General features: G+C 47.1%; 3 protein-coding genes across 3 annotated transcripts; 2 read left to right on the plus strand and 1 right to left on the minus strand.

Moving 5' to 3' along the window:
- Positions 1 to 14,715: 14,715 nt before the first annotated feature.
- Positions 14,716 to 27,573, minus strand: LOC115647723 (outer dense fiber protein 3-like). The gene is made up of 7 exons (XM_030554467.1): positions 27,484 to 27,573; positions 24,719 to 24,853; positions 24,033 to 24,236; positions 17,667 to 17,768; positions 16,026 to 16,147; positions 15,694 to 15,834; positions 14,716 to 14,796 (listed from the first exon to the last, which is right to left on the minus strand). The coding sequence occupies exons 2-7, from the start codon at positions 24,825 to 24,827 to the stop codon at positions 14,716 to 14,718; spliced, it is 759 nt and encodes a 252-aa protein (XP_030410327.1). The 5' UTR covers positions 24,828 to 24,853; positions 27,484 to 27,573.
- A 24,368-nt stretch (positions 27,574 to 51,941) lies between these two features.
- LOC115635407 (claw keratin-like) lies at positions 51,942 to 52,430 on the plus strand. Its single transcript, XM_030534142.1, has one exon. It carries the CDS (start codon positions 51,954 to 51,956, stop codon positions 52,428 to 52,430), a length of 477 nt encoding a protein of 158 aa, XP_030390002.1. The 5' UTR covers positions 51,942 to 51,953.
- Positions 52,431 to 66,224: 13,794 nt separating this feature from the next.
- Positions 66,225 to 66,845, plus strand: LOC115635369 (claw keratin-like). The gene is made up of 2 exons (XM_030534002.1): positions 66,225 to 66,510; positions 66,583 to 66,845. The coding sequence occupies exons 1-2, from the start codon at positions 66,225 to 66,227 to the stop codon at positions 66,843 to 66,845; spliced, it is 549 nt and encodes a 182-aa protein (XP_030389862.1).
- The last annotated feature ends 4,468 nt before the right edge of the window (positions 66,846 to 71,313 follow it).

Consider the following 71,313-nt stretch of genomic DNA (forward strand, 5'->3'; position numbering starts at 1 on the left):
GATGGTTGCAGAACCAGACTCAAAGAGCTCAGTGCCCTGGTCTTGTTCTTATAGGTCTTTGCCTCAATGTATGTCTATGGAAGTTGCTTCATCATGCTGAATTCGTGAATCTTCCCTGCATTATCTTCAGCCCGTTGATGGTTGTGAGTCTTAGGTTTCAGCTGGTACTAGTTTCTGATCAATTATCTACCTGTCACAAACACTCACTCCCATGCACTCAGCATTCTTACATCCAGATTTAATAGGTATGATTTAATTCTTCTCTCCCTCTTTTTATTGCTAAAAGATTTACAAGGCATAACAGCATTCTTATCAGTTACTTGCATATTCAATCCGTCTACAGGCCTTAGATAATTGGTATTTTGTCCTTGGGCTTCTTACAAAGATTCATTCAACAAATTTCAGCAGAGAACAGAGAGAAATTCAAGTATCTAAGACAGACATTTCTTTTAACAACTATATTCTACTTTTATTCTTTTATATTTTAACTAGATCCAACAAAATTCCATGTTTCCTCCATAAAAAAACAATTCATTGTTCTTCTGCTTTCTTCTAAAGCGGCTGGTGAATGACATTCATTGAGACAGGATATTGCATTAGATGGGCCATTCTTCTCTTCTAGCATGGCAACTGCTACCTTCTTATGCACAGGAGTAATGCTAGGTGCAGATCTTTGTCAATCAGAATGATGCTAGGTGATCTCCTATCCATGAATACAGATCGTTTCTGCCTTTTAAATTACTAACAGAAGCTGCATAACGGAGAAGTTTTTCAACTTTTTCTTTTATTGTGTTTTGCTTTAGTTGAGACTGACCAAAGTGAAATAAGTAATTAAAAATGGTGGCCGAGAGACTTGATTGTCAAACTCTGCAACAGCAATAAAAAAGTAAGAGAACTGTGTGAGAAATACATCAGTTTGGAGCTGGTGATAGCACACGGCCTTTCTTGAAACCATGGAAATCTAGTTTTGCTATTCTGCTTTCTTTCTTTATTCTTTATTTTGACAATTTTTAACTCCCCTTTATTCCAAATTCAAATATATACTACCTCATACTACTGGTCTTCTAATTTAATTGCTCCTCCATTCATTATCTTTTCCTATCACCAAAGGCTTTGACATTGTTTGGCCAAAAATGTCCTCCAGGTTTGGATACCTCCAGTGTTCGCGCACAACTCAGGAAACCTTGTAGCCTGTTATAAATAAATGTCGAGCATGAACTGCTCTGGTTTCCTTCAGTGGGACTTTTGAGTACTCAGCACTTCAGAAAAATGGGCTTTTATATAAAATCAATGGCTCCTTTGGAAAGAGGTTGGCTTAGCTCCATCCAGAAGTGAGATCATTGGACTTTTGTCTTATTTAGCCCAGGTGCAATTCTCTTAGGTCTGAATTCTTGTGTGAAATGCTCTCTCTGGAATTCAAAGGATGAGATTTCCTAGCCATTCCAATTTAAAGAAAAGAAAAGGTGTGTTTGCAACATACTTGTGAAATCAACTTTTGGTCGTGTCATTTGAGCAAAGAGTGGAGGTTGCTGCTAACCAGTTGATGAACACATCAGGGCAAAGAATGAGAGGAAGATTAATTTCATTGAGTTATATTGGTGCAATGAAATCAAAAAAATCTCAATATGAGGCTGATCTATTTCTGCCCCATTGTCCTACAGCTCCACCATTGCAAAGTAAGTTCAAAGCTCATGTCAAGGCCCTCACTCAGTTGAATTTAACCTCCGCCCTCACCCACACACAGTAGATTGCCCTAAAAGACGGCTTTCCAGATGGATGCTACATGCTCCATGTCACTGGACATCAGAGGAGAAGAGAAGAATGTTCTGAAAAAAGAAGAATTATTCAGAGACGGCTGCTGACTCCATAATTACGTTTACGCAGAGTCTCTGTTTGAGAATTTATTATTCAAAATGCTCTCAAATGACATGCCAGAGATACATTGGTTTTTACATTTACCCTTAGTGCCGGGAAGAGCAGTGATGATGGAAATGGGGTTTCGTTTGGTAAGAGGGCTCCTAATAGGGTTGTCAACTGTCCAGTCACACAAACCCGAACACTGTTGCCCTACCCCTGCCCCTTCCCCAATTCCCCATCCCCCACTTCACTCGTTCTCTGAAGCTGTACCCCGCTCACACCATCCTCCCTCCTTCTATGACTTGCTTTCCTTTTCCATCACTCACTTTGATGGGGCTGAGCTTGGGAGTTGGGGTACTGGAGCAGAAGCAGGCTCTGTTGCGGCCGAGGGGATGGGAGCGTGGGAAGGGACTAAACCTGGGGCAGGGGGCTGGGGTGCAGTAGGGATGCGGGGTACAAGCACTGGAAGGGAATTTGTGTGCAGGATGGCGCTCCAGAGTGTGTGTGTGGGGTGTTCCATGCAGGAGGGGGTTCTGGGCTGGAGCAGGGGCGCAGGGGGGATAACGGGTGTGGGCTCCGACTGGCCTTACCTCAGGCAGTTCCCGGTAGGTGGCACAGTGAATCTAGGGCAGGCTCCCTGCCTGCCCTGGCCCTGCAGCACTCCAGGAAGCATCCAGAATATTTCGGCAGCCCTCGGGGAAAGAATAGGGGGCTCTGCACACTCCCCTCACCCTCAGGGCTGACTCTGCTCCTCTCATTGGTGGGGAACTGCTTTAGATCTGAGCTATATATTGGCCTGGCTATGTGGCTGATCTCTTAGGATAAGCAGAACCTTCTATACGGTGAAATTGGTTTTTAATAACCAGTCATCATAAAGTGTTGGGGTGTGAAATAAGGGCTGGAGACTGCATTTTTGAGTTCTTGTTAACCACTGTGATGAGACAGAAATTTACTTTTTTACTAGCTTGGTATCTAATGTCAGAATAACCACCAGCATGGGGTGAGTCTGCCATATCCCTCAGCAGTTTGTCCTGAATCTGATATTCTCAGCTGTGACCCACTGAGGCCAGGTGACACTTACAAAAACCTGGGTCATTGTCCTTCAATGATTCACCCAGATGCTCACCATGAACCATATGGTTAGTCTTCTTGATACCAAAGGAAAAACTTACATTCTTGAAGTGAAAATCAGTCTAGGTATTTCCAGGAAAAGAGTCTGTGCTAATATAGGTAATGCTAGGAGGAACTGCACCCTGATACCCAGGGCCTGCAGAAAGCTATCAGCCACTCCAAAGGCCGGATTCTCCCATCACTCCAGATCTTTGAAAATTGCAACTGGAGAAATGCCCGGTGCTGCCGGTTCCACAGGGAGGAATTTTGCAATTTTTAAGCAAAGAGGGAGGAACAAGGAGAACCAGAAGACGGATATTATGATGCAGCAGAGTTTTTAATGCAAATGAAATCGGCTGTGCACAGTTACAGGAAGAAATATTACAGAGCAGAAAGCATTTATATCAAGTGTTTCAAGGAGATCCGCGACCGATCACAGGTCTCAGTGGGATGTAGTTCAGACCCAATGTTCTCTTTGTGTTGGTGCAGCTGCAGAGGTTGACAAACAAGTCCCTTTTACAACCACTTTAAGGTCCTTGTTTTACCCAAGTTGGTGAGAAATGAGACAAAACAAATAGGAACAGAGAATTATGCAACTTCTCCCTGTATGTCGGCCACAGAGAAGGTCAAAATGAGGTGCTAAATATACGTGGTGATGGAAAGGATAGAACATGTGGGGCCTAATTCTCCTTGACACCAAGGTCTCTTTTTCCTTTCTAAAGGGACTTAAACTAACAATATATGTAAGTGATATCCATCTTAAGACTCCCTTTACACGGTGGGGTTAGTGTAAACAGCCTGCGTGTAATTCAGAATGAGCCCACATGGAAATAAAAGCATCAGCACATGGTTGAGAAAGCCTTGGCAGAAAGAGTCCTAAAGCGTAACATTAGAAATGCAGCATGGCTATCAGCCCAAGGTGCTGAGCACAAACAGCTCCCACCGAGTTCAACTGGAGCCCTGTTTGCCCAGGACTTCTGAAAGCCATGCCCAAAAGATCAGGGGTGAATCTGTATCTGGCAGTTCATTTCCTGGTTCTTCCTTCTTCCACGGATGTTGCTGCTGGGTTTAGCATGGCCCACAGTATCCACCAAGATACCTACAGCCATATCCCCCATATCCCCATAATCCCCCATAACCATAAAGACCTGGGTAACCGCCGTATCCCCCATGGCCCAATAATCCCCCGCAACCGTAATGGCCACTGTAACCATATAAGCTCCCTAAACTCCATAGCCGTATGATCCCCCCGAACCGAATGAGCCTCCAAAACCAGGTGCGACCGCAGGTGCTCCTACAGCTCCCACTCCACTGTGTTGAGGGAAATTGCTGAGAATTGGTCCAGGGAGGGTCACGACAACCGGTGAGGGTCTGATCACCACTTCAGAGTCAGAGCACTGCCTAACGCATGGCTCGTTTCAGGTGCCAGTAACTGGACTGAGTTGGGCCACCCCACATTCTGGATAGCACAGGCTGGAGAAAGTCATCTTTCTGGGATGGAGGTAAACCTCAAACGGACAACAGGGACTAGAGTCAAAAGAAGGTACAAGTGCCGGTCAAAGATTTCAGCTTATGTCTTCAATAGTGAGGAGTAACAGCTGGTTCAGAATAAAGTAGGAGAGCACTGAACTGGCCCTTTCTCTACTAACCTAGGCAAATGTATTCATAATTCAGATAAGTGAAATATGGTTAAGTGACTTTCTCAAGTTACTGAATAGATTGAAATGCCCTAATTCTTTTTCCGGTTAATAGGAAATATGTTTCCCATGAATCCATTAGTGCCTGAAACTAAATACCTACACAAGATAATTATGGAAGACCATCCTGATCCCTCATAAAAATCACATAAGTAAAAGCAAGATTCAGTCTTCAATGAAAATAGCCCCTACTGTCACATCTCTAGAGTTCGAAAGCAATTGAGTGTAATTGGACTTACCGAGTTCACTGAGGAGATGAAGTCTGGAGAAGTGATTAGAAGAGCCCTGAGTCGTGAGCACTTTTCTACAGTCCCTAGGACTGCCTGGAGCATCTGGGATGCTGTTTGTGGTGATGGTCCTAATTAGTTACCAAACAAACTTGATTGTCTTGTTATCTCCTCCTTTGGATGGAGCTGTTTTCCTGAGGGGCTTTGATCATTGGGCCAATCTCAGCCTCAGAGGGTGTGACATGCACATTGCACTCTTCATCTTTCTTTCATCTTAAAATTATATGGGCCAACTGCATTCCTTGTGTCATTTTACTGACTTTTTTGTGGCTGCAGTGAGAATGAATGTGAAGGTGATTTTGAGCGGCATCAACAGCAGAACTGGCTCTGACGGAAGGAATCCAGGTTGGTCCTTTCAATTCATGCTGATCATGGTTAAGGGCTTTGGGTCGTTCATTGTAAACCTGCTAGGAAGGAGGGAGCCATTATTCTGCATTCTCATCTTTCTCCATCTCACTGGGTCAGATCCAATTCCTTTTGAACTCCATCGGAATCATTCCAATTCCTCCAGCATGTTTCCTGTCAGGATCTTACATTGGAAATTCACCTGTTGGCAGAGGTATAGTAAAATGCCCTATCAACAATTTTAGTCCCACTACACTTTCAAACTGGAACTTAGCAGGGACCTAAGCAGAGCATGGGCCTTTGTGATGGTCATCTGCCAGGGGTGAATCTTACTCTACGGTGAGTAAAACTTTACCTAATGTTGGACCTCCACTTGTGTCACTAATGAGGTCACAAAGGGCTGCCTAGAACAGATTTGCTCACGGGTCAAAGTAGGGATGATGGCGAGTGAAAGGATTCAATCCTCTTTTGTAGATAAGGTTTAAGTTGCAGAAAGCATTTCTCTCTGAACCAGAATATTGTTTAGAACGTAAAAGATATCCCCAAGAGAGGCTTCCACAGCCAGGGAAGAGGGCAGAAGGATCCTCCTTTAATTTTAAGGGCTTGAACATCTTTGAAGTTGGAGCAACTCTGCTGATTTACACCAAGAGAGAGCCTGCACTTTCAAATAAAAATGTTTCACAAAATACCACATGCAAAACTACATTTGAATGAAAATTAAATAGCACCAGATTGTGTGGATTTAGATCCAGAATGTTGTTTGGGAGGTGGTCTATGTGCGCTACTTTTTCTTTCCTTGGAAACACGTCTCTCTAATGGGTCACAGGAACGCAATGGTAATGAATTCTTCCAGGTTGACAGTTGAAGGGTAGATGCTGAACCAGCGTAAAGGAGGACAGTTCCATCAATTTGAGATTGAAGGAAGGCACCTTACCCTCCTTGGATTAGAGAAAACCTTTCTGCACCTCCACCTTCAGCTGCTCATATCTAATATACAGTGAAATCAATGAGAACCATCAGCCATTGCATCTCCATGCATGGGCAGCCAAGAGAACTGGGTCTTGTGAGAGACTTCAGCTAATAAAGAAAAGGAATGAGTTAAGGGGAACTTCTTCAATGGTCAGATTGCAGTGGGATTAATTGCAAGTCTGATCAACCTAGGGCATTCTGGAAGTCCCTTCTCCGACAAAGTTTTTCAGCCAGAATTAGAATGATTTCAAAGTGCAAAATTGACCCTCGCCAGGATTTCTTCTAACCTGAACAGCATAAAATGTCTCTCCATAATTGTAGGGCACAGAATATCATTGAAGTGTATGGAACTGGACTGAGGTACATTGGCAACTGCATGGCTTGCGGCTTGAGACAAATAATCTGCTGAGCTGTTTTCAGTTAAGTTTGCAGCTTTGGGGATATAGACCAGACGCTGGATCTGGGTTGCAGCAGGCTAGTGTCTCTGGCTCAACAAGACAGGGCTCTGGAAGTCCCAAGCTGACAGGGAAAATGGGATCAAAGCTAATTTCAGCAAATCAGATGACAATCCCAAGGAGGTCTCTGTGACCAAACCCATCACGGGGTGGTCTCCTGGTCATCTGCCCTGCTTGCATGTGGCTGGGGAACGAGGAGCCCGAGACTCTGCAAGTGATCAGATGGTTCCTGGGGCAGGCTCTTGCTGAAGACCTGAAGGAGGCAGGGACAGAGAAACAGTTTTCTCAGAGCAGCCATCAGCAGACTGATTAAAGAGAGGGAAAAGGAGAAAGGTAAATACAAGTGCAAAGTACTTCACTTAGGAAAAAAATCCAGTGCACATGAGACACTGTCTGGAGAGACTCCTGGTCTTCAGGGTAGACTGTCAAAAACCAGGGCAGAGATCCTAGCTGGTCCTATGTCTATAATTATAAGTATCAAGTGTGAAACTTCCAAAGTACTATAATAGTTTGACAATGGAGTGACAGACAGTCCTCTTACACACTCCAGTCTGTCTTGCCTTGCCGGCAAGCTGGAATGTGTGCTAAATGGTGGTGACTTCCTGCAAAAATCAAGAAAATAGTCACATTGTATATAGTTCCACACTCACCCAGCTCAATTTGCATCCCAGATCTCACATGATAACATTGATAGTCAATTCGACACTAAACTAACTAAAGTTACTAGCTAAGAGAAAGGAATGAGAGTTATTGAGATGTTAAAGCAGATAAAAATATATGTACAGGTTAGTCACAGTCTAGAATTCCGAAAGGCAGCAGAGATTTGGGAAACTGGTAGTTTCCCAAAAGTCTTTTCAGGCTCCTCAGAGTAACTCTTCTTCTCATTCGGTTATTCTGCCTGTGAGAATCCAACCAGTCCAGAGATGAAGAATTTTCCCTTGTGTCCATACTTATAGTTTCTTCTCAGATAAAGAAGCTCATTGAGTCACTATTGATGTGGGCTCCTTCTCTGGCAGAGGGAGAAGGATGCATTTAAGGTCTTTGATCAGCACACACAGTGACCACTTGTCTTCAAATGCACAAGAATTCCCACCTTCCCGTTAAATTTCTTCATTTGCATTACACAAGCCTTCTTTCTCATTGGATGGGTGATTTAGTTACAGGGCTATATACAATGTAAATGTTTGCTATTACCTTCTAACTGGGTACAGGTAAGTGAAAACAATGCATGCACCATCCCATTAGTTGTCAGGATGTTTAAACACCAAATAGATTCTTAGATATTGAACAATCACTTTCATTTATACTTATACACAAGTGAACTGGCCTGGCTTCCAGCTGTGAGTTTCTCAGTTCTCAGCTGACACTTGGTTTACCAGCATCACAGCACAATTACAAAATGGGGAACAACTGGTTAGGTGGTAATATAGCTGAAAAGGATCTTGGGTTCCCTAAAGCTTAGGCTGACTTCTCTGGAGTCTCAGTTAAAGTCTCTGATCACTAAATCTACACAGTCTGCTGAGTCAAAAGCAACATCTTCCTTCCAATTGTTTTCAGGAATCTTCAGCTGGAATCCAGGCAGACTCATTCTCCTCCTCTGCTGAAAACACTGTTAGCCAATCAGATAACTGATTAACCAACCACCCCATTAAGTATATAGATATAAAAAAAAACTCAACTCTGTTACAAGTAAATGCAAAACTGAGAACAGCAAAACATAAATGACTCTTCTCCACGATTACATTTACAGAAAAGTTGGTGACTCACACACGTTGAGACAATTTAATTAAAAGTGTTTGGCTAAAGTGAAAAATTCAAAGTGTATAATTAAAATAAAAGGAATTACTTTTCCCTCCCAGTTTCCCCTGTAATTTACATTCCTCAGGCTTCCCTCTTGGAGGGTTGTAACAAAATCACTGACCTGCTGCAACATGCTTCCGAGTTTCAGCAAACAGCCTGTTTCCTGCTCCTGGGCACAGCTTCTCCCTGCCGCACAGAGCACAGGGCCTGGCGCAAAGCAGCTGCCCTGACTGCTGCCCTCATGGGGTCTGATCCCAGCACCAGGGAACCGATTGGAGCAGCCCCTAAACGACCGCAACCAATTCCAGAAGCTTCTGGCTGGGGAGTGCGAAATCTGCCTAGCAACAACGACCCAGACACAACTCGCTCCTATCCACCCTGCCCACACCAGAGAGCTCTTAAAGAGACAGCTCCCTGTTAGGGACGTGGGTTAATCTGCAGCAAGGGAGGATTAGGTTAGATCAGGGGTCACCAACTGGTCCGTGGTGATGGACTGCTCAATCCTAGAGAATCTCCCAGTCAATTGCGCTCTCTCGTGGCGCAGCAGGGCTGCTGCTAAGTCAGGCTCCCTGCCTACCCTGGCACCACACTGTTCCTATATGTGGCCAGCGAGGCCCCAGAGGTGTGGGGGGCAGGGTGCCTTAGCCTCGCTGTGATGCAAACCGGGAGCCGCCCAAGGTAAGAGCTGCTCGGCTTGAGGCCACATCCCAATGACCAGCGCTGAGACCCTTCCTGGAGCCAGCACCCTGTAAACCATTCTTCATCCCAACCCCCCACCTCAGCCTGGAGACCCTTCCTGCACCCAAACTCCCTCCAAGAGCTTGAGCCCCTCACCCCCTCCTGCACCCCAACCCTCTGCCCGAGGCTCGGCCCACACAGGGAATCCCTCAGGCCCAAACCAGAGCCCGCACCCCTCCCAAACCCCAACCCCCTCCTCAGCCTGGTGAAAGTGAGTGAGGGTGGGGGAGAGTAGGCGACGGAGAGAGGCAGGGATGGAGTGAGCAGGACAGGGCTTTGCAGAAAGAACAGGGCCTCAGGGAAGGGGCAGGGTAGATCTTGCATTGCCCTTTAATTCAAAAAGTGATCTTGGGTATAAAAAGATTGGAGACCACTGGGTTAGCTATCAGGAAAAACCTAACTGTAAGGGTAATTAAGCTCTGGAATAGGCTAACCAGTGGGTAAAGCTCTATTCACTATTTTTAGCCGATTAATTTTTCCCAGACAAATCTTGACAGACTGTGGTGCAAATTCAATGTCTGTAGTCTTCCAAAAGTCACGGGACTGACGTGGAGCAAAGCATAGAAAGGCTGCTCCCTATATCCCAGAACCAAATGGGTTAACGGAAAGATGTCTTGGAACTGTGAGAGCTGTGCTAAGAACGTACGTCACTAGGCATGAGAATGATTGGGACATTTTAATTAATCATTTGCTCAGTGTGGACAGAAGTGTTCCCCGAGAATCTACTGGCTTTCCCCCTTTGATCTCCTATGTGGGAAGCAGGTGAGGGGACCCTTAAGGCTAATTTACACTGGCAAATCTAAAAAAACCACTTCAACGAGGGGCGTAGCCGTGCTCCCAGCTCTGGTGCACTTTTTACACTGGCACTTTAAGCGCTGAAACTTGCTGCGCTCAAGGGGGTGTTTTTTCACACCATTACGTGAGAAAGTTGCAGTGCTGAAAAGTGCCAGTGTCAAGAAGCCCTTAGATTTGACTGGAGGCTCTGGGGAGGGCAGCACTGAGGAAAGAGGACAGCCTGTAGGGGAGAATGTCACTCGTTTTAAGGAGAATTTACAGGTAATGAGGAATTGAGGGAGACAGACTCTTGAAAAACGTCAGGGAACTCAGCACACTTGGTACGATCGGCGAACTGCAGAAAGATCATTTGACACTGCTGAGTTGCTGTTAGTGCTGACCCCAGTGAAGGGAAACAAAAGGCAGGATTATAGGAAGGACATTGGAAGAAGTTTGAAGGGGTGAAGGTCGTCACATCTGATGTAAGGAAGCCCAGCAGCAGAGGAACGGTGCAAACTGTGCATATCAATAGAGTAAAACTTACCCTCCAAGGGAGATGGCAGTAAATTTGATTTGTTGTGTTGATGAAGAAACTGTCCCCATCCCTTTAATGGATTTGGTCAGGGAGAGAAGGGCAGAGAATCCCCTGGAAAGCCCTGAGTTCAGGGCGGGTTTAGATCCATCCCCAAAGCAGGATACGCCGGCCCTTTCCAAGCACCATAAACAGGATTTTCCTCACCAGCTTTAACTGCCAAGATTACAGACTCCAGGCAAACCTCAGGGCCCCGCCCTGCTCCTAGCAGAGCATCCCTGGCTAAAGGGGAAATGCAGCAACAAGTTCTGGAGGAGGTGGAAAGCCTGCGTGGAACGGGGGAATCCCTGAGTCAGAAAGCCCCTGGGCGTCTCCTATTGTAATGGTACCTGAACAGGACAAAGCCATGAGAGTGTGACAGACCCAGGGCACAGTGTAGACTAGTGAGTAGCTGTGTCACCCGGGCTCTAACCTGGGGTGCCCTGCACACTGCTCTGCTTCTGCAGCCTCCAGTCCTGGGCTGCTCCCCAACAGGCTCCAGCACGTCAGCCACTTCCAGCTTGGTGCGTGTGATCTGCAGCCAGGCACAGTTCAGCTCTTACCAGCCTTGTTCATACTGCAGGGTGACGCCAGCACAGACCCAGTCTTCTATTTCTCCCAGAAATGGATGTCCTGACTGCTCAGCCTCTCCCGGACAATACAAGCTTAATTTGCAGCAAGGGAGATTTAGGTGAGATATTGGGAAAAACCTGCTAGCTATAAAGATAGTTGAGTATTGGAATAAGCTTCCAAGGGAGACCCCTCTGCTTTGGTACAGGTGCACAGGGCTGAAGGTCCAACTCCAGGCTGATGCCCTGGAACACAGCGCTGCAGGAATATAATATGGAAATTGTCCGTATTAAAGGCAAAGGAAATGTGGTGGCAGATGCACTGTCTGGGCAAGAGAGTTCCAAGCTGACATATACATTAGCCAGTGGCAGAATCAAGAGTCAGCGTAGGAGGGGAGGTGTGATCCAGGACCCTGAGCAGGCACAGAGTTGCATGGTGTTTAACAGAGATACCTTGGATTGGACATGTACATGTTAAGTTTACCAAAGGGTGGCATGTGGGGGCTCTGCCCAGAGCTGGTCATCATACTCATTGCAAAGCGTATGGACAGATACTGTTTCTGGAATTACGTATCTGTACCAGAAACCATATTCTTAAGGTCTGGGAGTTCAGGCAGGTATTGGGTATTGGGTGTTGCCCGCTTCACAAAGGAGGCCGGTTCACAGACTGTCCACAGACTGAGCCGAATGCTGATCGAGAGTTTGTCAAACCGACAAGAAAGAGACACGCAGGGAAAAAGCCTCCAGCAACCAGCAGGGCAGCACCCTGTCAATGAGTAAAGAGAAGGGAGCACTGGAGCATTCCTGAGGGGCAGAGGTTACCCCTCCCCTCCGGCACCCTTCACCGAGGAGACAAGCTGGTAGTGTGGCTTCCCTCGTGAAAAACAGAGCACAGCACGGCCTGGCTGCAGAACACTGCAAGGTCTTTGGGTGAGCGTTAGTTAAATACATCCAGGTTTCACAATGCGGGTTCTGCTTTTATTTTATATGTAACCATTTGTTTCCAGGATTTCTATTTGCTACCATTTGAATCTCTTTGTTAAATAAACTCGGCTTGTTTTCAGGCTAAACGTTCCCAAGCGCTGCGTGTGAAGCAATGGTGCTGAGATCTCAGGTGGAGCTGGTGAGGTGGGCTGGGCTGTTCTTTCGGGAGCAGTGAATCTTGTGAGTGTCCAGTGGAGCAGGGCGGGATGCTCCAAGAAGCCCCTCGGAGGGCTCAGAGGTTGAGGTGTGCCTGTTGCTAACCAGCAGAGGGACAGCGGAGCCTGCGTAGGCTGAGGGGGGGGATTTGTGTTGCCCACGGCTGAGGAGGCAGGATGCTGACCCATGGCGGATACAGTCATGGCTTCTCCACCTTAGTGCATGTTGTGCTCAGTTCTGTGTTCGCACTTCAGAAAACATGTTGAAAAATTGGAGAAGGTTCAAGAAACAGCCAGGAAAAGGATCTCAGCTCTGGACAATCTGGCTTATAGTGAGAGACTAAGGAAACGTGTCCGCTTTAGTTTATCCAAGGGTAGGTTAAGAGGGGACTTGACCGTGATCTACAATTACCCCGAAGGGGAAGGAGGAACCTGAAGGCAGACAGATTCAGACTAGAAATAAGCAGCCATGTTTTCACAGTGAGGGTAATTAACCATTGGAAAATCTGACCTAGGGACACAGTGAGTCAAACCTGGATGCCTTTCTAAAGGATATGCATCAGCTCAATCAGGAGATCTGAGCGTGAGGCAGAAACAATTGCATGAGGCTGGGTCTCTTCTGGTCTTAATGTTTATGATCTATGGGGCTGGTGAATTGTCTCCCAGGGAAGGAGTGGGAGTCTGCTCTCATGGAATATTTGTAACTTCCCTAGACTGACCACCACTCCAGACCGAGCTGTCTGCTCTCTAGCATCTGGGCCTAGGTAACCCCACTGCTCTGTGAGCTAGAGCAGGTTCTGCCTCTCCAGAACCCTCTAAGGTGGTTTGTGCCTCGCCTGGAGCTCGTTTTTTCATTCAGTTTCCCTGCAGAGATGGGGATGTGGTTATTATAACCACATCTGGGTATAAATATATAGTGTCTGTAATGAACTAACTAGCGTGTGACACAGAGAATGATGGCAAGAGCACTGCCCTCTACTGGACAGAATCAGAATTGCACAATAGTGTGTGGTGAGCCAATTACAGGGACAGCTAAGGGGTGATTCTCCTGTAGCTCATGTGGGTGCAGTCTGTGTTTTTGGAGCAGGAAGATCCAAGTTCTATCCTGAGTGACCTCAGCATGGAGCACAGACCGTGCAGCACATTGCAATGGGATCCATCCCAACACAAGGAAGACAGAAAAGGTTCAGAACATGGAAATCAGAACGGGACAGGGAGTTGCAAACACGGCTCGCAACCTGGGAGACGCTCAGCTCTGGGCCTCTCATCCAAATGCAGGCAGGGGCCCTCTCTGCGTAGCTCCAGGGAGAGCCCAGCTTGTGATCAGCTCCAGGGATCTGAGCGCCAAAAAGATGTGAACACAGTGGCAGGAACTCAGATAAGAGCAGCTACACTGCTGAGGGCCAGGGGCCACTGAGTTGTGGGGTGGGGAAGCTGAAAGCACTAACCCTGCCGAGGCTGGCTAAGGGACAACCAAGGGACAGCAGGAGAATAGGGAGAGGAATCAGCATGATAAAGGGGGAGGGTGATATGGAGGAGTGGGCTCAAACTGCACAAAGGGAAATGTAGGTCGAGGGTCTGGGAAGATGCCCTGGAAGAGAGATGGGTGGGAAGAGGGAACTGGCCAGCCAGGGGATGGGTGGGAAGCTTACTGCTAGGCTAGACAAAGCCCTGGACAATAGCCTGTAGCTGATAGTGGCAGCGGCCTGTGCTCAGAGAGAGACACAATCCCAGGAGCTGACGGGGAAACCTCAGGGCACAGAGCAGTCAAAATGAGACCCTTCCACCTCCTCACTGGCTGGCAGAAAGCGCTGGGCAAGGATCCAGCAGTTGTTCGCCAGCGGCCCAGGAGGGAAGCCAAGGGGAAAGGGCATTGGTGGGCTGGGCTGCATTGCGTGGGAGCCAGTTGCTGCATTAGGTCTCCTAGCCATGCTCCAAGGACTAGCTCCGTCCTCGGCACTGAAGAGGCACACAGAGATGACAGCGTGGGCGCGTTGGCCTCCCCGGTGCCTGCTGCTGTGAACGGATCCCCCTCAGGAGTGAAAGTCAGAATGTGAGGGGGGCCCCGAGCTACTGTGGCTAGTGCAAGAGAGCCTGGTCTGTCTGGTGCACTGCAGCCAGCCTGACCTCGCCTCACCCCCTTTCCACACACCCGCTGGAGCTCACACTCACATGACAGCCTGCTCCGGTTCCACTGTCTGGCTGCTGCCAAATGGCCCAAAGGCGCCAGGCCCAAGCTCCCCGGGTCTCCCAGGGCCTGAGGAGCTGGAGGCTGACTTGCCGAAGGCGACTGGACAGAGTATTAAGTCAGCAAAGATTTTCAAATGCAAAATTCTTGTCCAGTCCGTCCCTCTCTCTAACGCCCGTGACCAGTCGCTCCCTCTGCTTCTCCGAGCGCGTTCACTTAATCCACCACGTCCACGATGAGGGGCGCCAGGTAGTCGGAGTGGCGGATCCCAAAGGTCTGGCCACGCTGCTGGACGTACTGCAGGGAGAGGGAGCAAAACACCGCAGGATCAGTGCATGAGATCTCAGCTCCTCCCTCCAGCACCTGCTGGCACCCTGCGGAGATCCTGGCTTCCACGTTAGAAACACACACACCCCCCGCCCCCCGATCAGAGCTCAATGCTCCTCCAAGACTACAATCCTTCATGAGACCTTAGCTCCCCCACTACGCACATGCGCACACACACACACTGCATCCCCCCTCTCACATACACTACATCCCCCACATACATCCCCCCATGTTATAAACACACACGTGCCCCCCATCAGATCTCAACATCCCCCTGTGACTACAATCCTGTGTGAGACCTTAGCTCTCCCGCTACACACACATGCACTCACACACACTGCATCACTCTCTCACACACACACTGCATCACCCCCCACACACACTGCATCATTCCCACACACACACACTGCATCACCCCCTCACACTCACTGCATCACCCCCCCACACACACTGCATCACCCCCATACACATACACTGCATCACCCCCACACACACACACTGCATCACCCCCTCACACTCACTGCATCACCCCCCCACACACACTGCATCACCCCCATACACATACACTGCATCACTCCCTCACACACACACTGCATCACCCCCCACCACACACACACTGCATCACCCCCACACACACACACTGCATCACCCCCCCCACACACACTGCATCACTCTCCCACACACACTGTATCACCCCCTCACACACATTGCATCACACCCCCTACACACACACACGGGCTGTTCACTGCCAGGGAAATCTCTCCATGAGATCTCCAGTCTCTCCGCCAACCAACACATTCTCAGCACATCCCTGCCACAACAACTCTTGTGAGCCCATGTGTATGTGGGTCCCGGCCCCCACCTCACCTTCTCCGGGCTGTGTGCCCCGGGCCCTGGTTTCTGCGTGTTGTCCCCAGGGAGCATGTTGCGGGCAAGCATGCTGTACTGGGGGGCCCGGGTCTTGTACACGCTGGGTTCCACCACACGGTAGTTACAGGGCCCTGGCGTCTGCACACAAGGAGAGCAGAGCTCAGTCACCAACAGTTCATTCCCAGGGTTGCTCCCCTCAAACAAGCTGAGCCACAACCCAGCTGGCATCCTACACCCCCATTCCCCATCGCCAGTGTGTCCCTCATCCCCCTTCTCTCACCTCCTTCCATCTGAGTACCCCCCTCCCCAGCTCCGCGGCTACCTCTCACCTTGCTCAGGTCCTCATAGAAGCTGCCAACCAAACTGCGTCCCAGGAGGGAATAGTTTGGGGCAGAGCTCTTGCCGACGACCTTGGGCCCAATCATTGGGGGGAGCCCGTAGGCGGCAGGCCCTGGGATGGGGGAAGAGGGGTCAGTGAGGGAAAGAACTGACATTCAACCACCACTTTGGACAAATCAGAAATCTGACAGGGCTGCTCTAGGGAGCGGGGGAGGGCAGGGGAGGGCAGGACAGGAGTGAGGTGAGACTGGGGAGAGGCAGGGTTCACTGGGGGTGAGGACAGAAGGAGAAGGGTGGGATGTGTGGGGAGAGCAGGAGTGAAGTGAGACGGAGAGGGGCAGGGCTCGGGGGGCTGAGGGCAGAAGAGAATGGGGAGGGCTGGGGAGGGCAGGAGTGAGATGAGACAAGGAAGTGTAGCCTATAGGATTAACCTGCTTGGTTGCATATATATATATATATTTTTTTTCTTATAGTTTAAGTGTTTGATGCATTGTAATAGGTTTATAAATTTATATTAAAGTAGGTTTGGCGGTAATGCAAAAAACCTACAGGCCATTTCCTGTATGTTAAGCTAAGACAAAGTGAACATATCGATAATAAAACCTTTTACTCAAAAATTAAAGTGAACCTACAGCTTGTTACCTAAGTAGATAAGTACCCCCGCCAATGTCTGTGACCTTTTATCTAGACCAATAAACAATGAAAAATGGCACGGGGGGGTTCAATGTTGTACCCACAAACTTAACAGATGCACCACAAGGACACTTCTGTGGGTATGTGCATGTCATCAATATGCACAAACATACTAGCCTATGGGGTAAATGCACCCCAACATTTTGTGGGTAAAAAGTAAAATTTTTTCCCCCAGCACGTGTGCCCTGTAGAAAAGGTAACTCACCTCGCTACAGCGCTCTGCTCTGTCATTCTCACTTCCATTCTACTTCTACTTGATCTCTAGCGAGTCTATCTAGCTACAAGAACTACTACTATTAGGAGGCTGCACTTGTTCTTCTGAAACTTTAAGTTTAAAAAAACTAGGCAGAGCTCGGTTTCCCTAAGTTTTGTTCTTACTTTGTTTATTAGGTTTGAATTTTAAGTTTAAGTTAGTCAAGTAAAACCCCTTCCAGTGCTTCACCACCCTCTTAGTGAAATAGTGTTTCCTAATAGCCAACCTAAACCTTCCCCACTGCAACTTGAGACCATTACTCCTTGTTCTGTCATCTGGTACCACTGAGAACAGTCTAGATCCATCCTCTTTGGACCCCCTTTCAGGTAGCCAGCGGCTCTGGCCTCTGTTCAGCATTCAGTAGCAGTTGCCAGGTTCCGGGGTCCACTCGCACCCCAAACCAGTGGGTTGATCCCCCCCTCTGACAGTCTCTTGCCACCCTGCCCAGTAGCACCCACTTTGGATAAGAGGCTGGAAAAGCACTGAACTGGCTCTAGGGTCCCTGGGTGTGGAGATAGGCACGTGCGGGAGCCAGGGCTCCCGGGAATGGGAAGGGGAGGATGGGGACAAATCCAGACAAATGTCTGAGCCTTCGGGCACTGATTTGTGCCTGGGAACCTCGAGGTGTTTGGCCAGTGGTGCAGTGGGGCGATGGGGGCAGGAGCTAGGTCATGGGCTCTCCTACCTGGAGTCTGGTCATTCGCAAACTCCTTCGTGCGCGAGGCGAGCGAATAGATGGGCGCGGAGCGATAGGTCCATTTCCCTGCTTTCTCTGGAGAATATCGACCTGAAACAAAGAGGGAGGATAATATTGGAGCATGGAGAGGGGGGACACGCCCCATACCGCACTGATTGGCAAACCGTGGACTGAAGCAGCTGGGAGCTCACTGATAGCACTGGTCTACAATTTTTGAGAAGTCATCTGCTTCAGAGATAAAATGTGATATTTATTATGTATTTTGATGTGCTGAATTCAAATATGGCAATTAAAACAACTGATTGGCTACTGTTTCTAAGATATTTAAGTTTTTACATTTTATGTCTATGTATATTGTGTAGATAGTAGAGTTTTAATCATAAATTGTAAACCTAGGTCTTTTCATATGTTTATGGTTGCTATACATGATAATATTTCACCTGTCCTGTTTATGTAACACTTTAAAAATCAGCAAAAGGGTTATAACAATAAAATTTATTATGAAACAAAAGGCAAAAAAACTATTATGTACATAGTTTAGTCCTATTCAGTGTCTACTTGGCGCTTCTTGGCTTGTCTCTTGTATTCATTAAATGGAGCATCTCTTGTCACTGTCCAGCAATAGTCTGCAAGCATTGATGGGCTCCATTTGCCCTGAGAGCCTGCCAGGAGATTCCACTGCTGTAGTCTGGAGCCCAACAGTTCTGCCTTACTCTTGGGTAGTTCCAAATCCCTGACAAGGTCATTCAGTTCACCTTGTGTTATGAGGTGTGCTTCAGAGGAGGAGGATGGGAGAAAAGTTGGGTCCTGTGACATTGATGGTTCAGGACCAGAAGTTTCATCCTCTTCCTCTTCCTTGTCTGACTCAAGAGAGAATGATTCTGGTGCATCAGGAACCGGCAGTCCTTCTCCATGGGGTACGGGGCGTATAGCTGATGGAATGTTTGGATAATGCACAGTCCACTTTTTCTTCTTTGACACACCTTTCCCAACTGGAGGCATCATGCAGAAGTAACAATTGCTGGTATGATCTGTTGGCTCTCTCCAAATCATTGGCACTGCAAAAGGCATAGATTTCCTTCTCCTGTTCAACCACCGGCGAAGATTTGTTGCACAAGTGTTGCAGCATATGTGTGGGGCCCACCTTTTGTCCTGATCTCCAATTTTGCAGCCAAAAGAAAGGTGACAGGCTTTCTTAATCAGAGTGGTTATACTGTGCCTTTGTGATGCAAAAGTGACTTCACCACAAATATAGCAGAAGTTATCTGCACTGTTCACACAAGTACGAGGCATCTCTGCTCACTTTGGCTAAACAGAAATGTGTCCCTTTGCAAAATCAGACACTGACAAAGAAGAGAGCACGACACTGTATGATTTCTAGAGCTGATATAGGGCAATTTGTTCAGCAGAGTGATGTAAGCTTCGTTATGATTGCATCATCCATGACTTCTAGGAATAACATGATGCAATTCATATCATGTATGATGTAATACCAGCTTCAGATTGCAGCATTCATTGTTTTGCCTAAAAAGCAAGTAGTGTCCAAACCAGTCATAGATTTATTCATAGATCCAGTCAAAGATGTATTTTAGTCATTTCTGGTTTAAATTGAGATCCCTTCCTTTTATAACTCACTTATCCTCCGCCATTCCCAAGTCAAGGGTCATATATACTGACCCAGTAGCATATCTTGAAAACTAGAGTCAATTACCAATTTTAAGCATCATTTTCGTTCTCAGTGACCCAGAATTAGTAAAGTTGGACTACATTTATTTCAGAAGCATTTTGGCTGTAGAGCAGTGTAGCCAGCGCTCCTGTCCTGTGCCATACAGCGCCCCCTGCTGGCAGAGGCTGAGGCCGGAGTAGCTGGGAGTGCCCACCACAGCCAGTGCTCCTGTCCTGCTCCCCACAGCGCCCCCTGCTGGGAAAGGCCAGGCTAGAGCGGCTGGGAATTGCCACACAGCTAGTTCTCCTGTGCTGCTCCCCACAGCGCCCTCTTCTGGGCAGGGCCGGCTCCAGGCACCAGCGCAGCAAGCAGATTCTCAGGGTGGCCAACGGGAAGGGGCGGCACATCCAGCTCTTCGGTGGCAATTCAGCGGCGGGTCCCCCAGTTCCTCTCAGAGGGAAGGACCCACCGCCGAACTGCCGTCAATCACGGCTTTTTTTTTCCCCGCTGCTTGGGGCAGCTAAAACCCTGGAGCCGACCCTGCTTCTAGGAGAGGGCGGAACTAGAATAACTAAGAGCTCCCCCCATCTAGTGCTCCTGCCGGGCTCCCTGCAAATATCAGAAGGGTGTGAAGCCCAGGACAGAAAGGAATTAGCCAGGAGGATACACAAAGGGGGAGGGGAATTAGGAGGAATGGGATAGAATGAACAAGAAGGGAATTTAGGCTGACTCTCAGGATCAGTCCTTAGCAGTAATATCTATGAGGCTGGGGAATCATCTCTCGAAGGTAACGTAAAAACATAATGGCCATAGGATCAGTCCAATGGTCCATCTAGCCCAGTGTCCAGTCTTCTGACAGTGGCTGGTGCCAGACTCTATAGAGGGAATGAACTGAACTGGGTAATTTATCAAGTGATCCATCCCGCATCGTCCAGTCCCAGCTTCTGGCAGTCAGAGGCTTAGGGACACCCAGAACGTGAAGTTACATCCCTGTCCATCTTAGCTAAAAGCCAATGATGGCCCTATCTTCCAGGAACTTATCTAAGTCTTTTCTGAATCCAGTTATAGTTTTGGCCTTCACCACATCCCCTGGCAATGAGTTCCACAGGTTGACTGTGCGTTGTGTGAAGAAATACTTCCTTCTGTTTGTTTTAAACCTGCTGCCTATTAACTTAATTGGGTGACCACTGGTTTGTGCATTGTGTAATGGGGTAAATAACACTTCCTTGTTCACTTTCTCCACATCAGTCATGATACTATAGACCTCTACCTATAGACCCCCTTAGCCGTCTCTTTTCCAAGCTGAAAAGTCCCAGTCTTTTTGATCTCTCCTTATGTGGAAGCTGTTCCAGACCCCTAATCATTTTTATTGCCCTTTTCTGTACAGTTGCCAATTTGAATATATCTTTTTAGGGCTGTTGATTAATCACAGTTAACTCACACGATGAACTAAAAAAAATTAACTGCAATTAAAAAAATGTATCGTGACTAATCACACTGTCAAAGAAGAGAATACCAACTGAAATTTATTAAATATTTTTGGATGTTTTTCTACATTTTCAAATATATTGATTTCTGTTACAATACAGAATGCAAAGTGTACAGTGCTCACTTTATATTAGCTTTTATTACAAATATTTGCACTGTAAAAATGATAAAAGAAAATATTTTTCAATTCACCTCATAAGTACTTTAATATAATCTCTATTGTGAAAGTGTAACTTACAAATGTAGATTTTGTTTGTTTGTTACATAGCTGCACTCAAAAACAAAACAGCGTAAAACTTTAGAGCCTACAAGTCCACTCAGTCCTACTTCTCTTCAGCCAATCGCTAAAAGACAAACACATTTGTTTTCAGTTATGAGAGGTACTGCTGCTTGCTTCTTATTTACAATGTCACCTGAAAGTGAGAACAGGCATTCACATAGCACTTTTGTAGATGATGTTGCAAGGTATTTATGTGCCAATTATGCTAAATATTCATATGCCCCTTCATGCGTCAGCCACCCTTACAGAGGATATACTTCCATGCTGATGATGTTTGTTAAAAAAAAAAGTGCATTAATTAAATTTGTGACAGAACTCCTTGGAGAGCATTGTATGTCTCCTCTTCTGTTTACCCTCATTCTGCCATATATTTCATGTTATAGCAGTCTCAGATGATGACCCAGTGTATATTATTTGATTTATGAACACTGTCACTGCAGATTTGACAAAACACAAAGAAGGTACCAGTGGGAGAGTTCTAAAAATAGTTACAACACTCGACTTAAGGTTTAAGTATCTAAAGTGCCTTCTAAAATCAGAGAGGGACAGGGTGTGGAGCATGCTTTCAGAAGTCTTAAAAGAGCAACATTTTGATGTGGAAACTACAGAACTCTAACCACCAAAATAGAAAATCAGCCTTCTGCTGGTGGCATCTAACTCAGATGATGAAAATGAACATGCATCAGTCTGCTCTGCTTTGGATCATTATCAAGCAGAACCCTCATCAGCATGGACACATGTCCTATGGAATGGTGATTGAAGCATGAAGGGACACATGAATCTTTAGCGCATCTGGCACATAAATATCTTGCAATGCCGGTTATGACAGTGCCATGAGAACACCTGTTCTCACTTTCAGGTGATATTGTAAACAAGAAGAGGGCAGCATTATCTCCTGCAAATGTAAACAAACTTGATTGTCTGAGCGATTGGCTGAAGTAGGACCAAGTGGACTTGTAGGCTCTAAAGTTTTACATGGTTTTATTTTTGAATGCAGTTATTTTTTGTACATAATTCTACATTTATAAGTTCAACTTTCACGATAAAGAGATTGCACTACAGTACTTGTATGAGGTAAATTGAAAAATACAATTTCTTTCAGGGCCGCCCAGAGGATTCAGGGGGCCTAGGGTCTTCGCCAGTCTTCGGTGCTGGGCCCCAGGGCAGAAGGAACCCTCGCCGGGGTCTTTGGGGCATTTCAGTGGCAGGTCCAGGAGCGGAAGGACCCCCCACTGCGAAATTGCCACCGAAGACCTGGCACTTTGGCGGCGGGTCCTGGAGTGGAAGGGCCCCCCCATCACAGGTCTTCAGGGCACTTCGGCAGCAGATCCCGGAGCAGAAGGACCCCCGCTGCCGAATTGCTGCCGAACACCCAGAGCGGAGGAAACTCCAGGGACCCGGGCCCCATGAGAGTTTTCTGGGGTCCCCAGAGCGAGTGAAGGACCCTGTGCCAACGGCCCTGAAAAACTCTCATGGGGGCCCCTGTGCCCCACTTGCCCCGCCCATCCCGAGCAGCCCTGATTTCTTTTGATTTTTATCGTGCAAATATTTGTAATAAAAAATAAAGTGAACACTGTACACTTTGTATTCTGTGTGTAATTGAAATCAGTATATTTGAAAATGTAAAAAACATCCAAAATTATTTAAATGGTATTATATTATTGTTTAACTGTGTGATTAATCACATGATTAATCACAATTAATTTTTTAATTGCATGATTAACCATGGTTTTTTTAATCACATGATTAACTGTGATTAATTTCCAGCCCTAATCTTTTTCTTTTAGACGAATGTGACCAGAACTGCAGACAGTATTCAAGGTGTGAGTGTACTATGGATTTATATAGTGGCACTATGATATTTTCTGTCTTTTCTGTCCCTTTTCTAATGGTTCCTTCCATTGTTAGCTTTTCGCACCATCGCTGCATATCGAACAGATGTTTTCAGAGTACTATCCACAATGACTCCAAGATCTCTCTCTTCAGTGGTAACAGCTAATTTAGACCTCATCGTTTTGCAAGTATAGCTGGAACCATGTTTTCCAATGTGCATTACTTTGCATTTATCAACAAGAAATTTCATTTGCCATTTTGTTGCGCAGTTTTGTGAGATCCTTTTGTAACTCTGTGTCACCAGCTTTGGACTTAACTATCTTGAGTAATTTTGTATCATCTGCAAACTTTGCCACCACACTGTTTACCCCTTTTCCAAATCATCTATGAATATGTTGAACAGCACAGGTCCCAGTACAGATCCTTGGGGGACCTCGCTACTTACCTCTCTCCGCCATGAAAGCTGGCCATTTATCTCTACCCTTTGTTTCCTGTCTTTTAACCAGTTACTGATCCATGAGAGAACCTTCCCTTTTATCTGTCGCTGCTTACTCTGCTTAAGAGCCTTTGGTGTGGGACCTTTTCAAAGGCTTTCTGAAAGTCCAAATTTATTACAGCCACTGGATTACCCTTATCCATGTGTTTGAAGGCCCTCTCAGATAACTCTAATAGATTGGAGAGGCATGATTTCCCTTTACCAAAGCTGCGTTGACTCTTCCTCATCAAATCGTGTTCATCTACGTGTCTGATCATTCTGTTCTTTACCACAGTTTCAACCAATCTGGCTGCACTGGGAGTCAGGCTTATCAGCCTGTAGTTGCCAGGATTGTCTATGGAGCCTTTTAAAAAAAATCAGCTTTACAGGGAGCTCAATCACTCGGGACAAACACACCTGGATTGTACAGAGCCCTGGAGTATGGACCGGAAGAAACAACCCTGTACTAAGCAACAAAGAGTCCTGTGGCAACTTATAGACTAACAGACATGCTGACATTTTCCATCACAGACATCAAATCACACACACGCAAATCAAGCCACACCCACGTAGCCTGGCCATATACAGCAAGTGAGAAGGGGACAGACTGACCTGGCCCGGGAGTCAGGAAGGGCATCAGGTCCCTGGGACGGCCATAGATGGAGTAGGCAGGGTTACCATCTTTGCCCTTCATGGTCATCTTGGCTGGCACCATGTACTTGGGTCCCGGGGAGCACTCATCCTGCAGACAGAGGCGGCGGATGCCGAAGCTGTACGCGGGGGCTCGGTAGCGGGAGGGGTCATGAAGAGGGTAACCTGCAACAGGAAAGAGAGATAGAGCAAGGGCGCAGAGGGCATGGGCCAGATAGTGAGAGCCCTCAAGCCCAGCCCTGGAGGGAGCGTGGGGCATGGCAGAACTGTCTCCACACAGGCCACTGGGGCAGGCATGGATCCCAGCCCAGATCTGAGAGGGGCAAGGAGAGGGGAGAGCTTCCTCGGCACAGGTCTTATTGTGTAGGAAAAACCGTGAGTGGAGGAGATGTAAGAGATCCCTTGATGCAAGGGGGCGTGGTGAGGGGCGCCCTTGGGGCGAGCTCGGGGTGGGTGAGCAGCCCCATTCGGCTGCAGGTGGAGAGCCCCCCTCAAAGCATTGGGTATGTGCGTGGATCTGCCAGCTGGCCCATGTGTCCCTCTTTCCATGATGCTGGCGGGGAGTCCCGGGCCACCCTTCCTCATAGAGCCCGGGGGGCTCCCCTTCCCGCTGGCCTCGCCAGCTCCTCGCTGACGCTCTCTCTCACCTACGTTTGTGGGGAGCCCGTACTTGGGCCCGGGACTGCTGTAGAGAGCAGCAATGGGCCCTTTGGGCCGGTGGGGTCTCCATGCTCCCACCCAGACATCGGCAGACATGCTGGATCCCCGGTGTTTTCCCACAGCTGGTAAAAAGACAGAGAGCCCCGGTTAGGGAGAGAGCTGGGGAGCAGCAAGAGCCCTTTGCCCCCACCGATGGGAACAGGGACCCCAAGCCTACTTGGTGCTCATCCTCCTGCAATACACAGGCTGGCCTCTCACACTCCAGCAGTGGGCAGCAGTGCAGCTACAGCTAATCCCATAGCAACATGTCTACTGGTTAGAGCATGGGACTGGGATTCAGGCAACCTGGGATCTCTTCCCAGCCTTTTCAGCCTTTCTGCATGACCTTGGGCAGATTGCTTTACCTCCGGGTGCCTCCGTACAATGGGGACGTTGTCTTCGGACGGCTGTTTGAGAGGCTCAGATGAATGGTTCCCTGCACCAGGATCATTATTTTTCACCAATCAGCAGAGAGAACTGCTATGGCAATGGCCCCGTCACGCTTCGGCCAGGGGAGGGCAGCATACACGCAGCTCCCCGAGGGAATCAGCTTTAGCCAGAGGACCCAACACACTGCAGCAGGAGTCCTGTCCCCCAGGTCCTGATCCCAGGAGCTAGTGCAGAGTTGGGCTCTGGGCTCTCATTAAGGTGACGCAGTCACCCTGGTCCCACACCTGCGCTCTGCTCTAGCTCTGGAATTCTCCTTTGGGGATGAAGCTTCCTCCGCCGGGTCTCAGGCCCTAAAGAGGAATTGCTTGGGAAGCTGCCGCTGTTCCCGAGTCACTGGGTCTGGAGAAGCAGTCGCTCCATTGCAGGAGAGATTGCCTGGTGGATTGGAGCACATCAAGGAAGGATCCTACTTTTTCTCTGCTTCTTTTTTCTGTCCCCCTTCGAGGCTCTCTGGACTGCTCCTACCATTCCCAGGGGTTCGTTAGAGACCACCCCCCGGCACACACAGGGAAAGGCCCTTGTGCAGTGAGATGCCACGCTGGGCTACCGAGTTAGAGCTCAGCAGCAGGGGAACTAGCATGGCTCATCTCTACTGGGCTACTGCACCTGCTCTGCACAGACACTCACACCCAAGGATCACACCAACTCTCAGGAAGGTCTAAGGGGATGAGCTGCACAGGGAGACACGATCCGCAAGGCCAATGAGTTGTACCTGCCAGTGCTGCTGGGATTTCCCAAGGCAGAGCCCTAATAAGGTTTGCCCCACAGAGATCCTGCATGCTCTCGCTCTCTCTTTTATCCAGTTACTATGGCATCAGGGACAACAAACAGATGCTGCTCATAAGCGGTGGGTGGAGCCAACTGAAATTTCCTCTGGGGAGGAAATGGGGCTGGGTCAGTCACAGCTCAAAGGGGAAAGTTCATTGCCAGGGTGACTAGAGACCAATGCCTGGGAGCTCCAGGGCTCCCGTTCCAATTCTGGCAGAGGCGTGAAGGAGTCCCACCCGCACAACTGGCAGGGAACACACCATTTTTCAGAGGAACAGCTGCTGTTGACCACACACCATGGCCTCTGCAGCGCTGCCTGATCTCAAAGGATGGGCAAGCTGCTGCTGTTGATGCAAATTTTCAGGAGAGCGTGAGGAGGAAAGGGCATGGAGCTAAAGAAGCGGCCTGGGCATCAGGACTCCCAGGTTCTCTCTCTGGTTGTGCCTCTGACTACCCGTCTCCGGGCCTCAGTTTCCCAATACGTAAAAAGGATCATGCTATTGATCCCAGGAGCTAATTCATTCATATCTGTAAAGCACTCTGAGATCTTTGGCTGGTAGACACTAGAAAGGGGAAAGGATCACTAGGATATATTGGTAAAGCTGGAAATACAGAGGCAGTGACTGCGAAGGGACAACCCCCAGCAGGAAAGTTACATGGGCTAGGATCAGCACTGGCTTTGGAGAGATTTGCTCAGTAAAAACAGTGTGGAGAGGAGGCTCAGAAAGAGCAGCAGCTCCTGCTAGTCCCAGGAGTCCAGAGGTGGAACTGGGGGCCCTGGGAGATCTGGGGGGCCAAGGAAGGGTGTCCCTCGGAGATCTGGGGGGTATGGGCAGGGAGCTGGGGGCCCAGGGGACATAGGGGTGCAGGCAGGGAGCTGGGGGCCCAGGGGACATAGGGGTGTAGGCAGGGAGCTGGGGCCCCAGGGCGACCAGGGGGGTTGGGAGGGAGCTGGAGCCCCAGGGGATCGAGGGGTTCAGGGGGATGGGGGGGTTGGGAGGGAGCTGGGACCCCAGGGGGATCGGGGGGTGCAGCAGGGAACTGAGGCCCCAGGGCGATCGGGGGGTGCAGACAGGGACCTGGGACCCCAGGAGGATCGGGGGGGGAGGTTGGGAGGGAGCCGGGGCCCCAGGGGGATCGGGGGGTGCAGGCAGGGAGCTGGGGCCCCAGGGGGATCGGTGGGGGGTTGGGAGGGAGCCGGGGCCCCAGGGCGATCGGGGGGGTGCAGACAGGGAGCTGGGACCCCAGGGAGATCGGGGGGGGTTGGGAGGGAGCCGGGGCCCCAGGGGGATCTGGGGGGGTGGGGTTGGGAGGGAGCGGGGGCCCCAGGAGGATCGGGGGGGTTGGGAGGGAGCCGGGGCCCCAGGGAGATGGGGGGGTGCAGACAGGGAGCCGGGGCCCCAGCGGGATCGGGGGGGTCGGGCAGGGCTGTCCCCGGGAATCCGGCCCCGGGAGGGATGGAACCCAGCCGCGTCAGCTCACGCCGAAGACTGACCTGGGTTCGGACCCGAGAGAAGCCTGCGGGGGGGCGTAGCGGACCCGAGGGAAGCCTGCGGGAGGCGGCGACCGCAGCACTGAGCCGGGCGGCGGCGGGGCCGGAATTAACCCCGCTCCCCCCATTGTTTACAGCGTCTCCCGGCAACCAGCCCGGTCCGCGCCGCCCCCTCCCGCTGCCTCCTGGCAACGGGGCCGGGCACCCCCGGCAGAGACCTGCCCCCGCCCAGGCCCCGCAGTCCACATGGGGGACCCGCCCCCCAAGCATCCCCCGGGGTCCCCAGCAGCCCCCACTCCGGGCTCTCGCTCTCTGCTCCCCCCGCTGAGCCCGCTCATCACCCGGGTATCGGCCACCTGGGTCCCCCCCAGTGCCCAGGCCCAGCTCAGCACGGATCGGGCCCCTGGGCTAGCTGTGGGGGACTCACAAACAGGAGATCTGGGCAGGGCTGGAGCCACAAGGCCAGCAGCTAAGCTAAGACCTGGGGAGCCCGGCCTCTTGCCCTGCCACCGTGGGGGGAAGGGGCCGTGCAGGAATCTTGCAGCCACATGGAAGACAACCCTGGACAGTAACAAGTGGGGGTGGGTGCCCTGCGCCTTTGTTGCTTGTGATCACCGTTCCTGCTGCCCGGCAAAGTGGCACACGGCTTTAGGGCTGTGCCAGACACAGAGCCCATGCCACCAGGCGCAGTCACCCTGGGTACAGGGCAGTCCAAGCCGTTGCCCTACAAAGGCAACCGCTGGCATGATGCCATCAGAGGTGACGGGCTCCCAGGAATCGGTCGGGCCCAGTCAGGCAGCCTAACCCACAGCCGAGGGAAAAGTGCCACTCAAGTGTGGGCACCAGTGATGGGGGGCCAGGACTGGGACTTCCCCTCCCCAGATGAGCAGGGACATGGAGTTCATAGCACATGAAAAAAGGATGGACCTTACGGCTGGCAAGTCAAGAAATTCAAAGGTAGGAAATGCCAGACTGAAGGTTGGTCCTGGCAACCCAAATTCAGCCCCCTTGTGCAGGCCAAGACAGTGCATTCAGACACAGTCTTTAATTCCATGATCATCACACAGTGATTTTCCACAGGACCTCTGCCTCCATGAGTCCTGCTATTTGTTCTCCTCGCTCCTTCTGGCTCCTCTCCTGTGCCCCCGCACACACACTGCAACCCTTCCCCACCCCTTGGACCTGCCCCTTTCCCCCTTCTTGCAGGGCTTCCCAGGGTTCGGGTGAGGGGGAAGAGAAGTGCGGCAATTTGCCCCATACCCTGCAGGAGCCCCCATGAGAATTATAGTATTCTATAATATTGCAACTATTTTTTATGGAAGGGGCCCCTGAAATTAGTTTGCCCTAGGCCCCCTGAGTCCTCTGGGTGGCCTTGCCTTCTTGTACCAATTCCCCCATCACGCGGTCTGGAGTGGCTCGTGACCGTGAGTCCTGCTGCAGGGCACATAGGCATCGACTCCCTGGGTGCTTCAGGGCTGGAGCACTCACCAGCAGCACCCCATCAGCTCCTCTCCCTCCCCCCCAGCTCTTCCTGCCTGCCAGCAGGCCCCTGTGATCAGTGCCTCCCCCCGCCCCTCCTCGCGCCTCCTGCCCACTGCAATTAGCTGTTTCAGGATGTGCAGGAGGCTGGGGGGAGGAGCAATCATGTAGCGTATTCGGGGGGGGGCAGAACAGGGCACGAAGAGGCAGAGCAGGGTGGGAAGAGGCGGGGCGTGGGGGTGTGCCACTGAGGGGAGGGGTGGAACAGGGGCAGGGGCTGGGGGGTTGAGCACCGCCCGCCCCGGCACAATGGAAGACATCACCTGTGTCAGAGCAGACTGTCAAAACCAGGGCAGACCTGGTGGTATGTTCTATAATTAGATTTCACCAAGCCAGAAACAAAGGTGAACTCCTGGATCAACGTAACAGTTTTCCCAGGAAGTCACAGGCAGTCCCCTTCACCAGGGGTTAGCACAATGCACATTTTTAGAGGTGTCAGAGTGCGGCCACCAATTTTTGCTGGTAGCTGCTCTGACAATCCAGTGTCTCTGTCCTGTCTCCTGCAGCCCTTCAGTGAGACACTGTCCCTTGTGAGGAGGGTCGGCTATTCATCAGCTGTCTGTGGAGTTCCAGGTGCTCCATGCACCACCCAGGTGGGAGCGAGGGAGCTGCCAAGGGGAGTGACCAGTGACCAAATGTGACAGCTGCCTCTACTCACAAGAACTGCCTCCAGCTCCACGTACACCGGCCCTTCGTATGTCCAGAAGCTCTGCCCAGAGCCCCTGAGAAGGCTGGGCTGTGCAGGGCGCCAACCCCTGCTGGCTGCGCCCTGGTGCAAACACCAAGGTCGTGCATCTCATTGCCCTTGGTAACATCTATTCAGGAGCAATAGGTGGGTGCTTCAGGGAGAGGCCGCTGCTTTGCCCTCACGCCCCCTCAGTATCCAGCCAAGTATCGGGGTAGCCGTGTTAGTCTGGATCTGTAAAAGCAGCAAAGAGTCCTGTGGCACCTTACAGACTAACAGACATATTGGAGCATGAGCTTTGGTGGGTGAATACCCACTTCATCGGATGCAACCAACCAGGGCAGTCGTGACAGTTCCATAGAATTAAGCGACATTCTGTGCCTTAAAGCCGAGGGAAGGCATTTAATGCTGCTTGGGTTAGAAGAAATCTTGGTGGGAGGTGTATTTTCCACTGCAAAAATTATTCAAATTCTGGCTGAGAAACTTTCTGTAGGAGACGGGTCTTGCAGAATTCCCTAGGTTGGTCAGACTTGCAATTAACCCAGTCTCATCCCACAGCTCTCTGATCGTTGAAGAAGTTCTCCTTAACTCTGTCTGTTTTCTGCTTCTTCCTTTTCTTTATTAGCTGAAGTCTCTCACAAGACCCAGTTCTAACAGCGGCTCATGGGTGAAGATGCAGTACCTGATGTTTCCCATTGGTTTCACTGTACATTGGGTCTGATCAGCCTGGGGTGGAGGTGCAGACTCTGCAAAGAAAGATGAACTCCAAACAATGTTTTGTCTAACCTGGGCTGGGTAAAGTCCCTTCCTTGCATGTGAAGTTGGTGGAACTGTCCTTTTTGCACTGGCTCAGCACCTGCCCTTAAACTTTAAAATATTGTGACAAAGTTCCTCCTCTATCTTGGTGGGTCCTACGATTATTGGCGGATTTTCTCACCTCAGTGATCTTCCCCTCTAGTGGAACCCACAGTCTGGGTCAACTCCTCCTGTGTCTGATCAAGAGTTGTGAGGTTTGAGGGGAACCCGGGCCTGCCCTCTACTCCAGGTTCTGGCCCAGGACCCTGTGGGTTGCAGCTGTCTATAGTGCCTCCTGTAACAGCTGCATGACAGCTACACCTCCCTGGCCTACTTCCCCATGGCCTCCTCCAAACACCTTCTTTATCCTCACCACTGGACCTTCCTCCTGGTGTCTGATAACGCTTGTACTCCTTAGTCCTCCAGCAGCACAGCCTCTCACTCTCAGCTCCTTGTGCCTCTTGCTCCCAGCTCCTCATACGCACTTCCTCTCCTCTGGCTCCTCCCCGCCTGACTGGAGTGAGCTCCTTTTTCAACCCAGGTGCCCTGATTATCCTGCCTTGATTGGCTGCAGGTGTTCTAATTAAAGTAGCTATCTCCACTGCCTTCTAGAAAGATCTTAATTGGCCCCAGGTGCCTTGATTAACCTGGAGCAACTGCCATTTGGTTACCAGGGTCCTAGGGATTTGTTTAGCCTGGGGCTACCATACCTGTTCCTCAGTACTTTACTGTAGCCATCTGGCCTTGCCCCATCACAATATATATAAAAGGGAAGTGCAAAGCTACACTGAACAAAAATCAAAAAAGCCCCAATTTTGGAGATAGGCGTAAGGAACTGAGCACTGGAATGACATCCGAGACCTTGATATGCATTTTTACAGTGAATCTAATCTACAATATTGGAAGATCTAATGCCAGTAAAAAATGATTGCTACTATAATAATACACTTCTTTTGGCTATATAAAATTTGATAACAGTTTGTGAAGTACTTTGAAGTGCTTAGACCAAAGGAAACCTCAGACAATCCACCCTGCAAGTTACTATTATACTTGTTTGCCACAGAGGTAAAGGGAGGCACATTCAGATGAAGATGAGGCAGGGAGTGATTGGCAGGGTCAGAAATAAATCCCAATAGTTGGGCCTACTCATGCCAAACACTAACCTGTATCACCTGAACCCTACTGGATGCTTCCAGATTCGTCATTAACCTGAGAATAACTCTTAGAGACTCATATTTTGGATTTTTTTTTCTTTTGGTTTGATAATTTTGGTGGGAACTTTGAGTGAAACATCTTATCTAAGTGTGTATGATAATCAACCATCAAGAGTCTTGCAATTCACTTTAACTCTCTTTATTTGTAGTTGTTGTCTCAGTGGTGGGTATTTACACTGGAGCAGAATTAAATTGTCTTATTCCAAAAAATTTCCCCTTTGAATTCTATATTGATATTTTTATTACTATACTGCAGATGAACAAGCTTGAAATGTACACACTTGTAATTCCTTTGGACCTTTATTATCCTCATGTATAAAGAAGGTAATATTAAAGAGAGAGCTTAGCCTGTACCATGTTTCACAAACCTGGAAGAATTCATTACCATTGCATTACTGTGACCCATTAGAGAGACGTGTTTCCAATGAAATAAGAAGTACTGCACACAGAGCACCTGGTGACTTCATCCCAATGGGTGCTATGAATTAAAGTAAGTTTTTAACACTGTAATTATCCATTGAGATTTATAAGGCTACCACAATGAAGGAAAATTGACAGACTTGTAATTCCTTTGGAGAAGTATTAGCCTTACATTAAAGAAGACACAAATAAAGTGAATCACAGGATTAGTCTGTTTTTATTGTTGACGCTTAGATCCAAGCATGCAAATATTTTGTAACCAGGCATATTACTAATCTTGTCTTGTAACACAGTGTAACAGAGATCAGCCTAGAGCTCAGCCTGTGGTAGAAGGAGTCAGAAGTATTGAGTTGTATTTCTGTTTCTGCAGCTGACCCCCCTGTGACCTTCAATTCAACATGCCATTTTTTCTAGGCCTCTCAAACATAGTAAGGAAGTTAAAGCTGAAAGTTCTTCAGCATGCTCAGAACTCAAGATTTCAAAGCAGCTCACAAGCACTCACTGGTGTTTCACACATGCAAAGGGTTGAATTCTTAGCATATTAATACATTCTTGTTGGGATTAGACATGTCTGCATTGAGTAATAGAGTCATTTTAAAAAAAGGGGAAGCCAAGGTCTCTCATATCATTCCTTTAATCTGATCATGATCTAAAGCCACACAATCTGGTGCTATTTAATTTTCATTCAAATGTAATTTTGCATGTGGTATTTTGTGAAACATTTTAATTGGAAAATGCAGGCTCTCTCTTGGTGTAAATCAGCACAGTTGCTTCAACTTCAAAGATGTTCAAGGCCTTAAAATTAAAGGAGGATACTTCTGCCCTCTTCCCTGGCTATGGAACCCTCTCTTGGGGATATCTTTTACATTCTAAACAACATTCTGGTTCAGAGAGATTCTTCCCTGCTCATGGATGGAGGGATGTTTTCTGATGGAGTAGAGATTCCAAGATTTAACTTAAGCCTTATCTACAAAAGAGGATTGAATCCTTTCACTCGCCATCATCCCTACTTTGACCCGTGAGCAAATCTGTTCTAGGCAGCCCTTTGTGACCTCATTAGTGACACAAGTGGAGGTCCAACATTAGGTAAAGTTTTACTCACCGTAGAGTAAGTTTCACCCCTGGCAGACGACCATCACAAAGGCCCATGCTCCACTTAGGTCCCTGCTAAGTTCCAGTTTGAAAGTGTAGTGGGACTAAAATTGTTGATAGGGCATTTTACTATACCCCTGCCAGCAGGTGAATTTCAGCTATAAGGTCCTGACAGGAAACGTGCTGGAGGATTTGGAATGATTCCGATTGACTTCAAAAGGAATTGGATCTGACCCAGTGAGAATGGAGATGGTGAGAATGCAGAAAAATGGCTTCCTCCTTCCTAGCAGGTTTACAATGAACGACTCAAAGCCCCTAACCATGACCAGTTTGAATTGAAAGGGCCAAACTGGATTCCTTCCATCAGAGCCAGTTCTGCTGTTGACGCTGCTCAAAATCACCTTCGCATTCATTCTCATTGTAGCCACAAAAAAGTCAGTAAAATGACACAAGGAATGCAGTTGGCACATACAATTTTAAGATGAAAGAAAAATGAAGAGTGCAACATGCATGGCACGCCCTCTGCGGCTGAGATCAGCCCAATGATCAAAACCCCTGAGGAAAACAGCTCCATCCAAAGGAGGACATAGCAAGGCAATCAAGTTGGTTTGGCAACAAATTAGGACCACCACCACAAACAGCATCGGGAAAGAGGTGGCAAAGGCATTTAAACCTATTTTTACAAAAGGCCGCGTGCCTCAAAAATTACAAACAGACCGTAGTTTTGAGAATGCTTGGTGGAGATTTTGTAGGTGTTGGTCTCTGTCTGAAGGGTTAGAGCAGATGCGGTTGTACCTCAGTGCTTGGCTGTAGACAATGGATCATGTGATGTGTCCGGGATGGAAGCTGGAGGCATGAAGGTAGGCATAGCAGTCGGTAGGTTTTCGATATAGGGTGGTGTTAATGTGACCATCACTTATTTGCACCGTGGTGTCTCAGACAGAGACCAACACCTACAAAATCTCCACCAAGCATTCTCAAAACTACAATACCCACACGAGGAAATAAGGAAACAGATCAACAGAGCCAAACGTGTACCCAGAAGCCTCCTACTGCAAGACATACCCAAGAAAGAAACCAACAGGACTCCACTGGCCATCACATACCGCCCCCAGCTAAAACCCCTCCAACGCATCATCAAGGATCTGCAACTCATCCTGGACAATGATCCCACACTTTCACAGGCCTTGGGTGGCAGGCCAGTCCTTGCCCACAGACAACCTGCCAACCTGAAACATATTCTCACCAGTAACTGCACACCGCACCATAATAACTCTAGCTCAGGAACCAATCCATGCAACAAACCTCGATGCCAACTCTGCCCACATATCTACACCAGCGACACCATCACAGGACCTACCAGATCAGCCACACCATCACCGGTTCATTCACCTGCCCATCCACCAATGTAATATACGCCATCATATGCCAGCAATGCCCCTCTGCTATGTACATTGGCCAAACTGGACAGTCTCTACGGAAAAGGATAAATGGACACAAATCAGACATTAGGAATGGCAATATACAAAAACCTGTAGGAGAGCACTTCAACCTCCCTGGCCACACTATAGCAGACCTTAAGGCGGCCATCCTGCAGCAAAAAAACTTCACGACCAGACTTCAAAGAGAAACTGCTGAGCTTCAGTTCATCTGCAAATTTGACACCATCAGTTCAGGATTGAACAAAGACTGTGAATGGCTTGCCAATTACAGAACCAGTTTCTCCTCTCTTGGTTTTCACACCTCAACTGCTAGAACAGGGCCTCATCCTCCCTGATTGAACTGACCTCGTTATCTCTAGCTTGCTTGCTAGCATATATATACCTGCCCCAGGAAATTTCCACTACATGCATCTGAGGAAGTGGGTATTCACTCACGAAAGCTCATTCTCCAAAACGTCTGTTAGTCTATAAGGTGCCACAGGATTCTTTGCTGCTTTTACGTAATAATCTTGTGTAGTGATTCAGTTACAGGAGCTGGTGGATTCCTGATTTGAAGCTAATAGGGGGTTTTAGGAGCAACATAGCCAATTGGGATATATATTTCCTATTAACTGGAAGTAGATTTAGGGCATTGAAATCTTTTCAGTAACCTTAGAAGGTCATTTAGACACTTCTCACTTAGCTGGATTAGAAAGCAACTTTCCCAAGTTAGTCCAGTGTGACAGACCCAGACCCGTGGGGTACAGGAGTCTGGTAGAGGCAAATATACTGGTCACTGGGTGAGTAGTTTTCTGTTCCCTCAGTGACCAGAGCAGGGGCTGCACTAGAGTAATCAGGAAGCTGCTAGAACCAATTAAGGCAGACAGGGTGATTAGATCACCTGCAGCCAAGCAAGGCAGGCTAATCAGGGCACCTGGGTTGAAAAAGGAGCTCACTCCAGTCAGCCGAGGAGGAGCCAGAGGAGAGGAAGTGCGTGTGAGGAGCTGGGAGCAAGAGGGGCAAGGAGCTGAGAGTGAGAGGCTATGCTGCTGGAGGACTGAGGAGTACAAGCGTTATCAGATAGCAGGAGGAAGGTCCTGTGTGAGGATAAAGAAGGTGTTTGGAGGAGGCCATGGGGAAGTAGCCCAGGGAGTTGTAGCTGTCACACAGCTGTTACAAGAGGCACTATAGAAGCTGCAATCCACAGAGCCCTGGGCTGGAACCCGGAGTAGAGGGCGGGCCCAGGTTCCCCCCAAACCTCCCAACTCCTGATCAGACACAGGAGGAGTTGATCCAGACTGTGGGGAAGATCACTGAGGTGAACAAATCGGTCAATAAGCGCAGGACCCACCAAGGTCGAGAAGGAACTTTGTCACACCAGAAAGGGCTAATTCAGGGGTCTTTTATTTTTGCCTGCAGCAGTTTTTACTTCTCCCTGTTGGAGACTGGAGAATGGAAGAAGTTGACAAGTGATGTGATCCAATCTAGGAATTCCTATGTTCATCTGAGCAGAAATACCCAATGAAGGTGCTTCTCCTCAGATGGTGTAATGGAATGTCGCTCCATGAAAGTCAGTGCACCTGAACCCTAGCTGAGAAGCTTGTCCTTAGTGTTTTGTTTGGAGAAAAGAAAAGTTTTCTCTTTATTCATCAGCAATTATTGTGGACTCACAAGCTTTGGAAAATCAAAGAAATACCCTGTGGTACCAAAGTCAGCTGGTTGGCATGCAGAGGTTAAATCCTCAAATTAAAGGAAGTGATTACCATCATATCAGCCATATTCTCTTTGGGAAATATCTAAAATGGACACAGAATCCCAGATAGCCAGAATAGAAATAGTGACACTTATTCTAGTTGATGTTTATCAGACAAAGCCATTGAGAGAGAGACCAGTTGGGAGGGAAGTTTAGTGCGAGTGGACAAGAGGTGTAGGAAGAAGCTTTAGAAAGAAATCCGTGGCCATGAACACAGAGATTTAGTCTACTCTTCCTTTCTCTCGTGGGCTGCATCAAGCTTTGAAACTTTTCTTCCACAAGCCCTTGTACCTCTTCTTTCCTCTAGTCCCTGTTGTATCTTTCAGCTTTACCTCCACCCCAGAAAGATGACTGTCTCCAGCCTGTGGTATCCAGAATGCGGGGTGGCCCGGCCTAGTCCAGTTACTGGCAGCTCCAACGAGCCATGCGTTAGGCAGTGCCCTGACTCCGAAGTGCTGATCCGACCCTCACCAGTTGTCGTGACCCTCCCTGGACCAATTCTCAGCACTTTCCCTCAATACAGTGCAGTCGGAGCTATAGGAGCACCTCTGGTCGGAGCTGGTTTGGGGGGGCTCATTCGTTAATGGGGGATTGTATGGCAATGGAGGCCTTTACGGAGGATTGTACAGTTTAGGTGGATATGATGGTTACGGCAGCCGTTCTGGTTATGGGGGATTATGTGGTTATGGGGGACTAGGCGGTTACCTAGGTGGTTATGGTTATGGGGGATTATGGGGATACGGGGGATATGGCCGCAGGTCTCTTAGTGGATATTGTGGGCCATGGTAAACCCAGCAGGAACACCCATAAAAGAAGGAAGAACCAGGAAATGAACAGTAAGATACAGATTCACCCCTGATCTTTTGGACATGGCTTTCAGAAGTGCTGGGCAAACAGGGCTCCAGTTGAACTCAGTGGGAGCTGTGTGTGCTCTGCACTGGTTCAGCATCTACCCTTCAACTTCAAAATAAATATTAGAACTGTTGATTAATCGCAGTTAACTCACTCGATTAGCTCAAAAAGTTAATGGCAATTAAAAAAATTAAACATGATTAATCACAATTTTAATCACACTATTAAGCAATAGAATACCAAGTAAAATGTATTAAATATTTTGGATGTTTTTCTACATTTTCCTATAGATTGATTTCACTAAGAACACAGAGTCCAAAGTGTACAGTGCTGACTTTATATTATTAATTTTGATTTGTATTTGCACTCTAAAAATGATAAAAGAAATAGTATTTTTCGATTCACCTCATAGAAGCACTGTAGTGCAATCCCTTTATCGTGAAAGCGCAACTTACACATGCTGATTTTTTGTTACGTACTACGCTCAAAAACAAAACAATGTAAAACTTTAGAGCTACAGGTCCATTCAGTCCTACTTCTTTGCGAACAGAGGCTGCTAACGGGGAGTTTCACAAGGAAGTTCTCCAGGTGAAGGAGGAGCAAATACAGCATCTGTGGGATAAATTACTGTCTGTAGTGTGTGTTTGTTTGTGTTTGGGGGCTACTTGCTGTGTGCTGACCTTGTTTTTGTCAGTCTGTTTGTTTGTTTGTTTGTTTGTTTGTGTGTGTGTGTTTGTTTGTTTGTTTTTTGAAGGACTGTTTGCTGTGGCTGGCAGTTGGAGGCCATGAGCTTCAAAGGAAGGTTTGAAAGTTAGAAGCCTCTGGTAATTGGCTGAGCCTTAATCATTGGGCAGGGCATTAACTCGGGCCAGGGCTTTATAAAGCCGTGAACAAGCGACCAGGGAGCTTTGCAACCAGGGGCTGTTAACGGGGAGTTTTGCAAGGGAGTTGGGAAGCAGCGGGGGTCCCTTGTCAGTTCTAACTGCTCCTCTGTAGTCCCCTTAAAACCTATAATCCAAACCATATTCCACAACCCTTTTCTTTAAACCACCCTTTCATTAACTAGGAGACAATGCAGGCAGAAGCCCAGCAGCAGAGTGGGGGCTATCCAGTTTTTTGCCCTGAGTGTAGCATGTATGATTACCTGCCTTGTGGGCGGGTGGCGGATGTGTGCAGTCGGTGCAAGGAGCTCCTGGCCCTCAGAGACCATGTGCGGACTTTGGAGGCCAGGGTGGCAGAACTGGAGGAGCTAAGAGAGGTAGAGAGGTATGTTGATGAGGACACTGAGGAAGTGTCCCACCTCGGGTCAGAGAGCCCCTGCGCTGTTGAGGAGGAAGAAAGGCCCAGGGAAGCAGAGCAGTCAATGGGAGCAGAGGGAAACTTTCCCATTGTTGGGACCCTCCTTCCAGATGGTGCTGGGGTTGCCTCTTGCACTGAGGTTACCACTCCAGGGGAGGGAACTCCAGTTGCTAGGAAAAGGCTGGTATTAGTAATGGGAGATTCGATCATTAGAAACATAGATAGCTGGGTTTGTGATGACTGGGAGAGCCGTATGGTGACTTGCCTGCCTGGTGCAAAAGTTGCAGATCTCTCAAGTCATCTAGACAGACTTATGTGTAGTGCTGGGGAGGAGCCGATGGTCGTGGTACATGTAGGTACCAATGACATAGGGAAGGGTAGAAGTGATGTCCTGGAAGCCAAATTTAGGCTGCTAGAGAAGAGCCTGAAATCCAGGACCTCTATGGTGGCATTCTCAGAAATGCTCCCAGCTCCACACGCAGGACCAGGTAGGCAGGCAGAGCTTCAGAGTCTCAATGCTTGGATGAGACAATGGTGTAGAGCGGAGGGGTTTATGTTCCTTAGGAACTGGGGAAACTTTGGGGATAGGGGGAGCCTATACAGGAGAGATGGGCTCCATCTAAACCAAAGTGGAACCATACTGCTGGCACTAAACATTAAAGAGGTTGTAGAGCAGTTTTTAAACTAGGAGATGGGGAAAAACTGACTGCTGCAGAGGAGCATGTGGATCGGACACAGACGTCTCTTAGGGGAGAGTCTGATGACAGAGAATCTCCAGATTATAGTCAGGAGCAGAGGGTGGAAGAGGATAATGTAAGGGCCAGATCAGATGATAAACAGTCACATAAAAAAGAATCTGACACATCAGAAAAGGGCAGACAAATAAACAGGGACAAGTTTTTAAAGTGCTTGTACAGAAATGCTAGAAGTCTAAATAATAAGATGAGTGAACTAGAGTGCCTTGTGATAAAGGAGGATATTGATATAATTGGCATCGCAGAAACCTGCTGGAGTGAGAGCAATCAATGGGACACAATCATTCCGGGGTACAAAATATATCAGAAGGACAGAACAGGTCGTGCAGGGGAAGGGAGTGGCACAATATGTGAAAGAAAATGTAGAATCAAATGAAGTAAAAATCTTAAGTGGATCCACATGTTCCATAGAATCTCTATGGATAGAAATTTCATGCTGTAATAAAAATATAGCCTTAGGGATCTAGTATCGACCACCTGACCAGGACAGTAACAGTGATGATGAAATGCTAAGGGAAATTAGAGAGGCTATCAAAATTAAGAACGCAATAATAGTGAGAGATTTCAATTATTCCCATATTGACTGGGAACATTTCACTTCAGCACGAAATGCAGAGCTAAAATTTCTCGATACTTTAGATGATTGCTTCATGGAGCAGCTAGTACGGGAACCCACCAGGGGAGAGGCAACTCTAGATTTAACCCTGAGTGGAGCGCAGGAGCTGATCCAACAGGTAACTACAGCAGGACTGCTTGGAAACAGTGACCATAATACAATAGCATTCAACATCCCTGTGGTGGGAAGAACATCTCAACAGCCCAAAACTGTGGCATTTAATTTCAAAAGGAGGAACTATGCACAAACGAGGGGGTTAGTTAAACAGAAGTTAAAAGGTACATAGTGACTAAAGTGATATCCCTGCAAGCTGCATGGGCGCTTTTTAAAGACACCATAATAGAGGCCCAACTTCAATGTATACCCCAAATTTAGAAACACAGTAAAAGAACTAAAAAAGAACCACCGTGGCTTAACAACCATATAAAAGAAGCTGTGAGAGAGAAAAAAGACTTCCTTTAAAAAGTGAAAGTCAAATCCTAGTGAGGCAAATAGAAAGGAGCATAAACACTACCAAATTAAATGCAAAAGTATAATAAGGAAGCCAGAGAGGAGTTTGAAGAATGGCTAGCCAAAAATTCCAAAGGTAATAAGAAAATGTTTTTTAAGTACATCCAAAGCAGGAAGCCTGATAAACAACCAGTAGGTCCTCTTGATGATCGAGATAGAAAAAGGAGTGCTTAAAGATGATAAAGTCATTGCGGAGAAACTAAATGGATTCTTTGCTTCAGTCTTCACAGCTGAGAATGTTAGGGAGATTCCCAAACCTGAGCCGGCTTTTGTAGGTGACAAATCTGAGGAACTGTCCCCGATTGAAGTGTCACTAGAGGAGATTTTGGAATTAATTGATAAACTCAATATTAACAAGCCACTGGGATCAGATGGCATTCACCCAAGCGTTCTGAAAGAACTCAAATGTGAAGTTGCGGAACTATTAACTAAGATTTGTAACCTGTCCTTTAAATCGGCTTCAGTACCCAATGCCTGAAGTTAGGGTATGGCTACACTTGCAATTGTACAGCGCTGGGAGTTAAAGCTGTCTTCATACAGCTGTGTAGGGAAAGTGCTGCAGTGTGGCCACACTGACAGCTACCAGCGCTGCAGTGTGGCCACATTTGCAGCATTTCCAGCGGTGTTCGGAGTGGTGCATTTCGGGCAGCTATCCCACAGAGCACCTCTTCCCATTCTGGAGCCATGGGTTGTGGGAAGGGGGCAGAGGGTGGGGGTCATTCTGCTTCCTGTCCCAATGCCCCATGATGCATCACTTCACATCCCAGCAATCCCTGTTTTTCCGTCCACATTTGGCGCCATCTTGCATCTTTCAACTGTTTCTGTGCAGCACAATTCTGTGTTCCGTTTCAGTCTGCGGGAAATGGAGCCCGAACTGCTGAGGAATATGCTGATGAATCTCGCCAGCACATCACGTTTGGCAGTTGAGCTCGCCCCCACCCTGCGGCACAAGGACACGAGAATGAGAGTTGCCCTGCTGATGAAGAAGAGGGTGGCTATTGCAGTCTGGAAGCTGGCAACTCCAGACAGCTACCGTTCAGTCAGGAACCAGTTTGGAGTGGGAAAGTCGACCGTTGGAATCGTCTTGATGGAAGTTTGCAGGGCCATTAATCGTGTCCTGCTAAGAAGAATCATTACTCTGGGGAACGTGCGGGACATTGTGGATGGCTTTGCACAAATGGGTTTCCCTAACTGTGGAGGGGCGATAGTTGGGACATATATTCCTATTCTGGCACCACCCCACCTAGCATCCGAGTACGTTAATCGGAAAGGGTATTTCTCCATGGTTCTCCAGGTGCTTGTGGATCACCATGGGTGTTTCATTGACATTAACACAGGCTGGCCCGGAAAGGTGCATGATGCATGCATCTTTCGGAACACTAGCCTGTTCAGGAAGCTGTAGGCCGGGACTTTTTTCCCAACTCGGAAGATCACAGCAGGGGACATCAAAATGCTCATTGTGATCTTTGGAGACCCCGCTTATCCGTTAATGCCATGGCTCATGAAACCGTAAACAGGGAGCCTTGACAGCAGCAAGGAACGGTTCAACTACAGGCTCTGCCGGTGCGGAATGACTGTGCAGTGTGCTTTTGGCCATTTAAAGGGGCGCTGGTGATCTCTGTATGGGAAGCTGGACTTGGGGGAAAGCAGCATCCCTGCGGTTATACCCGCATGCTGTACCCTCCATAATATGTGTGAAGGGAAGAGTGAAAGATTCAGTCAGTCATTGACCTCCAAGGTTCAACTCCTGGAGGGTGAATTTGCACAGCCAGAGAGCAGGGCTGCTCAAGAGGCCCAGCACAGGGCCGCAAGGATTAGGGATGCCTTGAGGGAGGCATCTGAGGCTGAAAATCAACAGTAACATTTGGTGCCTTGCACAGAAGTGAAGTGCAGTGGTTACAATGTTGGTCGGAATCTGTGTTTCCTAAGCTGATTTGCAGTGCCTGTTTCTTTCCTGGGTTAAAGTATCTTTGACTTTCTGCAATAATAAAGACTGTTTTCAAAGCCAAGAATTCATTTTTGAAAAGAAAATTACTTTATTGACAGACACACAACTTTTTGGGAACCTAAAAGGGCAAGGGGGTGGGGCAGTGAACTGTACAGTCAAAGATTTGAATATGTCCTGTCTGGAGTGCCGTGCAATGACTGCTGCACTTCAGGATGGCTATACTGCATGATGATGGGGGTTGAGTGCAGAGGGTAAGGGTTGCAGTTCTCAGGGCTGGTTGATGAATGTACCGGTGTTGGAGGCAGCTGGTGGTGGTAAGAACCTGGATGCTGGGGAAGGGGGTTTGGAGCTGACATTGGGGCACAAGGGAAAGAGCTTTGGGACAGGGGCGGCGGGGGGGCAGGTGTGGTAGTGCTCCACCTGCATGGCTACGAGCGCCTGGATAGAGTCCGCTTGGTGCGCCAGGATGCTTATCAGCTGCTTCGTGCTTTTCTTCCTGTGCGCTGCATTTTTCTGGCAGATCCTACTTTCCCTTTCCCTCCAGTCCTGCGCTTTTTGATTCTCTGTGAGAGATGCTGCATAACTTCTTGCAGCATGTCGTCTTTGCTTTTTCGCGGCTTCTTCCAGAGGTTTTGTAGTCTCTCAGCCGGTGATAACATGGACAGCCGAGATCTCAGGGTTGCATCTGTAAAGGCAAAATGCAACACTGAACAGAGGCAGCATTGTTTATACCAGACAGAGTTATTCCCCCACAGTAAAGAAGGGCACAGTAACAGTCTTCACAATAGCATAATTTTCCCCTCTCAAAGAGAGCGCACATAACCCACAGGAGCCCTGAAATGGTGAGTAAGGGGGACTGATTGTTTCAGGGCTGTACTGAGAGATCTGTGCGTTGGGGAAAGCAAACAACTGCAGGGGACACCTACACTGAACACTGTCCCAACATTTTCCACAGGAGTTTATCCTGGAAGATATCTCGCTGCTGCGGGTCACCTGGGAAGCACGGGAGGGTCTTCTACAGCAATGCGGATTCTGCCCTGGCCCCTATGCAGCTTGCCTGTGTGCAGCAATGGTCCCACTATCCCTCGTGACACAGTGGCATGTACATGATAGCCTGGCTGGGACAAGGACCACAGTGGCTCTCCCAATAAAATTGCACAAGCGCGTTGCCGATGCTCTGACTGAAACTTTTGAAGAGATTACCGAGGCCAATTACCGTGATGTGATGAACCACATCAATGCAATGTTCCTCATCTAGGCATGCATGCATGCAGCCCTAACTCTCCCTCCTCTCCCGAAAAATTTCCATCCTGAAAATAAAAGCCGCTTACCGGGAACCCGCTCCTCTGTTTGTTCTCCACCAAGTACGGGCTGCTGCAATTGGCTACCTTCCTCCTGGCTTGAGAAGAGCTCCTGGCTGCATGCCTCCAGGGACTCTGGGGTGTCTTCCCCCATCCCACTACCCTCACTCTCGCTTCCCTCCTCCTCCTCCCCCTGCTTTGAAGTGTCCATTGTGGTCCTCGGAGTGGAGGTGGGATCACACCAAGTATCGCGTCTAGCTCTTTGTAAAATTGGCAGGTCATGGGGGTAGCACCAGAGCAGAGGTTTTCCTCGTGGGCTTTGCAGTAGGCACTCCGCAGCTCCTTCACTTTAACCCTGCACTGCAGCGCATCCCGGTCATGCCCCTTTCCAGCATGGCTCTTGATATCTGCCCACAGGTATCATAATTCCTACGGCTGGAGTGCAGTTGGGACTGCCCAGCTTCCCCCCTCCCAAACACTGATGAGGTCCAGCAACTCACCATTTCTCCATGCTGGGGCTCGTTTGCCGCGTGGAGGCATGGTCACCTGGAAAGATTCACTGATTGCACTCCACACCTTGCTGAGCAAACAGGAAGGGGATTTTTAAAATTTCTGGGGCATTTAAAGGGCGGGTCTGATGGTTGGTTACCTGAGGCCAGGTAGAGTTTGAACTGATGAGCAGAGTGACTGAACAGGCATTCTGGGATACCTCCTAATATCTCTGGAGGCCAATAACAGTGCTTTTTTTCCATCTAAAGGGAAATCGTGTCTTACTAATCTATCAGAGTTCTTTGAAGGGGTCAACAAACATGTGGACAAGAGGAATCCAGTGGACATCATATACTTAGATTTCCAGAAAGCCTTTGACAAGGTCCCTCACCAAGGGCTCTTACGTAAATTAAGCTGTCATGGGATAAAAGGGAAGGTCCTTTTCTGGACTGAGAACTGGTTAAAAGACAGGGAACAAAGGGTAGGAATGAATGATAAATTCTCCGACTGGAGAGGAGTAACTAGTGGTGTTCCCCAAGGGTCAGTCCTAGGACCAATCCTATTCAATTTATTCATAAATGATCTGGAGAAAAGGGTTAAACAGTGAGATGGCAAAGTTTGCAGATGATACTAAACTGCTCAAGATAGTTAGACCAAAGCAGACTGTGAGGAACTTCAAAAAGATCTCACAAAACTAAGTAATTGGGCAACAAAATGGCAAATGAAATGTAATGTGGATAAATGTAAAGTAATGCACATTGGAAAAAATAACCCCAATTATAGATACAATATGATGGGGGCTAATTTAGCTACAACTAATCAGGAAAAAGATCTTGGAGTCATCGTGGACAGTTCTCTGAAGATATCCACGCAGTGTGCAGAGGTGATCAAAAAAGCAAAGAAGATGTTAGGAATCATTAAAAAGGGGATAGAGAATAAGACTGAAAATGCATTATTGCCTTTCTACAAAGCCATGGTACGCCCACATCTCAAATACTGTGTACAGGTGTGGTCTCCTCACCTCAAAAAAGATATACTGGCACTAAAAAAGGTTCAGAAAAGGGCAAGTAAAATGATGAGGGGTTTGGAGAGGGTCTCATCTGAGGAAAGATTAAAGAGGCTAGGACTCTTCAGCTTGGAAAAGAGGAGACTAAGGGAGGATATGATAGAGGTATATAAAACCATGAGTGAGGTGGAGAATGTGGATCAGGAAAAGTTATTTACTTATTCCCATAATATAAAAACTAGGGGTCACCAAATGAAATTAATAGGCAGCAAGTTTAAAACAAATAAAAAGAAGTTCTTCACGCAGCGCAGAGTCAACTTGTGGTACTCTTTACCTGAGGAGTTTGTGAAGGCTAGGGCTATAACAGCGTTTAAAAGAGAACTGGATAAATTCATGGTGGTGAAGTCCATTAATGGCTATTAGCCAGGATGGGTAAGGAATGGGGTCCCTAGCCTCTGTTTGTCAGAGAGTGGAAATGGATGGCAGGAGAGAGATCACTTGATCATTGCCTGTTAGGTTCACTCCCTTTGGGGCACTTGGCATTGGCCACTCTTGGTAGACAGATACTGGGCTAGATGGACCTTTGGTCTGACCTGGTACAGCTGTTCTTATGTTCTTGTACAGCCACTCGCTAAGGCTAACAAATTTGTTTACATTTCTGGGACATACTGCTGCCTGCTTCTTATTTACAATGTCACCTGAAAGTGAGAACAGGTATTCGCATGGCACTTTTGTAGCTGATGTTGCAAAGTGCATATGTGCCAGATATGCTAACCATTCGTATGCCCCTTCATGCTTCAGCCCCCGTTCCGGAGTACATGCTTCCATACTGATGATACTCGTTAAAAAAAGAATTTATTAATTAAATTCGTGACTTCCAAAATCTGAGAAGAATGAGGTGTGGAGCATGCTTTCAGAAGTCTTTAAACAGCAACACTCCAATATGAAAACTTCAGAACCCAAATCTCCAAGAAGAAAATCAACCTTCTGCTGGTGGCATCTGACTCAGATGATGAAAACGAACATGCGTCAGTCAGCACTGCTTTGGCTCGTTATCGAGCAGAACCCATCATCAACATGGATGCCTGTGCTCTGGAATGGTGGCTGAAGCATGAAGCAACATGTGAATCTTTTCGGCACTATCGTGTGACGCTGGCCACAACAATGCCATGTGAACACCTGTTCTCACTTTCAGGTGACATTGTAGACAAGAAGTGGGCACCATTATCTCCTGCCAATGTAAACAAATTTGTTTGTCTGAGCGATTGGCTGAACAAGAAATAGGATGGAGTGGACTTGTAAGTTCTAAAGATTTCCATTGTTTTATTTCTCAGTGCATTTCTCTTTTTCACATAATTCTCTATTTGTAAGTTCCGCTGTCATGATAAAGAGATTTCACTACAGTACTTGCAATGGGGAAATTGAAACACACTCATTCTTTTGTTTTTTATACTGCAAATATTTGTAGTCAAAAATAAGAATAAACTGAGCACTGTGCATTTTGTATTCTGTGTTGCAATTGAAATCAATCTATTTACAAATGTAGACTACCATCCAAAAACATTTAAATAAATAGTATTCTATTATTAACAGCACGATTAATTGCACCATTAATCACGATTAATTTTTTTAATTGCTTCACAGCCCTAATATATATACGAAAAGAAAATGGAAAGAATTTCAGAGACTAGGAACCATGAACTGAGCATTGGAGTGACATCTGAGACCGTGACCTGCATTTTTAAAGTGAATCTAATCTTCAGGATTGGAGCATCTAATCCTAGTAAGAAGCTATTACAAGTGTACTCGTACATCTCTTTGGCCATATTAAACTTGATGAATAATTGTCAAGTGTTTTGAAGTGTTTAGATCAGAGGATGCCCAGAGTATCCACCACGAAAGTTATAATTATACCTGTTTGACACGGAGGCAAAGGGAGGCACCTTCAGGTGAAGATCACACAGGGAGTGTTTCATAAGGTCAGAAATAAACGCCAATAGTTGGGATTACTCATGCCAAACACTAACTTGTATCTCCTGAGCCCCACTGGACACTTATATTTCATGGCTTCCAAATACATCACTAATGGGAGAGGAAGTCTTACATAGGCCCATTCTGCATTTTTTGTTCTGTTGATTTTTTGGGAAACTTTTTGGGTGAAACATATTCTGAACTAAATGAGAACAATGATCAACCATTGAGCTGTGGGTTTGTTTTTTTTTGCAACTGATCCCCATTTGTGACCTTCACCTCAACATGACTCTTTTTCTAGACCTATCAAACATTGAGAGTAAGGGAGTTCAGGCTGGAAGTTCTTCAGCTTACTCCAAACTCAGGAGTTCAATGCACTTCACAAACACGCACTGGAGTTTCACATATGCAAAGCATTTTATTCTTAGAATATTCATAGAGACTAGGAATCATGAACTGAGCACTGGAGTGACATCTGAGACCTTGACCTGCATTTTTAAAGTGAATCTAATCTTCAGGATTGGAGCATATAATCCTAATAAAAAATTATTACAACTATACTCGTACATCTCTTTGGCCATATTAAACTTGATGAATAATTGTACAGTGCTTTGAAGTGTTTAGATCAGAGGATGCCCAGAGGATCCACCATGAAAGTTATAATTATACCTGTTTGACACAGAGGCAAAGGGAGGCACATTCAAGTGAAGATCACATAGGGAGTGTTTCACAGGGTCAGAAATAAATGCCAATAGTTGGGATTACTCATGCCAAACACTAAGTTGTATCCCCTGAGCCCTACTGGACACTTATATTTCATGGCTTCCAAATACATCACTAATGGGAGAGGAACTCTTACATAGGCCCATTCTGCATTTTTTTGTTCTGTTGATTTTTTGGGGAACTTTTTGGGTGAAACATCTTCTGAACTAAGTGAGAACAATGATCAACCATCGAGAGTCTTGCAACGCACTTTAACTCTCTTTATTTGAAGGATTTGGCTCAATGGCAGGTATATACACTTGAGCAGATTTACATTGTCTGATACCAAAAATTTTCCCGGATGAATTCGATATTGAGATTTTATTCCTATTTTTCAGATATACAACCTTGAAATGTACACACTGGTAATGTTAAAGAGAAGCTACCCTGTGCCTCGTTTCACAAACCTGAAAGAATCCATTACCATTGGGTTACTCTGACCTATCAGAGAGATGCGTTTCCAAGGAAAGACATAGGAATACACATGCGGCACTTGGCGACTAGAATCATCTAATGATATTTCCAGTGCTATCGCACTCTTAGAAAAGATAGCAATTGACAGACATGGGGGCCTCAGAAAACTCTGGCGAGACCTGGGCGCCCGGAGCTTCTTCCGCTCCGGGTCTTCCACTGCAGGGAGTCTTTCAGCCCCGGGGCAGACCCCCTGCGGACGAATTACCGCCCAAGATCTGGCACTTTGGTGACAGGTGGCCCCCGCTTCAATGGTAATTTTACAGCTGAGGGGCCTCACCGCGGGTGTTCGGCGTGCTTCAGCAGCAGGTCTCGGAGCTGAAGGAACCCCCTGTCGTCGAATTACCGCCGCAGCAGGGGTCTCCCCGCCCCCAACGACTCCAGACCTCCTCAATCCTTGGGCGGACCTGGGTAGGAGGAGTCAAAAGGATTGAAGTGTGGTTTTTTTTGCAACTGATGCCCATTTGTGACCTTCATCTCAACATGACCCTTTTTCTAGGCCTATCAAACATTGAGAGTAAGGGTGTTCAGGCTGGAAGTTCTTCAGCGTACTCCAAACTCAGGAGTTCAACGCACTTCGCAAACACACGCTGGAGTTTCACATGTGCAAAACATTTTATTCTTAGAATATTCATAGATTCTTGTTGGATTCGACACCTCTGCACTGAGCCTGCAATCACTTTAAACAAAATGGAGGCCAACCTCTCATGCCATACTGTTAATAAAGTCATAACTTAAAGCCACCCAATATGGGGATGTTTCATTTTCATTTGAATGGAGTTGTGAATTTGGTATTTAAAAAAAAATCATTGGAAAATGAAGGTGCTCCCTTAGTGTAAATCAGCACAGTAGCTTCAACTAAACAGAGGTTGAAGGCCTCATAATCAAAGGCGGACTCCTCTGCCTTATTCCCTGGATCTGGACCCCACTCATGGGGATATCTGTCACACTCCAAACAACATTCTTATTGTGACAGGAGTGTTTTCTGCAACATGCCCTACAGCTGTGCAGTAGTTATGTCAAATCTCATCCCATAACCACCTCCTCTTTCCTCAGGAAGGGGTGATTTTCATCTCTCTTTGGCTTCTTGCTGAGGCTCATTGCTGGGCTCAGGCAGCTGCATTATCTCACAAGACATCCTTTTCCTGGCTGCTCCCTTGACCCAAGTGCAGGTCCGATTGAACATTAAGTTTTACTCACCAAACAATGATATTGACCCCTGAGCATAGGGCCATCACCAAGGCCCCTGCTCCACTTAACTCCCTGCTAAGACGTAGTTCTAAGTTCAGTGTGAGACTAAAGTTGTCTACAGAGGTCGTACTATCCCCCTGCCAAAGGGTGAATTTCAGATTCAAGGCCCTGACAGGAAACACACTGGAGGCAATGGAATGATGCCCATTGACTTCAAAGGCAATTGGGTCAACCTGTTAGGAAAGGAGGTGGAGAGAATGCAGAAAAATGGCTCCCTCCTTACTGGCCAGTTGAGAATGAACTGCCCAGTGCCCGTAAGCATGACCGGTATGAAAAGATCAAACTGGATTTCTTTCATGACAGCCGGTTGTACTACTGATGCCGCTCAGAATCACTTGACAGTCATTATAATTGCAGCACCAATAAAGTCAGTGGAATGACACGAGAAATGCAGTTGATTCATACCATTTAAAGATGAAAGGAAGGCGAAGAGTGCAATGTGCATGTCACGCCCTCTGAGGCTGAGATTATCCCAATAATCACCAATGCTGAGGAAAACAGCTCCATCCAAAGGAGGATTTTGCAAGGCAATCAAGTTGGTTTGGTCACTAATTAGGGCCTACCCCACAAACAGCATCTCAGATCCTCCAGGCAGTCCTTGGAATTGTATAAAAGGGCTCACGACTCACACCTTTTCTAAACACTTCTCCAGACTTCATCTCCTTAGGGAACGTGGTAAGTCCAATTCAGTTCAATCGCCTTTCAATTCTACAGATGTGACAGTCGGGCCTCTTTTCATTTAAGATGGAATCTTGCATGTCCTCACTGTGATATTTATTAGGGATGAGGGTGATCTCCTGTAAGAATCTTGTTAGGAAAGGAGGTGGAGAGAATGCAGAAAAATGGCTCCCTCCTTACTGGCCAGTTGAGAATGAACTGCCCAGTGTAGTGTAGTGTAGTGATTCAGTTACAGGGGCTGGTGGATTCCTGATTTGAAGCTAATAGGGGGCTTTAGGAGCAACATACCCAGTTAGGAAGCATATTTCCTATGAATTGGAAGTAGATTTAGGGCATTGAAATCTTTTCAGTAACTTTAGAATGTCATTTAGACACTTCTCACTTAGCTGGATTAGAAAGCAACTTTCCCAGGTTAGTCCAGTGTGATAGACCCAGACCAGTGGGCTACAGGAGTCTGGTAGAGGGCAAATATACTGCTCACTAGATGAGTAGTTTTCTGTTCCCTGAGTGACCAGAGCAGGGGCTGCACTAGAGTAATCAGGAAGCTGCTAGAACCAATTAAGGCAGACAGGGTGATTAGATCACCTGCAGCCAATCAAGGCAGGCTAATCAGGACACCTGGGTTGAAAAAGGAGCTCACTCCAGTCAGGCGAGGAGGAGCCAGAGGAGAGGAAATGCGTGTGAGGAGCTGGGCGCAAGAGGCACAAGGAGCTGAGAGTGAGAGAGTGTACTGCTGGAGGACTAAGGAATACAAGCATTATCAGACATCAGGAGGAAGATCCTGTGGTGAGGATAAAGAAGGTGTTTGGAGGAGGCCATGAGGAAGTACCCCAGGGAGTTGTAGCTGTCATGTCCCCCCAAACCTCCCAACTCCTGATCAGACACAGGAGGAGTTGATCCAGACTGTGGGGAAGATCACTGAGGTGAGCAAATCTGCCAATAAGCGCAGGACCCACCATGGTAGAAGAGGAAATTTGTCACACCAGAAAGGGCTAATTAAGGGGTCTTTTATTTTTGCCTGCAGCAGTTTTTATTTCTCCCTGTTGGAGACAGGAGAATGGATGAAGTTGACAAGTGATGTGATCCAATCTATCAATTCCTATGCTCTTCTGAGCAGAAATACACCTGAACCCTAGCTGAGAAACTTGACATTAGTGTTTTATTTGGAGAAAAGAAAAGTTTTCTCTTCGTTCGCCAGCAACTATTGTGGACTCACAAGCTTTGAATAATCAAAAAATTACACTGTGGTACCAAAGTCAACTGGTTGGCACGCAGAGCTTAAATCCTCAAATTAAAGGAAGGGATTACCATCATCTCAGCCATATTCTCTTTGGGAAATACCTAAAATGGACATAGAATCCCAGATAGCCAGAATAGAAATAGTGACACTTATTCTAGTCGGTGTTTATCAGACAAAGCCATTGAGAGAGAGACCAGTTGGGAGGGAAGTTTAGTGCGAGTTGACAAGAGGTGTAGGAAGAGGCTATAGAAAGAAATCCGTGGCCATAAACACAGAGACTTAGTCTACTCTTTTTTTCTCTCATGGGCCACATCGAGCTTTGAAACCTTTCTTCCACAAGCCCTTGTACCTTCTCTTTACTCTAGTCCCTGTTGTATCTTTCAGCTTTACCTCCATCCCAGAAAGATGACTCTCTCCAGCCTGTGCTATCCAGAATGCGGGGTGGCCCGACCAAGTCCAGTTACTGGCACCTGCAACGAGCCATGCGTTAGGCAGTGCCCTGACTCTGAAGTGGTGATCAGACCCTCACCGGTTGTTGTGACCCTCCCTGGACCAATTCTCAGCACTTTCCCTCAGCACAGTGGAGTCGGAGCTGTTGGAGCACCTCTGGTCGGAGCTGGTTTGGGGGGCTCATTCATTAATGGGGGATTGTATGGCAATGGAGGCCTTTACGGAGGATTGTACGGTTTAGGTGGATATGGTGGTTACGGAGGATTGTACGGTTTAGGTGGATATGGTGGTTACGGCAGCCGTTCTGGTTATGGGGGATTATGTGGCTATGGGGGATTAGGCGGTTACCTGGGTGGTTATGGTTATGGGGGATTATGGGGTTCCGGGGTATCTTGCCATAGGTACCTCCGTGGAAACTGTGGGCCATGCTAAAGCCAGCAGGAACATCCATGGAAGAAGGAAGAAGTAGGAAATGAAGAGGCAGATACAGATTCACCCCTGATCTTTTGGGCATGGCTTTCAGAAGTGCTGGGCAAACAGGGCTCCAGCTGAACTCAGTGGGAGCTGTGTGTGCTCAACACCTTGGGCTGACAGCCGTGCTGCATTTCTAATGTTACGCTTTATGACTCTTTCTGCCAAGGCTTTCCCGCTCATATGCTGATTCTCTTATTTACCTGTGGACTCATTCGAATTATACGCAGGCTGTTTACACTAATCCTGCAGGGTGCATTTCTTGTTAGTTTCAGTCCCTTTAGAGAGGAAAAAGAGACCTTGGTGTCAAGGAGAATTAAGTCCCACATGTTCTATCCTTTCCTTGAGTACGTATCTTTAGTGCCTCACTTCGACCTTTTCTGTGGCCGACATATAGGGAGAAGTTGCCTCATTCTCTGCTTTTATTTTGTTTTCTCTCATTTCCCAACCACTGGGGTAAAACAAGGACCTTAAAATGCTTGTAAAGGGGACTTGTTTCTCAACCTCTGCAGCTGCACCAATGCAAACAGAACATCTTGTCTGAAATACACCCACTGAGGCCTGCGATCGGTCATGGCCCTTCTTGAAATACTGGAAATGCATTCTTTCTGCTCTGTAGTATTATTTCCTGTAACTGTGTATTACCAATTTCATTAGCATTAAAAACTCTACTGCATCATAATATTGGTCTTCTGGTTCTCCTTCTTCCTCCCTCCTTGCTTAAAAATCACAAAATTCCTCCCTGTGGAACCGGCAGCATCGGGCACTGCTCCACTTGCAATTTTCAAAGATCTGGAGTGATAGGAGAATCTGGGCCTTAGAGTGGCTGATAGCTTCTGCAGGCCCTGAGTACCAGGCTGTAGTTCCTCCTTGCATTACCCATTTTAGCAAAGAGTCTTTTCCTGGAAATACATAGACCAATTTTCACTTCAAGAATGCACGTTTTTACTCTGGTACCAAGAAGACTAACCATATGGTTCACGGTGAGCATCTGAGTGAGTCATTGAAGAACAGCGACCCCCACGTTTTTGTAAGTGTCACCTGGCCTCAGTGGGTCACAGCTCAGAATACCAGATTCAGGAGAAACTGCTGAGGAAGACGGCAGAGTCACCCCAGGCTGGTGGTTATTCTGACATTAGATACCAAGCTACTCAAAAGGTAAATATCTGTCTCATCACAGTGGTTAACAAAAACTCAAAAATGCAGTCTCCAGCCCTTCTTTCACCACCCCAACACTTTATGAGCACTAGTTATAAAAAACCAATGTCATCATATAGAAGGTTCTACTTATCCTAAGAGATCAGCCACATAGCCAGGCTACTTCCTGGAGTGGCGCGGGGCAGGGCAGGCAGGGAGCCTGCCTTAGACCAGCTGCGCCACCTACCGGGAACTGCCTCAGGTAAGGCCAGTCGGAGCCCATACCCCTTATCCCCTTGGCACCCCTGCTTCAGCCCAGAACCCCCTCCTGCATGGAGCCCCTACACACACACACACACACACACACACACACACACACACACACACACACACACACACACGAGTCCAGAGCACCCTCCTGCACACAAACTCCCTTCCAGCACTTGTAACCCACATCCCTACTGCACCCCAACCCTCTGTCCCCGGCTTAGCCCAGTGTCCCTTCTCATTCTCCCATCCCCTCAGCCACAGCCCGGAGCCTGCACCCGCTCCTGCACAGCAAGTCTCACGCTCAGCCCTGTGAAAGTGAATGATGGCAAGGGAAAGCTAGGGATGGAGGGAGGGCGGATGGAGTGAGGGGGCTGAGGCTTCAGGGAAGGAGTGAAGTGGGGGATGGGGCATTGGGGAAGGGGCAGGGGTGGGGCAACAGTGTTTGGGTTTGTGTGACTGGCCAGTTGGCAACCCTATCGGGAGCCCTCTGACCAAACCAAACCCCATTTCCATCATCATCGCTCCTCCCGGTGCTAAGGATGAATGGAAAAACCAATGTATCTCTGGCATGTCATTTGAGAGCATTTTCAATAATAAACTCTCCAAAACAGAGACTTTACCGAAATATAATTACAGAGTCAGCAGCCGTCTCTGAATAATTGTCCTTTTTCCAGGACATGCTTCTCTTCTCCTCTGATGTCCAGTGACAAGCAGCACGTAGCATCCATCTAGAAAGCCGTCTTTTAGGGCAACCTACTGCGTGTTTGGGTGAGAGAGGGTGTTAAATTCAACTGAGTCAGCTCCTTAACGTGAGTTCTGAACTTACTTTGCAATGGTGGAGCTGTAGGACAATGGGGCAGAAATAGATCAGCCTCATATTGAGATTTTTTGATTTCATTGCACCAATATAGCTCAATGAAATTAATCTTCTTCTCATTCTTTGCCCTAATGTGTTCATCAACTGGTCAGCAGCAATCTCCACTCTTTGCTCAAATGACATGACCAAAAGTTGATTTCACAAGTGTGTTGCAAACACGCCTTTTCTTTTCTTTAAATTGGAAGGCCTAGGAAATCTCATCCTTTGAATTCCAGGGACAGCATATCACACAAACTTCTCTTAGAAATTTTAAAGGCAGAAATGGTCCATATTCATGCATAGGAGATCATCTAGCTTCATTCTTTTTGGCAAAGACCTGCACCTAGCATTACTCCCGCATATGAGAAGGTAGCAGGTGCTATGCTGGAAGAGAAGAATGGCCCAACTAATGCAACAGTCTGTTTCAATGAGTGCCATTCACCAGCCGCTTTAGAAGAAAGCAGAAGAACAATGAATTGGTTCTTTATGGAGGAAACATGGACTTTCTTCCTAAACCCTAAACTAAAAATGGTGGGTGAGATTTTTCAGAGCTCCCTAAGGGATTTGAATGCTCAAGTTCCAACTAAAATCAATAGGCTCTAGGGTCCCAACTCAATCTCTTGCTCCGAAAATCCAGAGCCTAACTGCTAAACCATGAAAAGACCAAGGCCTGCAACTCATTAATGGGGAAAAAAATGAAAAGACCCCAATCCATTCCCATTCTTAAGAGTTATAAAGTGTCTGTGCAAGTTTCAGTGCTCAGTTAAAAGGATCACTAACACATCATATGTATGTGGTTGGAGCAAGCAAGTTAGAGGATATCTCTAGTTCACCTAGGAGAATAAGTTAATGTGGTTAGAAGACCCCAAAGTCATGAGTGTTTTCATAAACTTTTTTAGACTGGCAGGAGGACTTGAGAGTCCCTTTTTTCCTGAAGGCCTATTCAGCTACAAACCAATCTTTGATATCTCCTCCAATTGATATAATTTTTTCTCTCTTTTGGATGAGTAATTTTTTCTAGGGTTGTTGAATAATTGCTTTCAGCTCATGCAATTAGCTGAAAAAAATTAATTGCAATTAAAAAAATTATCGCTTTTTTAATCATACTGTTAAACAACCGTATAAGAATTGAAACAAATTAAATATTTTTCTTTGTTTTTCTACAATTCAAATATATTTATTTCTATGACATCACAGAACACAATATTATTTTTTATTACAAATATTTGTACTGTAAGAATGGAAAACAAAAGAAATAGTATTTTTCAATTCACCTCATAAAAGTGTTAAAATGGGATCTCTTTATCATGCAACACTGACTGCAACAATGACATGTCAACTCCTCTTCTCACTTTCGGGTGATATTGTAAACAAGAAGCGGGCAGCGTTATCTCCTGCAAATGTAAACAAACTTGATTGTCTGAGCAATTGGCTGAACTAGAAGTAGGACTGAGTCGACTTGTAGGCTCTAAAATTTTACCTGGTTTTATTTCTGAATGCAGGTTGTTTTTGCACATTATTCTTCATTTGTAAATTCAACTTTCATGATAAAGAGATTGCACTATGGCACTTGTATTAGGTGAATGGAGAAATGCTATTTCTTTTGTTTTTTTTCTTACAGTGCAAATATTTGTATTCAATATTTGTAATAAAAAATAATAATAGAAAGTACACTTTGTATTGGGTGGTGTAATTGAAATCAATACATATGAAAATGTAGACAACATACACAAATATTTAAATAAATGGCCTTTTATTATTGTTTATCAGTGTGAAATATTGCAATTCAATTGTTTAATAGTTTGACAGCCCTAATTTTTTCCTAACTCTACATAGTATGATATGCACACAAGAGTGGCCCTAGACCAAATGGTGCCCCAGGTCAGGAGCATCTTCGGTGCTCTCGCCTCCAATTTTTAAACTTTGAATACCCATTTGTAGCCCATTTCATGACCTTGCTGTATGATTTGCATGTATGATTTATCCCTGTTTTCATGCTAGGATCTGTACATCTAGATTTATTCATGCCATATATAAGCAAATAAAGAAAGTCCTTTCCTCTAAGCTTATAGATTTTTTTTTTAATTTTAAGAATAACTGAAATGTACTAACCTCCAGTAATTGAAGTGTGCACCAACACTGGCTACACCAATATTCAATCGTATTACCGCAGGTCACAGCCTTAGGCTGTTACCCTAGTGCTTTAGTTCAGAAGTTTGCTTCTCTCACCTTTGTCCTTGCAAACTGTAGCACGGCATCAGAGAGATCCAAACGCTGGCCAATGGCATTTTCATGTGATAAAAGAGCAAGCAATGTTAGTCTTGCATCGGCCATCGTCGATTGAAGATACGTTTTAATGAACTGGAGCTTTGAAAAACTGCACTCATCGCTAGCCATTGTGACCAGCAGTGGGAGGAGAATCCTCAAACCTGTCCACACATTAGGAAAAGTGTCCTTCAGCTCTTCATCATGATTGAACTGGAGAAGTTGGATTGGAGAGTGCTTCCCATGTGGCAAAATGTGATGGATGTAGTCCAATTTGACATATAGGTCTTTATCATTGAGGTCAGAATATTCCCCATGCATCAGTATTTACTGATGATCTGTACAATCCCTCAAGAGTCTTTTCCTGTCTGTTGGCAGCTTATTAAGGTCATACAAAAAACCCAGGTCTCTTTGTTGCGCTTCATTTGTCTGAACCTCTCTTCGATGAACACTCGAGCAGTGTCAACGAGTGAGCAAAAAAAAACCCTCTTGAATTTTTCTTTGAGCTTCTCATCTCTCGTCTCTGCACTCATAACCAAACTGTCTCTTCTTCCAATGAATACGAATTTCTTTAAAGACAGCTCAGCTGCTAAGTTTTCTGCCATTTCTTTGGCAACTGTGAGGGCCTATTCAAATCTGTTATCTCTGTTGGCCAGAATGAAATCAAGACAGCTTCTAATCAAAGTAGTAGTGGTCATGATGTTCATTGACTGAGTTTTTAATGTCTTTCCTACAACGTTTACTTGGAAGGGGATATTGTGCCAAACCACTGAGATCATTGATCTAGTTTGCCAACCTTTGCACCTCATGTCGGATTCTGGCCTCGGCTTTACTCAACTGCGCCAGTTCCATCAGGGTGTCATCAAACTTGGTGACTTGATTCCTCACTGGACTTACGCAGTGAATGCAGCTCTCCCAGCAAGTGTCACTTAGCAGCTTCATGGTCAGATTTGTAACATTGTCCGTGAGGATCTTCCACCTGATAGTTGATGCAGAAAACAGGACTTATGTCCTTTTCAGTACTCCCAAGAGAGATGCTGTATCCAAAGACGGTGCTGCATCTGACATAGCCAGCTTGAGGAAATGACATCCACAATCAATAAAAAAGTTCTTCAATTCAGCACGAGGAGCCTTGCCTGGAAACGCCTGTCTTTTCCCTTCTGGTTTACACCGCTGTCATAGTCTGAAGTTTTGTTTTATTCTTAATTAAAACATTCATAAACGATTTTCTTAGGCCTTTTCAAGTACATTCGTCCACAGACCAGAAACAAAGGAAATGTATGTGATGTGACACTCCATGTGTTTAATAAAAATATGTTTAGAAGTGTGGCTATAACTAGAATATGCTTTATGCAAAAGGTCTCTTGTAAGGTATCATTACAAAGCTTATAATCTAGTTAGCGTGGTCATCCTAGTTGTATGGATGTATCTTTTTTGTATCTAAAACTAGAATTATGAAGTATAACTCTGAGGTCCTATGGTAATTATGAAACTTGTGGGCCATTAATGGTGGTTTAGAATCTTGATGGCTCCCGTTGTCTAGGACAATTGGCTCTGTTTACCTGCAAGTCTCCACTGGATACATGTGGACCGATCCTGGCGAAATGGAGGGGGCTCACAGGACATGTGATCATGTCACCTGAACGGGAATCCATCTTTGACCTGGTGCTTTTCCATTTAGAAGGAGGGGTGGGAACCCAGAGAGAGACAAAGGATTCCCACTTTTTGACAAAGCTATAAAAGGGGGTGGAACAGAACAAAGGGGCTGCCAGTCATGAAGAAATCCCCTAGCTACCACCTGAGCTGGAACTAACAAGAATTGTACAGGGGGAAAGGAGTGGGCCGAGACTAGGAAGCAGTCTAGTCTGTGAAAAAAGTTGATTGGAACATCGCGGAGGATGACATTTACTTGTACTCTGTTTCTTAATGTATGAGGCTTAGACTTGCATGTTTCATTTTACTTTGCTTGGTAACTTATTTGTCCTGTCTGTTATTACTTGGAATCACTTAAATCCTACTTTTTATACTTAATAAAATCACTTTTAATCCAGAAGAAGTGATGAATACCTCAGGGAGCAAACAGCTGTGCATAGCTCTCTATCATTGTTATAGAGGGTAGACAATTTATGAGTTTACCCTGGGTAAGTTTACACAGAGTAAAAGAGATTTATTTGGGGTTTGGATCCCATTGGAAGTTGGGTGCTGGGTGCTGGAGACAGGAGCACTTCCTAAGCTGTTTTCAGTTAAGTCCGCAGCTTTGAGGACGTGGTTCAGACCCTTGGTCTGTTTTGCAGCAGGCTTGTGTGCCCTGTCTCAACAAGACAGGGTACTGGAATTCCTAAGCTGGCAGGGAAAATGGGCTCAGAGGTATTCTCAGCACATCAGGTGACAGTCCCAAGGGGGTCTCCGTGACCGAACTCGTCTCAGTGTTCCTTTATTGGATACAGCTATCTTCCTCGTCCTTACTGTAAATGACATCTTTTCACTGTGACTAATGTTGGGAGTCCAGTCCATTATTACGGCATAGTACTTCACTTTGCTGAGTCGTATCAATGTTATCAAGCACCTTCCTTGCCATAAGGTCAATCGATTTGTTTTGAATTGTTTTGCTCCAGTAATGGTCCAAAATTTTTCAACAAACTACTCAAGTTAGCGGATCCCGTAAGACATTGTTGTATTTTCTACGGAGCTCTATGACACCAAGGAAATTACTTTTATGTTCCTTGAACAACTTACCCCATGAGCTCTGGCAAGCCAAATTATTCTTTGCAAGGAAGAGGGTAGTTGAGATCAGACGCTTGAGTACTTTCCTCCAGTGCTTGGTTTCTACATTTATAATGTACTGGTTTTCTGTGTCTATGCACAGGGCTGTATTATATTAATAGTAAAATTTTCTTACTGGGATTAGATGCCCCCAAATTATGGATTAGGATTCAAGGGTTCTCCCAATAATATTTTTGATGGTTGCTGACAAACCTGTCTCTCTACCCCTGTCTCACAGACCCTTTGAGAGAGAGTTTTCCCTGAGAACGTGGGTTAGGGAACTCACTGGCCACCTGTGGAGTCCCAGGCTCTCCATGCCATAGCCAGGTTGGAGTGGGGCACCTCCCCAAGGGCTCGCCCCTGTGAATGGATGCTGCAGCTGCCTCCACTGACAAAAGGATGCTGAGCTAGTGTACATTAGTATAGTTCCATAGACTTCAGTCATATACTGTGCCCTACAATTGAGGGAAAGCATTTTATAATGTTCAGGTTAGAAGAAATCCTAGCAAGGGTCAATTTTGCACTTTAAAATCTTTCTACTTCTGGCTGAAAAACTATGTCGGAGAGGGACTTGCAGAATGTCTTAGGCTGATCAGACTTAATCCAGTCTCATCCCACAGCAATTTGAGGGCATGTCTACACTACGGGATTATTCCGATTTTACAGAAACCGATTTTTGGAAACAGATTGTATAAAGTCGAGAACACGCGACCACACTAAGCACATTAATTTGGCGGCGTGCGTCCATGTACCGAGGCTAGCGTCTACTTCCAGAGTGTTGCACTGTGGGTAGCTATCCCATAGTTCCTGCAGTCTCCCCCGCCCATTGGAATTCTGGGTTGAGATCCCAATGCCTGATGGGGTCAAATATTTGTCGCAGATGGTTATGGGTCAATGTCATCAGTCAATTCTCCATCTGTGAAAACAACGGCAGGCAATCATTTCACTCCCTTTACCATGGATTGCCCTGGCAGATGCCATAGCACGGCAACCATGGAGCCCATTCAGCCTTGTTTCACTGTCACCGTATGTCTACTGAATGGTGCTAACTGACGCGGTACTGCAGTGCTACACAGCAGCATCCCCTTAGCTTTGCAAGTTAGCAGAGACCGTTACCAGCTCTACTGTACTGTCTGCTGCTTTGCAAGGTGACAAAGACAATTACAAGTCATACTGTGCCATGTGCTGCTGTCATGGGTGCTCCTGGCTGGCCTTGGGGTGGCTGGATAAAAATGGGAATGACTCCCCAGGTCATTCTCTTCTTTAAGTTTTGTCTAATGAAGATTCAGTCCTGACAAGAATAAGAGGCAAGCCTATTAAAGAACCAGAGAGGCAAACGGCTGCTCTGGCTCAGAGCCCCAGACATCCCACTGAAATAATGAGCTGTATGCCATTCTAGGGGGTGCCCCTGTAACAATGCCACCCACTGCTTCCCTCCTCCCTCACTCCTCCTGGGCTACCGTGGCAGTTATCCCCCCATTTGTGTGAGGAAGTAATAAAGAATGCAGGAATAAGAAACAACACTGACTTTATTGCCTCTGCAAGCAGAGATCAAAGCGGGGAGGGACGGGCGGTTGGCTTACAGCAAAATAGAGTGAACCACCATTCTGCCTTTGCTCAGCCTATAGCTGAGAATGGGAATCTGTGACAAGCACTAGGATAGGAACACAGGCAGGACTGAATCTCCATTTGTGTGTGAGCCTTTGGTTGACACTGGTAAAATACAAAATGTCCCAGGATATGTATGTTGGGGGACAGTTCTAAATGGCAGCTTAATTTTTTTATTTGCAGCAAAATGGAGAGGTCTAAGTATCTGATTGTGATCCCTGGTAGCAAGGGGTAGGCACGACCGTGCGGTGCTGCTGACTGGGGAGAGCAGGCTGAGGCAGAAGCCTCCAGCTGGCATGATATTCCAAGCAGGACTGAATCTCCATTAAACAAAATTTAAAGAAGAGAATGGCCTGGAGTCATTCCCATTTTTGCCCAGGCACCCCCAGCCGATCACACCGAGGCCAGCCAGGAGCACCCACAGGACAACGATGATGCATAGCAGTCCTACTGTACCATCTGCCATCCGTAAGGCAAAGGAAGGGGATGCTGCTGCAAAGAATTTCAGAGACTAGGAATCATGAACTGAGCACTGGAGTGACATCTGAGACCTTGACCTGCATTTTTAAACTGAATCTAATCTTCAGGATTGGAGCATATAATCCTAGTAAAAAGGTATTACTACTATACTCATACATCTCTTTAGCCATATTAAACTTGATGAATAATTGTAAAGTGGTTTGAAGTGTTTAGATCAGAGGTTGCCCAGAGCATCCACCATGAAATTTATAATTATACCTGTTTGACACGGAGGCAAATGGAGGCACATTCAGGTGAAGATCACACAGGGAGGGTCAAAAATAAATGCCAATAGTTGGGATTACTCATGCCAAACACTAAGTTGTATCTCCTGAGCCCTACTGGACACTTATATTTCATGGCTTCCAAAGACATCACTAATGGGAGAGGAACTCTTACATAGGCCCATTCTGCATTTTTTGTTCTGTTGATTTTTTGGGGAACTTTTTGGGTGAAACATCTTCTGAACTAAGTGAGAACAATGATCAACCATTGAGAGTCTTGCAATGCACTTCAACTCTCTTTATGTGAAGGGGTTGGCTCAATGGCCGGTATATACACTTGAGCAGATTTAAATTGTCTGATACCAAAAATTTTCCCGGTTGAATTCGATATTGAGATTTTATTCCTATTTTTCAGATGAACAACCTTGAAATGTACACACTGGTAATGTTCAAGAGAAGCTACCCTGTGCCTTGTTTCACAAACCTGAAAGAATTCATTACCGTTGGGTTACTCTGACCCATTAGAGAGATGTGTTTCCAAGGAAAGACAAAGGAATACACATGGGGCACTTGGTGACTAGAATTATCTAGCGAGGCCCAGGCTCCTGGAGCTTCCTCCGCTCCGGGTCTTCCGTTGCAGGGAGTCTTTCAGCCCCGGGGCGGACCCCATGGGGATGAATTATCGCCCAAGATCTGGCACTTCGGAGACGGGGGGCCCAGGCTTCAGTGGTAATTCGACGGCCAGGGGACCTCGCTGCGGGTCTTCGGGGCACTTCGGCAGCAGGTCCCGGAGTGGAAGGCCCCCCCCGCCATCGAATTACTGCCGCAGAGGGGGCCTCCCCGCCGCCGAAAACTCCAAGCTCCCTCTATCCTCTAGGCGGCCCTGGATAGGAGGAGTCAAAAGGATTGAGCTGTGTTCTTTTCTGCAATTGACCCCCATTTGTGACCTTCACCTCAACATGCCTCTTTTTCTAGGCCTATCAAACACTGAGAGTAAGAGTGTTCAGACTGGAAGCTCTTCAGTGTACTCCAAACTCAGGAGTTCAAAGCACCTCACAAACACAAGCTGGAGTTCTACATGTGCAAAGCATTTAATTCTTAGACTATTCATGGATTGTTGTTGGGTTAGACACCTCTGCTCTGAGTCCTGCAATCACTTTAAACATAATGGAGGCCAACCTCTCATGCCATACTGTTAATAAAGTCATAACTTAAAGCCACCCAATCTGGGAATGTTTCATTTTCATTTGAATGGAGTTGTGAATTTGGTATTTAAAAAAAAATGATTGGAAAATGAAGGTGCTCCCTTAGTGTAAATCAGCACATTTGCCTCAACTAAACAGAGGTTGAAGGCCTCATAATCAAAGGCGGACTCCTCTGCCTCATTCCCTGGATCTGGACCCCACTCATGGGGATATCTGTCACACTCCAAACAACATTCTGATTGTGACAGGAGTGTTTTCTGCAACATGCCCTATGGCTGTGCAGCATTTATGTAAAATCTCATCCCACAGCCACTTCCTCTTTCCTCAAGAAGGGGCAATTTTCATCTCTCTTTGGCTTCTTGCTGGGGCTCATTGCTGGGCTCAGACAGCTGCATTGTCTCACAAGACATCCTTTTCCTGGCTGCTCCCGTGACCCAAGTGCAGGTCCGATTGAACATTAAGTTTTACTCACCAAACGATGATATTGACCCCCGAGCATAGGGCCATCGCCAAGGCCACTGCTCCACTTAACTCCCTGCTAAGACCTAGTTCTAAGTTCAGTGTGAGACTAAAGTTGTCTAGAGAGGTCGCACTATCCCTCTGCCAAAGGGTGAATTTCAGATTCAAGGCCCTGACAGGAAACACACTGGAGGCAATGGAATGATGCCCATTGACTTCAAAGGCAATTGGGTCAACCTGTTGGGAAAGGAGGTGGAGACAATGCAGAAAAATGGCTCCCTCCCTACTGGCCAGTTTAGAATGAACTGCCCAGTGCCCGTAAGCACGACTGGTATGAAGTGAAAGGATCAAACTGGATTCCTTTCATGACAGCTGGTTGTACTACTGATGACGCTCAGAATCACCTTGACAGTCATTATAATTGCAGCACCAATAAATCAATAGAATGACACGAAAAATGCAGTTGATTCCTACCATTTAAAGATGAAAGAAAGATGAAGAGTGCAACGTGCATGTCACAACCTCTGAGGCTGAGATTATCCCAACAATCACCAATGCTGAGGAAAACAGCTCCATCCAAAGGAGGATTTTGCAAGGCAGTCCAGTTGGTTGGGTCACTAATTAGGACCTACCCCACAAACAGCATCTCAGATCCTCCAGGCAGTCCTAGGAACTGTATAAAAGCGCTCACGACTCACACCTCTTCTATACACTTCTCCAGACTTCATCTCCTTAGTGAACTTGGTAAATCCAATTCAGCTCAATCACTTTTGAATTCTAGAGATGTGACAGTTGGGCCTCTTCATTTAAGATGGAATCTTGCATGTCCTCACTGTGATATTTATCAGGGATGAGGGTGTTCTCCCATAAATATCTTGTGTAGTGATTTAGTTACAGGGGCTGGTGGATTCCTGATTTGAAGCTAATAGGGGGCTTTTAGAAGCAACATAGCCAATTAGGAAACATATTTCCTATTTAATGGAAGTAGATTTAGGGCATTGAAATCTTTTCAGTAACTTTAGAAGGTAATTTTGTCATTTCTCACTTAGCTGCATTAGGAAGCAACTTTCCCAGGTCAGTTCAGTGTTACAGACCCAAACCAGTGGGGTACAGGAGTCTGGTAGAGGGCAAATATACCGCTCACTGGATGAGTAGTTTTCTGTTCCCTGAGTGACCAGAGCAGGGGCTGCACTAGAGTAATCAGGAAGCTGCTAGAACCAATTAAGGCAGACAGGCTGATTAGATCACCTGCAGCCAGTCAAGGCAGGCTAATCAGGGCACCTGGGTTGAAAAAGGAGCTCACTCCAGTCAGGCGAGGAGGAGCCAGAGGAGAGGAAATGCATGTGAGGAGCTGGGCGCAAGAGGCACAAGGAGCTGAGAGTGAGAGGCTGTGCTGCTGAAGGACAAAGGAGTACAAGCGTTATCAGACATCAGGAGGAAGGTCCTGTGGTGAGAATAAAGAAGGTGTTTGGAGGAGGCCATGGGGAAGTAGCCCAGGGAGTTGTAGCTGTCATGCAGCTGTTACAAGAGGTATTCTAGACAGCTGCAATCCACAGGGCCCTGGGCTGGAACCCGGAGTAGAGGGCGGGCCCAGGTTCCCCCCAAACCTCCCAACTCCTGATCAGACACAGGAGGAGTTGATCTAGACTGTGAGGAAGATTACTGAGATGAGCAAATCTGCCAATAAGCGCAGGACCCACCAAGGTAGAGAAGGAACTTTGTCACACCAGAAAGGGCTAATTCAGGGGTCTTTTATTTTTGCCTGCATCAGTTTTTACTTCTCCCTGTTGAAGACAGGAGAATGGAAGAAGTTGACAAGTGATGTGATCCAATCTAGGAATTCCTATGTTCCTCTGAGCAGAAATACCCAATGAAGGTGCTTCTCCTCAGATGGTGTAATGGAGTGTCGCTCCATGAAAGTCAGTGCCCCTGAACCCTAGCTGAGAAGCTTGTCCTTAGTGTTTTGTTTGAAGAAAAGAAAAGTTTTCTCTTTATTCATCAGGAACTATTGTGGACTCACAAGCTTTGGATAATCAAAGAAATACCCTGTGGTACCAAACTCAGCTGGTTGGCATGCAGAGCTTAAATCCTCAAATTAAAGGAAGTGATTACCATCATATTAGCCATATTCTCTTTGGGAAATATCTAAAATGGACACAGAATCCCAGATAGCCAGAATAGAAATAGTGACACTTATTCTAGAAGGTGTTTATCAGACAAAGCCATTGAGAGAGAGACCAGTTGGGAGGGAAGTTTAGTGCGAGTTGACAAGAGGTGTAGGAAGAGGCTATAGAAAGAAATCCGTGGCCATGAACACAGAGACTTAGTCTACTCTTCCTTTCTCTCGTGGGCTACATCGAGCTTTGAAACCTTTCTTCCACAAGCCCTTGTACCTTCTCTTTCCTCTAGTCCCTGTTGTGTCTTTCAGCTTTACCTCCATCCCAGAAAGATGACTGTCTCCAGCCTGTGCTATCCAGAATGTGGGGTGGCCCGACCAAGTCCAGTTACTGGCACCTGCAACGAGCCGTGCGTTAGGCAGTGCCCTGACTCCGAAGTGCTGATCCGACCCTCACCTGTTGTCGTGACCCTCCCTGGACCAATTCTCAGCACTTTCCCTCAGTACAGTGGAGTCGGAGCTGTAGGAGCACCTCTGGTTGGAGCTGGTTTGGGGGGCTCATTGGGTAATGGGGGATTGTATGGCAATGGAGGCCTTTATGGAGGATCATATGGTTTAGGTGGGTATGGTGGTTACGGAGGATTGTACAGTTTAGGTGGATATGGTGGTCACGGAGGATTGTACGGTTTAGGTGGATATGGTGGTTACGGAGGATTGTACGGTTTAGGCGGATATGGTGGTTACGGAGGATTGTACGGTTTAGGCGGATATGGTGGTTACGGAGGATTGTACGGTTTAGGTGGATATGGTGGTTACGGCAGCCGTTCTGGTTATGGGGGATTATGTGGTTATGGGGGACTAGGTGGTTACCTGGGTGGTTATGGTTATGGGGGATTATGGGGTTCCGGGGTATCTTGCCATAGGTACCTCCGTGGAAACTTTGGGCCATGCTAACCCCAGCAGGAACATCCATGGAAGAAGGAAGAACCAGGAAATGAACAGCAAGATACAGATTCACCCCTGATCTTTTGGGCATGGCTTTCAGAAGTGCTGGGCAAAGAGGGCTCCAGCTGAACACAGTGGGAGCTGTGTGTGCTCATCACCTTGGGCTGACAGCCGTGCTGCATTTCTAATCTTACGCTTTAGGACTCTTTCTGCCAAGGCTTTCCCACCCAAGTGCTGATTCTCACTTTCACCTGTGGACTCGTTCTGAATTACAAACCGGTTGTTTACACAAACCCCACAGTTTAAAGGAAACAGGGGCCTTAAGACAGGCATCAGTTACATTTATTATTATTTTAAGTCTCTTGAGAGTGGGATGAAGGGACCTTGGTGTGAAGGAGAATTAGACCCCGTCTGTTCTATCCTTTCCACCAATACGTATCTGTAGCCTCTCGCTTTGACCTTCCCTGAGGCAAATGTTTAACTGAGAAGCTGCCTAGTCCTCTGCTTCTGTTTTGCTTTGTTTCTCTTCCCTCCGATTGAGGTAATAAAAATAACTTAAAATGATTGCAAAGGGGACTTGTTTGTCAACTTTTGCTGCTGCTGCTGCTGCAAAAAAAGGAGCATCTTGTGTGAAATAGAACCATTGAGGTGGGTGATCGGTAGCAATCCTTCTTGAAAAACTGAAAATACGTTCTTTCTGCTCTAGTTTTTTTCCTGTAACTGTGTACTGAAAATGTCACTCACATTAAAAACTCTGATGCATAACAATATTTGTCTTCTGGTTCTCCTTGTCCCTTCCTCCTTCTTTAAAAATTGCGCTCTACAAAATTCATCCCTGAAGAGCCAGCTGCATCAGGCACTTCTCGAATTGCAACATTGTGAAGCCCTGGAGTGATAGGAGAATTCAGCCCTTGAAGTAGTTTACAGCATTATGAGGGGCTTCCTTACTTGGGTGCAGTTCTGTGAGGGAAAACCGAACCACCCACCCGGCTCAAGGCCTAATAAGCAAAAGCTATTATATATAAGAGCTGTAGCTAGATTGTTTATCCGCACAGAGGGCATGCAGGGGCAGAAAGTTGTGATCAGGGATCCAAAAGAAGGAGCTAAAGTAGGGAAAGAGCAACCAGAGAGGAACAGAAGCCTCCAGTCATGCCAAATTGTGATAGGTGTTATTGTCTAGCAAGAGTTGGGTCTTAGAACGGTCAAACCGCAACTCAGACAATAACAGGAAAAAAACATCAATGGGAAAAGGAATTGATCAGCTTGCTTTTAATTAATAATAGATGCCAAAGAAGGCAATGATAGTATGTACTGAGCACACTATGTTTTGCGGTTTTAACCTTTAGAAGCTTGGTAAAATTTGTAAAGGGCACAGCAGTTTGTCTCTTGTGTGGGGCTATGCTGTCTCTCCCTGCATGCATGCTTGTATGAAATAAAGAAGCCTTGGGCTGTCTGATCTAAAAACAACCCTATGGTCTAATTTTCCACAACAATTTGGGGGCTCGTCTGGGATCCACAGACCACTTCCTCAGACCAGAGGACCGCAGGCAGTCTCCCACCAAACCCTGGGCCCAACTGAAAGGTAAGAGACCTTTTAAATCTCTGCTGCTGGGTTGTTGGTGGAGGACTGGTCTGTAGGCTCAAGGTCTGGGTGAGTTATAAGCTGGATCTGAAACTTTGTTGTTCACAGACAGGCTTGATGCCCTTTGGCTTGGTAGGCAATTGGGTAGAAAATTGGGGTAAAAGTTTTGGCCAAATCAGGAATAGGTTTTGTAAATATTAGGCAAAGGTAAAAGCGCTAGGTGAGCCCTAGAAGTAATGTGTTAGAAGTGGAAGTAGACCTGGGTCGTGCCTGGTTCGCCCTCGGAATGTGCTTTTTGGGTCCGGAGGGAAATCCTGATCGTCTGTGTGAGGTTCGGGAGTCCTGGTCTGCCAGGTTGGTCTGGGAAAACAGCCAGGGTGGCTGGTTTCGCCCCGATGGCTGTGTCAGGAATGTGCCTGTATGTGTGTGAAGGCCGTGCGGCCAGCATGAGTGACAGCTATGGGAAGATGCCCCGAGCCTCCTGACTGGGAGTGTCTCGAAAGCAAGCCTCACAACCGTGCTTGGAGTGATTGGTTGTGTCACGAGCATGGGATGAGGTCTCCTCTGCATGACAGGACAGGAGAGAGGCCTGCTCATGACTAGGTGTTAATGTATGTGACTCTGTCCATTTACCCTTTACCCTTGTGTCCTGGACTGACCCTGTGACGGAGTTCCTGTCCCCAGTTATCCACTTGGAACCTTGGGCTCCCTCCCCTGCTCAGAGAGAAGGATAGTCCCAGGAATCCACCCACCATCCCTGAGGTGTGAGAGTAGCCTACCCCGTTCTCTTGAAGATGGGCCGGTGCTCTTTGCCAGAAGGGGGTGTGCGGGGGCCGCACCTTTATGTCCAACCCTCGTGGTGTAACTGCTAAAATTAATTCAGTGTATGAGTGAGAGCTAAAGGGTCCCTTTCTTTTGTTTCCCCCCTGGAGCCATAAGCTCCCTCCCCAACTCAGAGAGAGAGGGAGCCCTGGGAAACCGCCCGCAGACTCGGAAGCAGCAGACGCACCGTTGGCTTGAAGGCTGGTGCTCTGGGCTGAAGGAAGGTGTGCGGGGACCACAGGCCTTTTCCTAGGCCTGCCCCCCATCAACCTCTTTCCCTGCAGGTCTGCTGTGGAGTCGGGACCTGTCCCTTTCCCCTGCCAAGGGTAGGCTAAAGAGGACATTGATGGTAGAATCGTGGCAATCCGAGTAAGTGTTCCTTGTGTGAAAAGCTTGAGTGAAAGTGAGCTGACGTGAGAATGGGGGCCAGAGGGTTGAAAGACATTCCGGTCCCACCTAAAGGCACGCCTGCTGCATATATGTATTCGAATTATGGCCAGTCAACATGTAGATACTTGCAGAAATGGAATTGGTATACTAGGGATGATCCGAAACTGCAGTTTCCCCTGGAAGGAAGCTTCGACCTTGACAAAGTTGTGCACCTACGGGGTGTGTTCCTTGTCAACGCCGTGCCCCAGGGACGGTTCCATGCGTACTTTGATTGGTATGCGGAGACAGGAAAATGGTGCCAGGAGTCTCACACGAGGAGCCTTAAGGACTCCCAGGAGAAGCTTAAGCACAAACTTAAGGAAACTCAGGAGAAATTGATTCTTGCCCAAAGCCTTTTGGGCCAGATTGTTGGTCAGAATAATCCCTCTCTTTATCCCTCGAGATCTCAGCAAAGGGCACCACTCCCTGAAAATATACCTTCAGCCACATCAGACGACCTTATTGATTTGTTTGTGGAGTGTAGACAGTGGCCCGCTCTCCCACCCTCATATCACTTTTCCAACCAGCGAGAGGTCTCTCCTTCCCAGGCCTCTCAATCTTTGTCCCATGACTCGTCCTCTCAGGGGTCTGCGGGCTCACAAACCTCCCCTATAATTTCTGCAGCCTCTGGGTCGTCAACCTCCACTCCAACTTCTCGAAATCAACTGCAGCTTGCGGAGCTGTCCCAGGAAGCCGATCAGATAATAGCTGACTTAGACATGGAGGACAAACTGTCCACACGGCGTCTGTCTAATCAATTTGCCATATTGAAAGATATTATGATGTCTCCCGATTATTTAAGGGCACCCTCTGCATGCTGCACCAGGCATCAGACCATCCTGAAGGAAACTGAGAGAGCCCTGATTGGAGGGGAGGAAAATGCCAGCTTCATTGGTCCTTTGAGGCAATTGCCAGGAGGCCAAGGAGACTTAGTAACTGTGCATGCTCTTTGGTCGCCGGGACACTTGTATAACTTGATTGATAAATTCCCGAAAATTAGGGAAGACCCAGTTAAATTCCAGGAACAATTGTGTATGGTTGTTCGGTGTTATAATCCATCATGAGTGGACATGGATCAGCTCCTACAAGCTATGTTGCCCAAAGAGACACTAGTCCATCTCTATGGGAAGGCCGAGTGGCCTGCAACCGATATGGACCTCACTCAAGACAGATTGGTCCAACTTAGGGACAATTTGATAAGAGAAATCCTCCCTGTGTGCCCTAAGAAAGCAGATTGGACAAAGATTAATGCTTGTGAACAAAATAAAGGTGAAAACCCCGCTGATTGTATGGAGAGCCTTAAACAAGTATTTGAAAGGCACTCAGGAATAGAGAATGCGGAACAAGCAGTAGTGGCTGCTTTTGTACAAGGTCTCCTCCCAAGTGTAAGTGAGGAATTAAGAATTGGAATAGTGGATTGGGAAGGAAAAGATTTGGAAGGGATTTTGGCAGCTGCTCAGCATTTTTACCGACAACAGGAGAAGAAAAAGGATGAGATGGAAACCAAATTAATGGCCCTTCAAATCCAAACTATGAAGGGGACATGTAGAAACTATCCCAAGCCTGGGGGAGGAAGGGGTCGGGGTAATTTGGGCCCTGAGCAGCCCTCACCCACTCCACGACCTGGGTCCTGCCACTGCTGTG

The sequence above is a fragment of the Gopherus evgoodei genome, chromosome 1, assembly GCF_007399415.2.
Source record: "Gopherus evgoodei ecotype Sinaloan lineage chromosome 1, rGopEvg1_v1.p, whole genome shotgun sequence".
Lineage (NCBI taxonomy): Eukaryota > Metazoa > Chordata > Testudines > Testudinidae > Gopherus > Gopherus evgoodei.

Bases quoted from the DNA above. Each gene is read 5' to 3' on its own strand.
- LOC115635407 (XM_030534142.1), top strand. From the start codon at position 51,954: ATGACTCTCTCCAGCCTGTGCTATCCAGAATGCGGGGTGGCCCGACCA.
- LOC115647723 (XM_030554467.1), bottom strand. From the start codon at position 24,827: ATGTCTGCCGATGTCTGGGTGGGAGCATGGAGACCCCACCGGCCCAAA. The intron at 17,769-24,032 runs GTCAGTCTGTCC...TCTTTGTTTCAG, and splicing joins CTTCCTGACTCCCGGGCCAG to GTCGATATTCTCCAGAGAAA. The intron at 14,797-15,693 runs GTGAGGTGGGGG...CTCTCCCTGCAG, and splicing joins GGGCACACAGCCCGGAGAAG to TACGTCCAGCAGCGTGGCCA.
- LOC115635369 (XM_030534002.1), top strand. From the start codon at position 66,225: ATGACTGTCTCCAGCCTGTGCTATCCAGAATGTGGGGTGGCCCGACCA. The intron at 66,511-66,582 runs GTGGGTATGGTG...TGTACGGTTTAG, and splicing joins TGGAGGATCATATGGTTTAG to GTGGATATGGTGGTTACGGA.